This window comes from Lucilia cuprina, chromosome 5 (assembly GCF_022045245.1).
Source record: "Lucilia cuprina isolate Lc7/37 chromosome 5, ASM2204524v1, whole genome shotgun sequence".
In the NCBI taxonomy this organism is placed as follows: Eukaryota; Metazoa; Arthropoda; class Insecta; order Diptera; family Calliphoridae; genus Lucilia; species Lucilia cuprina.
In genome coordinates this window covers 25,920,704-25,986,555 of record NC_060953.1, presented here as the reverse complement: position 1 = coordinate 25,986,555, position 65,852 = coordinate 25,920,704, and the positions used below count along the sequence as shown (strand labels likewise).

General features: G+C 30.6%; 1 protein-coding gene across 1 annotated transcript; it reads left to right on the top strand.

Annotated features, from left to right (window-relative positions):
• Nucleotides 1-10,548: 10,548 nt before the first annotated feature.
• On the top strand, nucleotides 10,549-60,922 carry LOC111688550 (probable small nuclear ribonucleoprotein Sm D1). Its single transcript, XM_046951031.1, has 3 exons — nucleotides 10,549-10,700; nucleotides 10,770-10,948; nucleotides 60,493-60,922. The coding sequence occupies exons 2-3, from the start codon at nucleotides 10,935-10,937 to the stop codon at nucleotides 60,851-60,853; spliced, it is 375 nt and encodes a 124-aa protein (XP_046806987.1). The 5' UTR covers nucleotides 10,549-10,700; nucleotides 10,770-10,934; the 3' UTR covers nucleotides 60,854-60,922.
• Nucleotides 60,923-65,852: the final 4,930 nt, after the last annotated feature.

The following is a 65,852-nucleotide window of genomic DNA, read 5'->3' as shown; positions in this document are numbered from 1 at the left end:
AATTTTATTTTGACACATTCTTAGATTATTCCAAAAACAAAATACATGTGTTTGTTGTAGATGTTGTTGTACAACAAGAGATGTCGCTACTTTATTAATTTACTTTGGTGCAGCTCAAATATATGTTTTAAAAGTCGATAGGATTTATAAGTGCTAGGGTGATGCAACATCACATGTACACAAATGGTTCCATCAATTTTTACATATTGCCCTTAAGAAAGTAATGGGAGCAGTGTTGCCACATTACACATGCCCTTTTTTAATTTTTATTTAAACATAAAAAAACAATGAAACAAAAATAAATTATATACATATTTTTCTATACGAATATTTAAATAATTATAATTAATTCATTTATAGACAAAATCTAAAATTAGATAATTAAAATATCTCTATATATACATATATAGTTATAAAGGTATTTTCAGACTACAATACTAAATATTAATACTTGTCAGAAAATCATGTAGTATAACACAATTTCGTAGTCTAAATACAATTGGATTGATTATGACAAAAAATACTTCTGATTTTTATGACATACCGACCGTATGTCATAGTTTTTGAAAAATTTCTAATTTTTCATATGTATCAAAGTTGTAATTAAAAAAAGAAACGTTAGAAACAATTTTCATCTGAAAAAAATAAACAGGCAAGTAAAATAAATTAAACATAAACGAAAAATTTAAGAACACAGTTGAATTTATAAAGGTAAGAATTGATAAAGAGTATGTCTGAAATATTTATGTATTTTTCTTACAGATTTTTTGATATACCGACCAAATTCTATAATATTTTTATTTTGAAATGTATTAATACTCAGTATTGTAGTCTGAAAATACCTTAACTGATATCACTATTTCCAATTCTTTTTGATAATTGCTTGACTAGGTTCATAGTTTTCTTTACCGTTTCTTAAAATTCCTTCATTATGCAATTGTTTCAGAAGACATTCTATTTCTTAAATCTAAAAATTCTTTCAGCAGAAGCATTTGAAAAAGGTAATATTAAAATAAACTGAATTACTTTTTGTAGATTGGGAAACAAACATTTTTCTAAAGAATTTTTTAATTTAAAAACTTTAGGCCAGTATACTTCTGGTTCTAGACTTGCATTCAGTTCAAATTTTTCAAAGTCAAGTTGTTGTAAATCTGTGTCGAATGACGGAAATATTTTTTTAAATAGGGATAATGTATTTGGTTAAAAAGACTGAGCAACTTTTGGATTAACAATATCTACAATAGAATAAATTTGATCACTAAAATCAAATCTTGGTTTTACAATCTTGAAGAATAATTGTTTTTTTCTGATGCAGATCTGAGTTAATGATTCATATGCAGCAACTCCATTATAAATATCATTTATGTTTGAAAATAGGTTTTCATTTGATTCGTTGATTTGCCATACGATTTTTGACTTCAAAACATCCATTTTTATATAATTTGAAGAATATATTTGCAATATATTAAAAACTTCACTTTTCATTTTATATAAAATTGATCTCTATGAAGGAAACAAACTTTTTAACAAACTTTTTTCAACTTTATCAAACTTTTTTTTCAGAGTTGCATGGAAAGGTACTTTTTTGTGTATACACGTGGATAAGTAAATAAAAAAATATAAACAAAGAAGAAAATACATAAAAAACGTAAACAAAAAGATAACAAACCATAACAAACTCATTGATATATTTGTGAAATTTTTAAATATCCAAATAAAAATTAAAATCCTCTTTGAGCACTAAATCTGAAATGTGTTATTAATAGTGAATCGAAAAACGAATCAATCTAAGTATTAAGTGTTCTTCAAAGTTCTTTCTATGAAATGCTGTGATGTAACAAACTTTAAAGATTTTACAAATTTAACAAAGGTGTTTATGCATAAAAAATTAAAAATGTTCGTTGAGCAGGAAAACTATAATATGTGATCGATAGGGTATTAATAGACAAATCAAACCGTATAAAGATTTTTTTCCTGAGTACTTGCTATTAGCCGGTATAACGTAACAAACTTTGACAAATTTGCAAAATTTAATGAAAAAGTTTTTATACTCAAAAATTTTAAAATATTTGTTGAGCAGCAAAACCAAAATTTGTGATCGATAGGGTATTAATAGACAAATCGAACCGTATAAAGATTTTTTTCCTGAGTACTTGCTATTAGCCGGTATAACGTAACAAACTTTGACAAATTTGCAAAATTTAATGAAAAAGTTTTTATACTCCAAAATTTTAAAATATTCGTTGAGCAGCAAAACCAAAATATGTCATCGATAGGGTCTCAATAGACAAATCGAACCGTATATAATTTTTTTCCCAGAGTACTTACCATAAGACGGTATAACGTAACAAACTTTGACAAATTTGCAAAATTTAATGAAAAAGTTTTTATACTCAAAAATTTTAAAATATTCGTTGAGCACCAAAACCAAAATATGTCATCGATAGAGGATCAATAGACAAATCGAACCGTATATAGATTTTTTTCCTGAGTACTTGCCATAAGACGGTATAACGTAACAAACTTTGACAAAATTGCAAAATTTAATGAAAAAGTTTTTATACCCAAAAATTTTAAAACATTCGTTGAGCAGCAAAACCAAAATATGTCATCGATAGGGGATCAATAGACAAATCGAACCGTATATAGATTTTTTTCCTAAATACTTGCCATAAGACGGTATAACGTAACAAACTTTGGCAAATTGGCAAATTTAATGAAAAAGTTTTTATACTAAAAAATTTTTAAATATTCGTTGAGCAGCAAAACCAAAATATGGCATCGAAAGGGGATCAATAGACAAATCGAACCGTATATAGATTTTTTTCCTGAGTACTTGCCATAAGACGGTATAACGTAACAAACTTTGACAAATTTTCAAAATTTAATGAAAAAGTTTTTATACTCAAAAATTTTAAAATATTCGTTGAGCAGCAAAACCAAAATATGTCATCGATAGAGGATCAATAGACAAATCGAACCGTATATAGACTTTATACCTGAGTACTTTCCATAAGACGGTATAACGTATCAAACTTTAGAAAATTGGCTAATTGACAAATTTAATGAAAAAGTTTTTAGACTAAAAAATTTTAAAATATTCGTTGAGCAGCAAAACCAAAATATGTCATCGATAGGGGATCAATAGACAAATCGAACCGTATATAGATTTTTTTCCTAAATACTTGCCATAAGACGGTATAACGTAACAAACTTTGGCAAATTGGCAAATTTAATGAAAAAGTTTTTATACTAAAAAATTTTTAAATATTCGTTGAGCAGCAAAACCAAAATATGGCATCGAAAGGGGATCAATAGACAAATCGAACCGTATATAGATTTTTTTCCTGAGTACTTGCCATAAGACGGTATAACGTAACAAACTTTGACAAATTTTCAAAATTTAATGAAAAAGTTTTTATACTCAAAAATTTTAAAATATTCGTTGAGCAGCAAAACCAAAATATGTCATCGATAGAGGATCAATAGACAAATCGAACCGTATATAGACTTTATACCTGAGTACTTTCCATAAGACGGTATAACGTATCAAACTTTAGAAAATTGGCTAATTGACAAATTTAATGAAAAAGTTTTTAGACTAAAAAATTTTAAAATATTCGTTGAGCAGCAAAACTAAAATATGTCATCAATAGGGGATCAATAGACAAATCGAACCGTGTATAGATTTTATCCCCGAGTACTTTCCATTAGCCGGTGTACCGTAACAAACTTAGAAAAATTCGCAAATTTGATGAAAAAGTTGTTATAGCACAAAATTTTAAAATATTCGTTGAGCAGCAAAACTACAACATGTGATCGATAGGAATCAATAGACAAATCGAATCATGTATAGATTTTATCACTGAGTACTTTCCATTAGCCGGTGTACCGTAACAAACTTTGAAAAATTTGCAAACTAAGTGAAAAAGTTTTTATACTAAGAAATTTTAAAATATTTGTTGAGCAGCAAAACTAAAATATGTGATCGATAGCGGATCAATAGACAAATCGAACCGTATATAAATTTTTTTCTGAGTACTTGCCATAAGACGGTATAATGTAACAAACTTTTGAAAATTGGCAAATTTAATGAAAAAGTTTTTATACTAAAATTTTTTTAAATATTCGTTGAGCAGCAAAACTAAACTATGTCATCTTATGGCAAGTACTCAGGAACAAAATTTATATACGGTTCGATTTGTTTATTAATACCCTTTCGATTACATATTATAGTTTTGCTGCTCAACGAATATTTTAAAATTTTGTGCTACAACAACTTTTTCATTAAAATTGTGAATTTTTCAAATTTTTTTACATTATACCGTCTTATGGCAAGTACTCAGGAAAAAAATCTATATACAGTTCGATTTGTCTATTGATCCCTTATCGATGACATATTTTAGTTTTGTGGCTCAACAAATATTTTAAAATTTTTTAGTATAAAAAGTTTTTCATTAAGTTTGCAAATTTTTCAAAGTTTGTTACGGTACACCGGCTAATGGAAAGTACTCGGGAATAAAATCTATATACGGTTCGATTTGTCTATTGATTTCCTATCGATCACATATTGTACTTTTGCTGCTCAACGAATATTTTAAAATTTTTGAGTAAAAAAACTTTTTCATTAAATTTGCGAATTTTTCACATTTTTTTACGTTATACCGTCTTAAAGTACTCAGGAAAAAAATCTATATACAGTTCGATTTGTATATTGATCCCCTATTGATGACATATTTTAGTTTTGCTGCTCAACGAATATTTTAAAATTTTTTTAATATAAATACTTTTTCATTAAATTTTGCAAATTTGTCAAAGTTTGTTACGGTATACCGGCTAATAACAAGTACTCAGGAAAAAATCTATATACGATTCGATTTTTCTATTGATCCACTATCGATGACATATTTTAGTTTTGCTGCTCAACGAATATTTAAAAATTTTTGAGTATAAAAACTTTTTCCTTATATTTTGCAATTTTGTCAAAGTTTGTTACGTTATACCGTCTTATGACAAGTACTCAGGAAAAAAATCTATACATGGTTCGATTTGTCTATTGATCCTCTATCGATCACATGTTGTAGTTTTGCTGCTCAACAAATATTTTAAAATTTCATAGTATAAAAACTTTTTCATTTAGTTTGCAAATTTTTCAAAGTTTGTTACGGTACACCGGCTAATAGAAAGTACTCAGGGATAAAATCTATACATGGTTCGATTTTGCTATTGATTCCCTATCGATCACATGTTGTAGTTTTGCTGCTCAACGAATATTTTAAAATTTTGTACTATAACAACTTTTTCATCAAATTTGGGAATTTTTCTAAGTTTGTTACAGTACACCGGCTAATGGAAAGTACTCGGGGATAAAATCTATACACAGTTCGATTTGTATATTGATCCCCTATTGATGACATATTTTAGTTTTGCTGCTCAACGAATATTTTAAAATTTTTTAGTCTAAAAACTTTTTAATTAAATTTTGCAATTTGCCAATTTTCTAAAGTTTGTTACGTTATACCGTCTTATGGAAAGTACTCAGGGATAAAATCTATATACGAATCAATTTGTCTATTGATTCCCTGTCGATGACATATTTTGGTTTTGCTGCTCAACAAATATTTTAAAATTTTTGAGTATAAAAACTTTTTCATTAAATTTGCCAATTTGCCAAAGTTTGTTACGTTATACCGTCTTATGGCAAGTACTCAGGAAAAAAATTTTATATATGGTTCGATTTGTCTATTGATCCCCTATCGATGACATATTTTGGTTTTGCTGCTCAACGAATATTTTAAAATTTTTGAGTATAAAAACTTTTTCATTAAATTTGTCATTTGCCAATTTTCCAAAGTTTGTTACGGTATACCGGCTAATAGCAAGTACTCAGGAAAATAATCTATATATGGTTTGATTTGTCTATTGATCCCCTATCGATGACATATTTTAGTTTTGCTGCTCAACGAATATTTTAAAATTTTTTAGTATAAATACTTTTTCATTAAATTTTGCAAATTTGTCAAAGTTTGTTACGGTATACCGGCTAATAGCAAGTACTCAGGAAAAAAATCTATATACGATTCGATTTGTCTATTGATCCACTATCGATGACATATTTTGGTTTTGCTGCTCAACGAATATTTTAAAATTTTTGAGTATAAAAACTTTTTCAGTAAATTTGCCAATTTGTCAAAGTTTGTTACGTTATACCGTCTTATGGCAAGTACTCAAGAAAAAAATCTATATACGGTTCGATTTGTCTATTGATCTCCTATCGATGACATATTTTGGTTTTGCTGCTCAACGAATATTTAAAAATTTTTTAGTATAAACACTTTTTCATTAAATTCTTCAATTTGCCAATTTTCCAAAGTTTGTTACGTTGTACCGTCTTATGGCAAATACTCAGGAAAAAAATCTATATACGGTTCGATTTGTCTATTGATCCCCTATCGATGCCATATTTTGGTTTTGCTGCTCAACGAATATTTTAAAATTTTTGAGTATAAAAACTTTTTCATTAAATTTTGAAAATTTGTCAAAGTTTGTTACGTTATACCGTCTTATGGCAAGTACTCAGGAAAAAAATCTATATACGGTTCGATTTGTCTATTGATCCCCTTTCGATGCCATATTTTGGTTTTGCTGCTCAACGAATATTTAAAAATTTTTTAGTATAAAAACTTTTTCATTAAATTTGCCAATTTGCCAAAGTTTGTTACGTTATACCGTCTTATGGCAAGTATTTAGGAAAAAATCTATATACGGTTCGATTTGTCTATTGATCCCCTATCGATGACATATTTTGGTTTTGCTGCTCAACGAATGTTTTAAAATTTTTGGGTATAAAAACTTTTTCATTAAATTTTGCAATTTTGTCAAAGTTTGTTACGTTATACCGTCTTATGGCAAGTACTCAGGAAAAAAATCTATATACGGTTCGATTTGTCTATTGATCGATGACATATTTTGGTTTTGCTGCTCAACGAATATTTAAAAATTTTTTAGTATAAAAACTTTTTCATTAAATTCTTCAATTTGCCAATTTTCCAAAGTTTGTTACGTTATACCGTCTTATGGCAAGTACTCAGGAAAAAAATCTATACATGGTTCGATTTGCCTATTGATCCTCTATCGATGACATATTTTGGTTTTGCTGCTCAACGAATAGTTAAAAATTTTTTAGTATAAAAACTTTTTCATTAAATTTGTCAATTTGCCAATTTTCCAAAGTTTGTTACGTTATACCGCCTTATGGCAAGTACTCAGGAAAAAAATCTATACATGGTTCGATTTGCCTATTGATTCTCTATCGATGACATATTTTGGTTTTGCTGCTCAACGAATATTTTAAAATTTTTGAATATAAAAACTTTTTCATTAAATTTTGCAAATTTGTCAAAGATTGTTACGGTATACCGGCTAATAGCAAGTACTCAGGAAAATAATCTATATACGGTTCGATTTGTCTATTGATCCCCTATCGATGACATATTTTGGTTTTGCTGCTCAACGAATATTTTAAAATTTTTGAGTATAAAAACTTTTTCATTAAATTTTGCAAATTAGTCAAAGTTTGTTACGGTATACCGGCTAATAGCAAGTACTCAGGAAAAAAATCTTTGTACGGTTCGATTTGTCTATTAATACCCTATCGATCACATATTATAGTTTTCCTGCTCAACGAACATTTTTAATTTTTTAAGCATAAACACCTTTGTTAAATTTGTAAAATCTTCAAAGTTTGTTACATCACAGCATTTCATAGAAAGTACTTTGAAGAACACTTAATACTTGATTCGTTTTTCGATTCACTATTAATAACACATTTCAGATTTAGTGCTCAAAGAGGATTTTAATTTTTATTTGGATATTTAAATATTTCACAAATATATCAATTAGTTTGTTATGGTTTGTTATCTTTTTGTTTACGTTTTTTATGTATTTTCTTCTTTGTTTATATTTTTTTATGTTCTTATCCACGTGTATACACAAAAAAGTACTTTCCGTGCAACTCTGAAAAAAGTTTGCCAAAAATCCCCCTGTTTGTTTTCTTCTTCTACGTAAAATTGGCTTTTCTGATTGAAAAAGGGCATTAAAAGAAACTAGAATACCTAAAGCATATGACAATCATTTAAGATTTATTTAGCCAATCAGATTGGAATCTGAAGCCATTTCTTTCAGTCATCCCTAAAATAAATTATTATTTAACTAGATCTAAAAAACAACATAATTTTTACACACTTGAAAGAAAATTACCGCTAGAAATTAGTTTGAGTTGAATTTGATTATTTAGAAATTGACTTATTTCTTGTTTCGTTATTTTTGAATATAAAAATATGTATATGTACCATTTACATGTATGTATGTGAATCACTTTTTTTAACAACTGCCTTTCAACAAATTTCAAAAAATCTCATATATTAGAATAGGACTTTTTGCTTAAGTGTTTCAAAGGGAAAATAAATTTCTATGTATGTGTCAAAGTAAATTTATAAAGTAGACTCATTTTAACAGCTGACTAGTTTTTTTAAATTTGCTATTTGTGGACTTACTTGTCAAAAATGTTTATGTTGCCATATTTGTTTTCATTTTAACGCTTGCTTTTGTACAAGTTTCTGAGTAATTTGTTGTATTTAATGTGAAAAAGTGTATTTTAAGTGTATAATATTTTTAAAAATGTTCTAATTTTTAAAAAATAAAGAAAACTCTGTGACTTTTAATATAAATAATAACATATTTTTGGAAAGTACAACAATAATGCCATATTTTCCATTAATTATTGGTTCATTTTTGTAAACAAATTTTGACAAGTTAGTATTTCGAACAATAACAAATTGCCTGTGGTTTTTGTAGACGTTTGTTGTACAACAACTCGTGTCGCTACTTTATTAATTTACTTTGGTATGTGTGTGGATTGTTTTGTTTTAATAAAAAACACCGACTTATTATTCAAACAAGTGTGCAAACTGTTGCATACACAAAAAAATGTATATATAACCGAAAATAAATGACAACCAAAACCAGTGTTTGAAAGGACAAATATGATATAAAATAAGTAATACTTATGTAAATACAATGAGATTTTAAATTACACATAATTTACACATGAGATCATTTACACATGGAATACACATTGAAATAAAAATTACACACAATATGTGTAATTACACAAGAAGTGTCAACACTGAATGGGAGCTTTGTTCTACGCAATGATAGATACATTCTCAGTAATGTCAGTCAATTGACCGGTCAAATGACAACAGGGTATACAGAGACGTCACGAGCAAAAAGCTATTTCCCTCTCTTTCGCACAAAACGAATTCAATGATTTTTTTAGCTGTATTTTATATACCTCTTCTCATCAAACAATTTCAAAATCAAACAAAAGCTGATTTCAGACTTTTTCAAATGTCAAAAGTGACATCTCTGTATACTTTGTGAAATGACTGTCACTGTTCTTATAGGGAATAAACAAAATACTGACAATTTTTCTGCCGACGTTTTGTCAAGTATAGAGATAAATATTTGTCTAATATTGACAAGGGGGTACCTACCCTACAAGATATGTATGACCGAAACTAACACATACAAAATGATTTTACTAACACACTTGCAACATTTTTCTTTAAAAATTACTAAAAAAATAGTTAATGGATAATTCCATCAATAATGACGGTCAAATGACCGGTAAAATGACTGTGATTTACTCAATGTGTGATAAAGGGTTTCATTTGCATATGAAAGAGTGAAACAACTACATTTGATTGTTACTGTGTTTTCGTCGCATAAATTAATTATTTCAGTGAAAACCAAAGATCAAAAAGCAAAAAATTAAAAAATTTAAGACTAAAATTATTAAAAATAAAGAGATTTATTGTAATTTAAAAACGGTGCAGGAAGTGGAGCTGAGAATATACACTTCGGAGTTTAATCTATCTGTGGTATTATGAATACATATTTACTTTTAATTTTTATATTTCAATATTTATATGCATTTCTTTACAGACAATTTATTTCCTAAAAATAAAAGGAGCATAGGAGGATTTTACATTCTGTGAGGTATGTAAAATGGTGAAATGGTAGTTAATTTATGTATATGCTTACTATGTATATTAATAAAGTTAAAAATATATATCTTATCTTAATTGTGTTTTATTATAAATTGGCATAGCCGTCAGATTTGACGGATAAATTCATCAAGTGTGATTGGTCAACTGTGATGGATATATCCATAAAGAATGATTAGTCAATCGTGACTAACATTTCCATCATCCTTGATTGGTAAAAAGCAAAAGAGTGAGCAGCTCAAATATATGTTTTAAAATCGGTAGAATTCATAAGTGCAAGGGAGATGCAAGATCACATGTACACAAAAGTTTCCATCAAATTTTTCATATTGCCCTTAAGAACTTGATAGAAACTTTGTTCTACGCAGTGATCGATATTTCCTTCACTAGTGTCAGTCAAATGACTGTCACTGTTCTTGTAGGGTACATAAGATATGTGCATAGTTGCCAGATAATTTGGGTGCCAGATAATTTGTATTGTTAAAATATATAGTTGTCAGATAATTTGGGTGCTCTTATGATTAAAATGTTCAAAAATATAATCGATGCAAAAATTCTTTAAATGTTGAAACGAGTAAATAACCTATTCTTGAGACCATAAAACGCATCATATTAACATGCCTTTACATAGTTAAGTTTCCCCTATTAGAATTTTAAATTTTATTAACAATTAATAATTTCCTTTAATTATTAAAAAAGACCGTCAAATTTAGATGTAAAATCGTCAAATCGTCAACATGCTATTTTGGAAATGAAAATCGTCAAAATGACGAAAAAGCTTCAAATCTGGCAAGAGTGTACGAAGTTACTAATTACTTTTTTTTCATAATTTAGAAATTATTTACATCAAACAACACGTTCAATATGAAACTTGTAAGGTAAATTTAACCGCATTTTCAATAAATGAAATGTAAGAAATAAAATGTAAGAAAGTGTATTATTTTTGTGAACCATTAGTGCAAGTCCGGTTTCAACTTAAGCTAAATAAACTTTACGAGAAGCTACACACATATATATGTGAATCCCTAAATCACTAGTATTGTTATACACATATATTAACGATTGATAACTTATTTATATTGTAAACAGGAGGAAGATCTTATATTGGATTCCAAAAAATCGATCTGAATCCAATAAAATATAAATAATTTATTTTATATAAATTTACCTTTTTATCATAGTACATAAAAGAAAAAAAATAATATAAAAAGTAGTGCCAATTATGGAAAAATCCTTTTGCTCTTAATAAAAATTGATTGTTTCGATTTTAATCTTAATTGCCATCGAGGAAAAAATACTTGCTTCCGGCCGTATGCCGTCTGTTTAGTAAGACATTAATAAGCGATGCCGATGTTTTATATACCTATCATACAGAAGAAAATCTTCTATTAAACGTCTTTAGGGCCACTATTTAAATAAATAAATAATGTTTGAAATCAAACATTTCTCTTATTTGACTAGATACAAAATTAAATAAAAGCTTAATTGGCTATTAACATATAATATTTTATAAATGAACTAGCTACAGCTAGTATGCTTATTATCCTAAAAACAAGTATGAATGTATAGTCGGACATTGCCGACCATATGATACAATACACCAGTCAGTATATTAAAAAGTGGATAGGTAATTATAAAAAATAAAGCATTTAATTAGTTTTTAACCGTATTATGTAATATTTTTACGTATTATTGGCAAAGAAAAGAGATTTTCTACAAGAGGGCTTATAGGGTAGTAATTGTAAATATGGACCTATCCTTAAAAATTTTGGAAGAGGATTTAGATTTTAATCGTTTTATTAGAAATTATAAGTGAATTTTAACCTTTAACATTTTCAGAAGGGGAGTTTGTATGGGGGCTAGGGTCAAATGATGCCCGACCACTATAAAAATTAGTAGTGCCGTTCTATAAAACTAATTTGTTGACATAATAGAACATAGGCAAAATTACGGACCTATTTCAACCATTTTAATAGCGTTCGTCCTTGCTAAATCGACTCAGAAAGTGATTCTGAGCCGATTGGTATACTTTAAGGTGGGTCTAGAAACAATATTTTTGGGTGTTACAAACATCAGCACAAACGCATAATAATTTGTTACAATTCAGCAATTTTTGCGAACGTTTAATAATAATTTAATTAAATTGGTAAAATATTTTTAAAAATGTAATAGTTTCCCAGATATACAAAATTTTGTATTTATGTCAAGCCAAGCTGCCAAGCCACCATCGCAAGTCCGCTTGTTATTCTCTAAATGTTCCCATGCTCTGTTTCTCAGTTATACGAATTTTTTCTATTTAATTCATATGGGGACTCACAGCCCCCTATAATGAAGTTCTTCATGCAAAATTTAAAGAATCTTGTTCTATTTGTTTCCCAGATAAACAAAATTTTGTACTTAATTTATGTATTTAACTCATATGGGAGGTACCAACCGCCCTTATGAAAGTACGTTGTTGTAGTTTCTGACATATGTATTAGGCTTCACGCAATATTTTTGAAATTGTGATATCATACCTTTTATGAATGTATTTGGAACTGCGCAAATATTGGCGAAATTATTTTGTTAAAATTTCAAATTCATCATCTGCATATCTTTGACCAAAATACCGATTTTGGCCGACATTTTTTATAGACCGAAAACTGCTGAACATATTTCAAATCCGACTTTAGTATACTATTATACAGGAAAATTTAAGATATTTAAACTTATTTTGACAGAATTCAGATGCACTATAAATGCATAAGAAAAAATCAAAACCTGATTTTATCATCTTCTATCTTCTTCTATCTATATGTATAGAAATGAGAGTGTTTGTTTGTATGTTTATATGTTTGAACGCTATAGACTACTAAATGGCTAAACCGATTTGCTTGAAATTTTCATAGCGTATTCCTGTATGTCTGAAATAGGTAATAGGCTACTTTTTATTTTGTATTTTCAAGTGGGCGAGGAGCCACGCCCACATTAAGAAAATGTTAAATTCGTATATTTGAGATAATATAACAGTTAGAGTCCTCAAATTATGTTGGAGGCATTTTAGTGTCAATATGATTATATGGGATAAAAAATGGGCGGACTATCGTTAGTGGGCGTGGCACCTCCCATATAAAATAAATACAAAAATTCGTTTATCTTGAAAACCATTACAGTAAGAATCTTAAAATTTTGCACGAATAACTTTAACATCCAAGTAAACATTTTGGGTAATAAATTGGCGGACTACACATGAGGGTAGTGGCACCTCCCATATAAATTAAATACAAAAATTCGTTTATCTTGAAAACTTAGAATCTTAAATTTTTAAACGAATAATTTTAACATCCATGTAATCATTGATGTTAAAGTAATAAATTGGCGGACTACCCATGACGGGATCGGCACCTACCATATTAATTGAATAAAAAATTCGTTTATCTTAAGATAATGTTACTGTTAGAGTCCTCAAATTTTGTCGGAGCTATTTTAGTGTCAATATGATTATTTTAAGATAAAATGTGGGAGGACTAGCGTTACATTAAATACAAAAATTCGTTTATGTTGCAAACTAATACAGTTAGAATTTTGCATGAATAACTTTAACATCGATGTAAACCTTTTAAGTAATAAATTGGCGAACTACCCATGAGGGGAGCGGCACCTACCATATTAATTGTATACAAAATTTCGTGTATCTTAAGATAATGTAACAGAGTCCTCAAAGTTTGTCGGAGCTATTTTAGTGTCAATATGATTATTTTAGGATAAAATGTGGGAGGACTAGCGTTAGGGGGCGTGGTATCTCCCATACAAATTAAATTCAAAAATTCGTTTATCTTGGAAACTAATATAGTTAGAATCTTAAAATTTTGCATGAATAACTTTAACATCTATGTAAACTTTTTAAGTAATAAATTGGCGAACTACCCATGAGGTGAGCGCCACCTCCCCTATTAATTTAATACAAAAATTCGTTTTTTTAAGATAATATAGAAAATACAGTTAGCGTCGTAAAATTTTTGTCGGAGCCACTTTAGTATCAATGTGATTATTTAGGATAAAATGTGGGAGGACTAGCGTTGGGGGGCGTGGCACCTTCCATATAAATTAAATACAAAAATTCGTTTATATTGGAAACTATTACATATTATACAACTAAATTCTTAAAATTTTGCATGAAGAACTGTAATATAAACATTTATAAGAAAAAAAGAGCTAACTTTCATCTGTTAGGGCTTGGAGCACCCATATAAATAAAATAGAAAAATTCTTATATCTGAGAAACTGTTAGAGATAGACTTAATAAATTTCACTTGAAGAATTTTGACATTCATCTAAACATTTAGAGTATAACGAGCAAACTTTTAATGGGGATGATGAATAAAATACAAAATATTGTTTATCTAAGAAAATATGTAACTTTGTTCATCAAATTTTGCTTATATTTAAAATTCATCTCAACATTTTGATAAAGGATAAAGGGCGGACTTAAATCTGGAGAGCTTGAAGCCCCCACACGAATTAAATAAAAAAAATGTTCTATAAAACAATTAGAGCTAGAATCCTCAAATTTTATATAACTTTGACTTCAAATAAACATTTAGAAAATAACGGGTGGGATTTCAGTGGGGGGCTTGGCACCACATATATGAATTAAATACAAAATTTCGTATATCTTGAAAACTGTTAGATAATTCAAATTTTTCATAGATAGATAGAAATTGGCGAACTTGCAATAATTTGCTTGGCATCTGTCATATGTAACATATTGTTAATCTGGAAAACTATTGTGGTTGTAATTTTCAAAATCGTTAAGTGGGTTTATTATTTATACTAGAGGGTAAAAAATATTGTATATCCCAAGGCATTAGAATAAGAATTATTCTTTTTTCATCATCCTCTCCAAATTTTATAAAACTCCATCCAATTAATGTTATTATATAACTTGTATAATGACAAATTTTGGGCCTTATGTGTTTTTCGAAGTTTAAAATCTGAAAATTGTACGCCTCATCCTATTTTGCACCATTTGTCTCAGCAAAAAGCATACTTTGATTATGCACAAAGAAACAATTTTTTTTGAAATATATTGAAATTAGCACATCTTTGAGTAATACTAAATGTACTTTTGAAGCATTATAGATTATAGTTTTTGTTGTTCACTTTTTTCGAAATCCATAACCGATTACGACTGTCCAAAAGTAGGAGTACGGTATAGATTATTCTTCATTATTTGTAGTAAATATTAAAAAGATAACAAAAATATCTTTTTTAACACAGTTCTCTAATATTTCATTGAAAATCCTGTAAGAAAATGTCAGGATTTACAAAATCTGACATCTGTTCAAATGTCTCGTAACTTATTAAGATATCGCGAAAAGAAAAATTTTAAATCTCGATCGTGTTTTCATTTAATGATTACACTTACGGTAATGTTTTAAAATTTAATCACATTAGGGCGTGTAAAACATCGTGATCTATATTCAATGATTCAATGATATATAAGTTGAGTATAACAATTAAAGATAAATGAAAAATAATATAATTTAAAGAGAAAAAAGTAAACAAAAACTTTTTAAACTGCGTTGCGTTGCTGAGTTGCTAAGTGTTTTGTGGGATAGTTTTCCAAAGATGTTTTTGGTGTATAAAAAACTGCAGGGATCTTACAGGGCTACTGATGTAAAGCTGAACGTTGTCGGCATAGATATACACTTTGCAGTGTTTAACTTGCATCGGCGTTGGCGTAAATTGGATATGGGAAGAGAGGTTGTGTTATTTACATGGACAATCTGTCCATACGTTCGATATTGGTACGAGAGATATTGGTATATTAATTTAGTAGATGTGGTTGATAAGTTAAAAAGATTTTTAAGTTTGGAGCATAGGATTTTGTGGTTGAGTGTCGAGTAATACGAGGATATTAATTTTATCTTTATCAATGTCTCTTCTAATTTTTCGCCTGTGAATAGGGCGAAAACCTAATTGTAATTCAGTCATCAATTAGTTTTCATTAATGTACTTACTCAACTGTTTAAATAATAATTTTTCGAAAACATTGGAAAGAAAGCTTAACATACCTATTGGGTGATACTATTATTTAATGATACTTATATTTGATCGTAGAGTAGTACCTTAGCTTCTTTACAAACGAAAATGATATCGATTAGGGTGCTGAAGGTTGATGTATAATGTGTTGGTATACAAGAATTGGTCCTACCCCTTCCACTGCGGGTTTAAATAAGAAAGAAAGATAGATATATCGTTGTAAGGCATAGTAAGATTTTCGATTTGTTTAATCAAGTCAGTGAAAGGCACATCGAGTTAAGGTCTATAAACACATCCGACGAGTATTTTTCAGTCATTTGTCAATAATTCAACAACATCCATGTTAGAGTTTTCAAATACATATAAAAACTCATCGATCTTGCACAATTAGCTTTGAGCATTTATGTGTCATATATTGAGTCCGTTTCTCTGCTTAGTCAGAATCTTTACCATATGAGATGTCACGTCTTTGGGATGTCTACTAACTCTACCGGAATTTGTCATTTAAGTGGAAAAAGACAAAAGATAGAAATGTTATATGAGCAACGCACAGAATAAATGTTGGTTATTTATATGATTATTAATTTTTAGCAAAAAATAATTTGTATATAATTATAATATATATAATTTTCTACTATTAAAAGGAAAATCATGTTACTTTTATGATTTTACTTTTTGGGGAGTACTGTGTGAATTTTATTTATATTTGTATGATATTGATTTTTATTTAATAAGCTAACACTTTATTTAATAAGCTAAGCAAGTCGGTTTGGGCTCCCTTTCAATGATCACTGTCACAGTTTCAAAGACAGGGAAAAGGAAGAAAAGGTCTTCCATCTCCTCTGTGAATGCCCTGCTTTGACCGCAAAGAGAAATAAAATGGGGTTTTATTCAAAAAATTTCAGTACAAAAAAATTAAAGTCAATAAACACCACTTCCACAGAAGTTAAACAAATTCACTTAGTGCTACTTTTGAAATGGTGGTTATTCTTTTGGAAGTACTTCGTTTTATTATTTTGCTTAATTTTTTAGAGATAAATATTATAAAAACTTAAAAAAGTACCCTTTTTTAAGTACACTTACTTACTCGTGGCCCTGAATGCTTAATTTCATGTTTCTGGTTCAAACTTATAGAAAATCAAAAAGTACATTTTAACGAATGAAAAAGTACCAAAAATTACCTTTTATAGGTTCTCACTTTAATGTTTTTAGGTTCAATATTATATAAAATTTAATTTGAAGAAAGAAAAAATACTAAAAACTCCCTTTATAGCATATCACTTACTCCGGGCCCTAAATGCATGATTTCTATGTTCAATATTTTAGAAAATTTAAAAATAACCTTTTGAGGAACGAAAAAATACTGAAAATCGCATTTTACAAGTTATCTGTTACTCCAGGCCATACGTATTTAATTATATGTCTCTGAGTTCAATATTAAAGAAAATTCAAAAAGTACCTTTATCAAGAACAAAAATTCTATTTTATAGGTTCCCAATTGATCCGGATTCATGTTTCTAGGTTCAGAAAAACCTTTTGGAGAACGAAAAAACTTCAAAAATTTCCTTTAATAGGTTATTATTTCACTGCTAGGTTTAATTTTAAAGAAAATTCAAAAAGCCAGCGAAGAATGAAATAGTACATAAAAGTTTCTTTTTTATTATCTTTATGTTTCGATTAAAACATCATAGAAAACTCGTGCTAGAGAACTAAAAAGTAAAAATAAAACAACTGCTACCGGAGTTTATAGATTCTTACATAATCCGGGTTCCTGAGGATTAATTTTATGTTTCTAGGTTCAATATTATAGAACTGTCAAAAAGTATCTTTAGAAAATCGAAAAAGTACCATGAAATTCCCTTTTATGGAACATTTCAAAAAGTACTAAAAGTACCTATTTTGTAAATTACAATTTACTCTACATATATATTTAATTTAATTTTTTTAAAGTTTAATTTTATAAAAGTACCAGTGAAAAGGCGAAAAAGTACCAAAAATTTTCCTTACTATTTATTTCAGAATTTTTTATTTTATATATTTTTTTAAATTATATAAAAATTTTAGTTCAAATAAAAAAATGTATTATAATTTTAAGAAAACAAATATTTATTATCAATTGTGCTTCACTATTTCCTCTTAATGTAAATAAATTTAATGAAATTGAAGTTATTGAAAGTTTGCTTTCAATCAATTTAATTCAAATCAATCAATCATAAGTAATTTTAAAGTTCGAAAGTTTTTTTTCGAGCCGCAACATAAATCATTCGTCTTAAGTGATTGAAATTGAAATCTTAAAATTGCATTGATTTATCAAATTCTTTAAATTTTAACTTTAATTTATGTATGTCAGATGTACTTAACTCTATTTTTAATCGTATTAACTGGATCGATATGTTGTCTGGAATATCAACCTCATCTTGCTATGATAAATTTGTTGATGTAGTTCTAAATGTTTGTAAAGAAAATATTCCTTTAAAGAAAAAGAAGCCTTATAAATTACCTTAGTATACTCGTGGTCTTAAGAGACTTAAGACCTTCGAAACAAATTCCATAAACGCTTTGTTAATTCAGGCTCAGCCGATAGTCATTCCAAATTTATTTCTCTATCAGCGTGAATTTAATTGTTTAAATTAATTTCTCTATAGACAATACATAAGGAGTGAGATCGAAAAATTCTTAAACATACATATATGTTTATAAAAAAGAAACCACTAAACTTACAGCTTTATTTTTTTTTATTTGATTCAAATTATTATTACAATTTACAAAAAAAAATTATTTTTATAGTTTTAATCACTAGTGATGAAATTTTGAACCCTTTTCGGAAACCCTTCCATTAATGTTTTTTATAGTGCTTTCTGTCACTTTGCTCGAACATGTAGTCCATCTCCGTTTAAAATCTACCACACTTTTGGACACCTTTTTTGTACTCTTCAATTCTTTTTAAACAAGAGCCCAATATCTCTCCACTAGCCTTAACTCCGGGCAGTTTGGAGGATTTGCCTCTCTTGGTACAAATACCACATTATTGTTCTTGTTCCACTCAAGGGCTTGTTTACCATAGTGACAGGATGCCAAGTCAGGCCAAAAATAAGTGGACACATTATGAAGTCTTATGAATGGAAGCAACCTTTTTTGTAAACATTCCTTGATGTAAATTTCGGTATTTATAGAGCCCGTTGTAACAAATGATTGGCTTCTTTTGCCGCAACTGCATATTGCTTGCCATACCAAGAACTTACTGGGAAATTTTGTCTGCTTTTGGCTCCTAAACTTTTCTTCAACATTCCCTCGAGCATCAGTAACATAAAGCTTTTGACCTGGAAGTTGCGAAAAATCTGCCAGAACATACGTTTCGTCATCCATTATGCAGCAAGAATATTTTTTTATAAAACTTGACTTCAATTTCCGTGCTCTGTTTTTGGCCTCTAAATTTTTAGCAGCGTTCCTGTCAGGAACTTTTTGAGCCTTGTATGTTTTTAAACCTGCATTAGCTTTAACTTTTCGTACCAAATAGTCCGAGCAATGAGCTAACCGAGCTGCTTTCCTACCGGATGTGTTGGGAGCTCTTTTGAAAATGCGTTCTTTTTTTTTTGGCTTTAGAAACATCATGTGGACCATTCCTTCTACCTGAACCAGGTTTTCTATCAACTGACAAGTTCTCCCGGTACTGTTTAATAACATTGGAAACAGTTTGACGGCAGACCTTTGTATGCTTGGCCAACTTTTTGTAAGACCAAGTTGGGTTTAGTTGAAAATATTTAATAATTTCAGTACGCACTTTTTTCTGGTCACTCATTAATCAGATTAACAAAAAAAAATAATATAATTGACATTACACATAATAACTGACATGTTTTTCAAAGGTAACTTGATCAAAAAAAAATCAAATATTACTTTGGTTGAAAAATGTAATGAAAAACGTGTGTTAAGAATTTTTCGATCTCACTCCTTATTTGGGAATGAAAATGAAATAAGAAGTAATCCCAAATATTTTTTCTTTTATAAAATCAAGGAAGCAAGTATCTGATATACCAAAGATTATGATCTATGGTGATTAAACCTCTGTATCTTACAGTGAATCTTTAAATGTGTTGAGTTAAATTTTAAACCACCTTATAATAAAAAGTATATCTCTTATTCTTCTCATATGCTATTTGTAGACATTGGTTTCATGGTTGTCTCATATGATAAAGTCTTTAATGCAATTATGAACAGTAAAGATCTTTAATGCAATTTAGAACAGCGCAGTCAAGTAGACACTATTACCAATTTTTCTAAAGCCTTTGATAAAGTTTCGCATAATATTCATATAGGAAAATTACAAATGTTCGGTTTTCACTCTAATTTCTTAAATTGGTTAAAATCATATGTAAAGTAGTTGTAGAAAATTATTTTTCAAAGACTTATGTTCAGTCATCTGGGGTATCTCAGGGTAGTGTTTTAGATCCACTTTTATTTATTTTATTCATTAATGATATCTTATCATGTTTTAAATATGTTAAATGTTTACTTTATGCTGATGATTTAAAAAATTTTCAAAGGTTCGATACAGTACAACTTTTCTTGAATTTGCAATCTGATTTAGCCAATTTTTTTGTTGGTGTAAGTTTAATGAACTTCATTTAAATTTTGATAAATGCTTTCATTTAACCTTTACAAGATCTCCAAATCCTATTCCAACGGTTTACAAAATTAGAAACTATAGTTTAAAATACGTCAAATCTATTAACGATTTGGGGATTGTATTTGATTCAATGTTATTGTTTACTCAACACATTGACTATATTTTCCCAAAAGCTTATTCTATGTTTGCCTTCATTAAGAGAAATTGTTCTGAATTTACAGAATTTGCATTTGTAAGATCAAGGCTAGAATATGCGGCTATTATTTGGGCTCAATATTCTAAACAATTAATTACCCGCGTTGAAAGAGTTCAAACGAAATTTATTAAATTTGCTTTTTATCCATTAGTTTTGATAATCCAATACCATCATATCGATTTAGATCAGAAGTCGGCGCTAGTATTGTTCTGACAACGAAGATTTTCGGCAAATTACATGTACACAACACGGTCGCATACGAACCTCTAAACAAGTGTGCTCCTGAGACCACCGTTCCTGAGCTGATCTAAAGCAATAATCAAGTATTTGTTTCTTGATGACCGTTAAGGGGACACCACAGAACTGGTCTATATCCAGTATGGGCATCCTCGTACCGGCTTTTGCCAAAATGTCAGCAGTAGTATTGCCAGGTATATCCCCGTGTCCCTCCAAACGAGGGTACTTCTTGAATGTCTCGCCATCTCCTTTAGAGACGCCCGGCATTCTTGGACAAGTTTTGATGTAGAATACACACCTATCAGGGATTTTATGGCGGCTTGACTGTCAGTATAGATTCTGATATCCCTGTTGAATATCCGATAGTACCTAAGCCAATTAGATGCCTTCATTATAGCTGAGATTTCAGCCTGTAAAATAGTACATTCGTCGTTGAGTCGGAAAGAGATTTTCGTCCTGAATTCTTCAATGAATATACCCCCGCCAACACCTTTAATTGTTTTAGAGCCATCTGTATACATATTTAAGCTTTCAACACTATCAGGTGTCTATTCATTATAATTACAGATTAAACTATACCGGAAGTTCCTTGAAATGCACGGTTCCGGAATTTGGTAGTCAGTAGCATGATGTAGGTTTGGTAGAGAATCTACAATCTTTTCATGACCTCTGGAACCCAAGTTCCATTTATTTGTAATACTTAATCTGACTGCAGTATTCATTGCCAATTGTTTAGCAAGAATGTCCACAGGCAGCCAGTTCAGCATGGCAAACAACGCTTTACTGGGCGTAGTCCTAAGTACACCTGTTATAAGAAGAGCAGATTGTCTCATAACTTTTGTGAGAATGTTTCTGTTAGATGTTTTGTCCAGTGCATACCACCAGACAATTACACCATACATCATTATCGGTTTAATCACAGCCTCATATAGCCAATTTACATTTCCTGGGTTGATACCCCAATGCAGGCCAATAGCCTTTCTACAAACGTACAACGCCGTAATGGCTTTAGAAGATCTGGAGATGATATTCAAGCTCCAAGACAATTTTCTATCGAGAATAACACCTAAGTATTTAGCGCTATCCGACAGAGTGAGAACCTCGCCCATATAGTAGTACATATAGGCGAAACTAAAGCGGTTTTCAAACAAAAATTTTTATTCTCTTCACACAGACGAGCTCTGAGAGAATAAAACAAACTTGTGAGAAGAAAACGCACTCACTAAACTTCAAACTTTCTTCGCAAAATTGTGAGGATATTAGCACTTATTAGTTTTTCTTATCACTTAAACTTAATGTTTATTATTTTTTTAAACACTTTTAATTTATTTAAAACCCCAAAAATATTTTATATTTTACAAACGAAAAAAAAATATTTTTTATTCTTTGACATTTCATTTTAATTAAAACTGAAAAATTAAAAGTTGTACATTTTAGTATTGAAAATTAATTTTTTTTTTAATTTTGCATTAGCGCAGAAAAAAATTACCAAAAAAAGGTGTTTATAATATGTTTTGAGATAAAATATCTTTTCAAAAAAATAAATAACTAATATATTCATTCACTTCCATATAAAATTCCATTTATAACTCACAAAGAATAACGTAAAAAATACAGTTTTTATTTAGTGCCTTTTGAACAACTGTGTTTATTTTTGTACTTCTACTAATACATTCTCACCAGTTAGGTCTTTGACAGGGGACTTAGGTCCTTGACAATTAGTTTCGCCTATATACTACTATATGACCTCGCCGTTGAGACGTGGAAGGGGGAATTGAGGAATTTTGTATTTGTTCGAGAACAATAATAACGCATGTAACACTCCATGAGCTTATTATCTTCAGCGCTTCTTCTAATCTTTGAGACAGAGTCTCAAGATGCATTCCAGTTACCGCTACTGCAACATCTTCAGAGTAAGCAACCGCCTTAAAACCTAGTGAGTCAAGTTTAACCAATAGTTCATTAATTGCCATATTCCAATGAATAGGGGACAACACCCCTACAGATTGTTGTATCACCCAGTGAAGATACGATAGTCCGTTCCGATAGTAAGTTCTTTACAAAACTCACAATAGATCGATCCACACCCACCCGAGAGAGGGATTGACAGATAGGTGAGGATCTGACGTTATTAAAAGCGCCTTCAATATCGAGAAAGGCAACCAGAGTGAAGTTTCCACAGCTCATGTATCTTTTAATATACCCAACCAGGGAATGTAAAGCCGTCTCAGCAGATTTACCTTTCATGTAGGCATGCTGAGAGTTTGAAAGAAGAGATTTGTCAATAGATATCCTGATATTGATATCAATTATTCTCTCCAGAGTTTTAAGCAAGAACGACGCCATACTAATGGGTCTGAAGTCTTTTGCCTTGGTGTGAGATGTCTTTCCCCCTTTAGGGATAATGATCACGTTACATTTGTTCCACTGAACAGGAATGTAAGACCAGTGTAAGCAGGCCTTGTAAATACTACTTAGCCAGGGAATGATACGATCTAAATTATTTTGTAGATCCGCTGGAGTGATACCATCAGAGCCAGGAGTTCAAGTGTCTCTTGACTACCTGCAATCCAGTTTCCGCCCGCTTTTTGTATATAACTTGGGACAGAAGGAGATTTAGACAGGAACTTACGAAGACGACTCGTATCTGATGAATTTTCTATAGAACTACAGAAATTTCTCCAAGAACTACGCTTTGCACTTCGTTCCTGATTTTAAATTCATTAACTTTTGTCTTATAAAGAGACCAGATACCAGTTCTATTTGCCTCGTTAAATAATTTACGACATAACCTACGAGCTTTCGCAATTTCGGGATCCCACCAAGGGGGTTTCCCTTAAGTAAACCTTTTGATAGTCTACAGGCCCTATTTGTGGCTACACTAATAGAGCTCGAGATCCAGTTAACGGCTAAATCAATGTCACTTCTACTTTCTATCGTTGGAACAGTAGGAAGAATATCATTCAGGGCCGCTTTGTGTACCTCCCAATTTGTCTTTTTTCTGTTAAGAAATGGTTCTATAATATTTACTTGAACTACTATTTCGAATTCTATAAAACAGTGATCAGAGAAAGAGCATTCGTTTGAGACCTTCCAACCCTGAATTAGATCAATATGGTTTGCATTCACAACCGTAATATCCAGAACCTCCCTTCTATTTGCAACTATGAAAGTAGGTTCTGAACCTCTATATACTACTACTAGGTTATTGTCTAATAGAAAATCTAAAAGAGACTCACCTCTAGGGTTAATATCTGAGCTTCCCCAGACCGTGTGGTGCGCATTTGCATCTGCACCCATGATAAGCGGAATATGTGGCCTATCTGCCTCACACAGAATATCTCTCACCAGGCGATTTGGTGGCTTGTCGCCGTGGTCGTGTGCCATATAGCTACTTAGAAGCCAGATGTTTGAGTTACCAGACTCCCAAGCAGCCGCAACAGTATCTTCGTCGCTGTAATCAGACAGGATAAAGATATTTAAATGGCTCTTAGCCAGAATACAGGATCTTATATTATCTGAGCAGTTAGCATAAAGAAGCTTATAGCCTTTGATAGAGTGTCCACGAACTTTACCATGGTGGGTCCACGGTTCCTGGACAAGGATTAGCTCCTCCCCTCTTTCGGACAAACGGAGGTGGAGGGCAGCAGATGCTGCTTTGGAGTGGTGAAGGTTAATCTGTAATACCTTCACCATCTCCAAAGTCAGGATCATAGACGACTGTTACGTCGACATCTTCCGGATCAGAATCCAAAAATCGTCCTCCGCCACTTTCAGATCGTCGAGGAGTTCGACCACAGGTCAATTGGGAGTTAACCCCGCCTTCTGAAATAGCGGGATCGTCCTTTGCAACGTCCTTCTTTGACGGAACCTCTAGCTTTACTCTAGAGGCAGCGGCGTAGATGCGGAGAGTCATGAGGCTTAGTTGGGATGATGGCAATGGATCTCGGTCTGCGAGGAATTTCGCATACCGGGACCACGTCCAACATAGCACCTGACCACACTACTCCAAGGGACTCAATCGCTAGCTTGAGAAGTAACGCAGAGCGCTCATTCGAACAAGCCAGCAGTTTTATGTGACCCTGGAACCAACCAGCGTCATCATTTTGGGGAGACTCTTCCTCTGATCTTTGCCGTTTAGGCGCCTCAGCAGCAGACTGCGTCACTTCTGCTTTGGCTGGAGGATTTGAGTCATGTTGTCTAGCCAGGATGTTTGCAAATATGTAAATCAACCGATAAAAGATGTCTGGTGTTGGCTATGTTTAACTAAATTTTAAATTTTTCCATAGATAACCAAATTGACCAATTAAAGTTTCCGTTTCCCACAAAATAAGAATTATTTTCCAATACAATAAGTATTAATAACATCCAATAATGCAACTATATTAGTTCCAATCAAACTGCGTTGAATAAATTTCTCAAATTTAAAAAAAATATGTTATAAATATTTATTTCAAAATTACTTTCCCTTTTGTCAACCTTCCTTTCAAAATTTTGTTTTATAATGAAAATTTTATAAAACTTAAACCATGATAAAAATATGAAGGTAGTGTCATTCCACTCTCTCAAAAAACTTTTTGAAGTTTGCTGGTATTTTTTGAAATTCGTACTTTGTAAATAAATAGAACATCGTTGCCACATATGAAAAAGGGAAAAATAGTTTCCAAGAAATTTTGTGTTGTGATTGTGGAATTTATGTTAATAATTTTCAAAATAATTTAGGTCCAGTCGTAACTGTTGTCGAGCTGTCCTGGTTAAAAAAGGTATTGTTTTAGTTTTTTATTTAAATTGTATACAATGTAGATTATCATTTGAAAGGGGCTTGAAGCAATGTATAATTGTGTCCTTAGATTTAGGATAAGAAGGTTTATGTGCCATAAAAAGGACAACATCCAATTCCCTTCAAAGAGACTGAGGATCCAAAGACAGAGAAACAAGAACACTAAAAGAAAACAAGAATGATATAAAATATATAAAAAGGAATGATGAATTGAAACTGGTCCATTCTCATTGCGTTTTAACGCAGAAGATTTACCAAGTCAATTCTCTAAACGTGAGATAATCTCCAATCGAATTATAAAAGCAGTAGACTGCAGGGGTTAAATTTTTGTTATGGAATCTATTCCCCAGCCCCAGTGACAAATTATATGCTCGATGACTCTAATTCCTAGCCATTAGCAAGCCTATCAGAATCCTTGGAATGCGTTTACCCAGTCCTATAAGTAGCCTTCACATCAAGTTCTATCTCAAGGCCTTTTATTTTTTTTAAATTTAAATTTTTTCACTTGAAGAAAACCGTGTATTCTTGGACTGAATGGAGCACTTTTTAGTTTATAGTTTTGATTGAATTGTTTGTACATTTATTTAAACTTTTATTGAATTTTGTTATTTCATTTGCACATATTGATTTTTAGTTTAGTTTAAATTGAATTTTATTTTTGATTTTGATTAAAAAATAAACAAACAAAAAAATGGGATTTTCAAAGTAAATGAGGTAGCTCGATATATTAAAATACCAGCAAACGTCAGATGGTTAATATGGCGACAAAAAGAGAGAATGACACTACCTTGATATTTTTACCATGAGTTAAACTGTAATTAAAAATGAAATTCCATGCCTACTTAAACAATTTTCTATATTTTCTTAAATAGGAAATTAAAACAAAGGTTTCCCTTACACCAAAAGAAAAAAATGTAAAATAAATAGTAACCTCTAAATAAATTCTCAAATCACAATTTCAACAAAATTGTCGCTATCACAATACCTTTAGCTACAACCTTTAGCAACAAGTCGAGCTTTGTATCTTTCAACTTCTCTTTTTATATTTTTCTTTAAAGCATAAACCCACTTACATTTTTTAGTTTTGGGTCTATTTGGAAGTTCAGCTAGTGACCATGTGCCCATATCCCTTAAAGAAGTTATTTCTTTTATCATTGATTCTTTCCACTTCTCACAATTTTTACTAGATAGAAGTGAAAATTTTGTTCCCTTGAATTTTTCATTTCCCTCGAAGGTAAAATTGCTATAGTGATCTTGCTGTGAATTCATTCACAATAGTTGATTTTTTATGGAACAGCTCTTCATTGTTTACTAAATTCCATCAACAAATTTTAAAACGGGGTAATTTTTTCACGACAAAAAAGTTAGTGAACGAAAAAAAGTGGTAAGGGAACATATTTCACGTGAAATAATGATTGGCGATAGGGGTGAATGTTCTTAGGGGGATAAGTTCTTATATATTTTAAGAACATTATCCTCCACCGCATTATTTAGTAAATTAATAGCTTTTATTGGACGTCCAGCTTTAGCTGGTCTTAAAATTTTCGGTCGGCCCGGTCCACGGGTTGCGTTACCTGTTTCTTCAGGAATATTTTCTACTGATGATGTAAATCCAGATCAGTAAACGAAATAAATTCCTTATTTGAAGAATTCTCTTCTTTTACAGCTATTCTGTTTTCATCAAATAATACGTCACGATGTTCATACACCTTATGGGTTTCCTTGTCGTATAATCTATAAGCCTAAGTTACAAGAGAATTATTAACAATGAACCATTTTCATCAAACTTGCCTTTATGTTTCATATTTAATGTAACAGCAGTTGAACCAAATATCTTCACATGTTTTACATTAGGTTTTACACCCGTCTAGACCTCATGAGAAGTTTTGTTGTCTAAACTTTTCGATGTACATCTATATCGCAAGTTAATCAATTTAAATCATGTTGATTATTGATTAACCTTGTGACCTTGACATATGCAAAGTCGATAATATTTTGCCTGTCGTTTTAGACACCTTTACATAAATAAAGACTATGATTTTCCCTTAAAGTTTTTCTTTGTAAATTATAACGTGTTTTAAAGTATTCTTAGTAAGTGATCATTCCATGTAGTTATTGTGATTTTGTGCGGTTTATTTTTTTAGATAAATTTGTTTGTGGCCTAATTTAAAAACTTAAAAAGCTATACAAATCCAAATTTTGAAAGTCCGTAAAAAAGTAAATAAAGCTATAAAAGGTTGGGTGAACATTGTATGTACTACTGTTATTTATCAGGAATAAGTATTATAAATTTCATCTGCAACTTCCTGCTTCGTCTATTACAAATGCTGAACTTTTCTATATATTTCAACTTCATGAAAATGGAGAACGGGACGACATAATATCAATAGTACAAAATCAAATAGAGGAGGGAAGGGTCAATTATGGACTGAACTAAATAAAATTTGGCAGAAGGATTTTACCGCCTATAAAACTTGTTTATGTTGATATTTATGGTTATGCGGATATTTATTACTCAGTTAAATACTTTTTCTTAAGGATGCTTATATAGGATATAGGATCAATTATGGACCAATTATCATAAACTTTTATACACATATTTTTGTTCTTATAAAACATATTTTAAAGGCAGTAATGAGTGTTTTGAAAGTAACCTAATATGGGAGGTAGGGTCAATTATGGACCAATTCAGATACAGATATTTTTAAGCCAGTAATGAGCGTTAAAGTAATTATCTGAAGGGGACCTTATAAGGTAGGTAGGGCCAATCGTGGACCGATTGCCAAAAAATTGCGTCGAGAGGTTTAGGTTCCTATAAAAATATTTTGTGTCAAATTTCGTTGCTTTACTAGTATTTTTAACCCAATTATCAGCATTTAAGAATCTTATACGGGTACTAGGGTTAAATATGACCGGATGTCCGCCAAACTTTGCCATAAAATTTATGGGTGCTTAAAACTGACTTGAGCTAAACTTCATGGAAATTACTTCATATTTAACGTAATTAGGATTATTTAAAAAGTTTTCTCGGGGATCACTTTACCGTAAAATTTATGGGTGCATAAAACTGACTTGAGCTAAATTTCATGGAAATTACTTCATATTTAAGGTATTTTGGAGTATTTAAGAAGTTTTCTGCGGGATCACTTGTATGGGGCTGGGCGAAATCTTCAACCAATATTGCCCTTAGTCAGAACCTTACCAATAAGAAACATTTGTGGAAAATTTCAGCTATTTATTTAAAGAAATAAAGAAGTTATAGATTTTTGACCGGACTCTTCTGCGACTCCATTTTGTTGAGGAGTATAAGGAACTGTTAGTTGACGATGAATGCCGCATTCTTCTAAATATTTATTAAATTTATTGCTGGTATACTCTCCACCATTATCACTTCTTATTGTCTTTATTTGACTTGTTTGACGTCAAACCATACTTTTAAATATTTTAAATTTATCAAACACTTCACTTTTTTGGTTTATGAAATATATCCAAATTCGCCTTGATTTATCATATATGAAAGATAAAAAATATTTATTATTGGACCACACACGTCTGAATGAATTTAATCAAGGACTTCTTCAGATTTATTTTCAGACTGTTTTGGAAAAACCGCTGTATGAATTTTTCTTATCATAAATGTTTTACACCGATCTTGAGTTTCTTTATTTAAATCTAGACCAGTTACCATTTGTTTACTGCATATGACAAGAAATTTCCTTGTAAATCTGGATAATCTTTAAGTTTAATAACACTGTTAATCACTTTTATTTTAACGTTACCCTTTCCCGTTGCAATTATAGACTTTTTGTCAGTCAACATAATAATATCATTATTATCATCAAAAGTAAAGTAAATAACTTACGATTGCAACACATATGGCTTGTAGTCCCGCTATCTATGTACCATGCTGACGTATCCAAAGATTTATTTTGTGCCATTAATGAATACGATTTCTCATCACTTATTGTTCTGCATTTGTTAGGATAATGGTCTTTCTTTTCACAAATGAAGCTATTACCTTTAGTTGTTTTTGAAATTGACGTATTTTTATTGTTTTTGTCAAGTTTATCTTTTTTATAGCACAAAAAACTTGATCCTTCAAGTTCTTGATGTATTGTTTGATCAGCCTCTTCTAAAAGTTTAAGTTTAATTACCGAAAGCAATGGTCTCTATAATTATCACAAAATTCTCATAGTTTTTTGGAAGACTTGATAATAAGATTATAACTAGCAATTCATCTTGTAATTGAATACCAACTTCATCTAATATTTCCACAAGATCGGAGAATGTATTCACATACTCCACAATACTATTACTTTCCCTCTTTCTTGGTAGCATCTCATTTTGCAATTTTAGTTTCTTCGCCGTTTACATATTTCCAATAACCACTATGTATTAGTACACTGAAAATAATCCATGCTTAACTTTACGAAAAAAATTTCGTAACTACTTTTTTCATAATATATAAGAAAATTTCGTGTATAATACGAAATATTGTTTAATCAACCCCTTTTCTAATTTTACGAAAGTACGAAAACCTGTCGTAATATATTTTTTCGTATATATTAAGAAACTTTGTTTTCTTTTACAAAAATAGTTTCGTTAAGGCATGTAATATTTAACGAAAGTAACGATCTTTTTTCGTAACAAGATTATTTAGTAATATACAAGAATTATTTTTGATTTTACAAAAAAATTATTTTGTTACGATTTTTTTTATTTTCGTAATTTTAAGGGAGTTAAATTAAACGTAATTTTTAATTTACAGGAAATTAGCTGCCTAATTTCTGTAAAATTTTTTGTTATTTTAAAAAACATAAAAAAATTGTTTTTTTTTTTTAATTCGCAATCTTTTTCTAAATTTACAATAATTATTTTAAAAGATCTAAAATATTTTACAATTTTTTTCTAAAATTATATAAAATTATTTTGCATTTTACTAAAATATTTCGTACAATTTCGTATGTATTACGAAAGAATTTCGTGGTGCGAAACTACGAAGCATTTCGTACAATGTACAACATTTTTCGTGTATATTAGGCATGGATTATTTTCAGTGTACACTCTTGATTTGCATACTCCATATTTCGAAATTCTTATCATACAATTTCTCAATCTGATAAAGATATGATGCCATTTTGATTTGATTATTCGTTTTCGGATCTTGTTTCTTGATTATTTGATTTTAAATCTTGAATTGAAATATTTTATTCACACACTTATTTTGTAAACCTAAACGCTCTGGGCCCGTAACCTATTGGAATGTCTTTAATATTCATGATTTTAATACGATTAAGTATTATTTAATAACATTTTGTTTATTTAACAAAATTTTTTGAACAAATGAAAAAAATTTAATAGGAAAAAATTATTATATAAAATATTTTTCAATACAAAATAAAATTATTCATGTTGTTATATATTTATAAAAGAGATTTTAGAATAATATTCGGTCATGCCGAATCTTCTATACCCACCATCAAATTTTGTGCCGTAAAATTAAATAAATTTTGGAAGATCTTATCATTTACTTGATATATACTGAACTTTACTATTCGAAATTTATATAAACATTAGAATAATTTTTCGAAATAGGGACTTTTGAGATATTTTTGTTGCTATAAAACTTGTTTATAATAAATTTCCCCACTACACTGCTATTATTAAGCCAGTTGCGAACGCTGAAGTAATTTTAAAATTAATTATGAACTGATGTCCATAATATTTGGTAGAGAGATTTTGGCTTGTATTAAAATTAGTTATCTCCAATTTATTCGTTGTACTCGCATTTCCAGGCAGCTAGCGTTTTGCAATTTCGGTTTGCAATTTCTTTTAGCAGACGCAAAATATTTCAAAACAATCAAAATAGATTTTTCTCTCTTAGCAGCGCACACTCACAACGATGTACTATTGCGATGCAAAAATTGTGCAATAAATTGTGTTGGTTCTACTACAGCCAGTAGCAAAATGAGCAATTTATCGTAGTTTTTCAATTTTCAATACATTTTGGAGGTATTCTTTGTGATTTGCTGTGCTTTTTTACTTTGTTTGTTTTTATAATAACCAGAAATTAACCCAATGTTTTCACGCTTCTATGTGGTATGTTGTATTCTATTTGTTTTTCTAGAATGTTGAAAAAGTTTCAGTTATCGTTTTTGCTGACCATTTTTGGTAAAAAAAATTGTTTTTAGGGAAATACCCGTTTGTGTTTTGTAAAATACTGTTTACTAACAAGTTTTTACATTGTATACATTGCATAAAAATAACTTCAAAAAGTAGTACCAATAAGTATTTGAAAAATAAATAAATTACAACTGGCAGTTGCTCATTTTGCTATTGGCAGTAGCAGAAGCAAAACAATATATTGCAGCTAGGAAAAACCTAGCAGCACAACGATGGCCTGTGTGCGTAGCTATGGCTACAAATATATTTCGATTGCTGTACAACAGGTAGAAAACGAATACTCTGAATGTGTCTGTGAAATATCAAAGTAATGTTGCAATTTTTAGTAATGTGAAGATGTTAAAATATTTTTAGTATTATATTTATAGAAATGTTTATTTTACTGCAAGTGGTTACTAATATATTAGTAAATTTATGCGATGATTTTGGATCGTATGAGACATATTTGTGTGGAATTCCTTTACTGTTCTTTTTAGGGGACCTTTAATAAGGCGTATTTTCTATGGAGTTGGTATATGGTGGTATAATTTTCGAGTCTACCCACTCGATTGCAACTCGAAAGTTGGCCATGGTCGTTTTTAAATCTTCAAGCTACGGGCCTAGTTTCCACAGGAAAGGAATATGTACATTACGTTTCTTAATGGATCTTTACCTTATACCATACGCAGTATCTTATTATAATTGAATTCGATCAATACTTTGCCATAAAAAGATATTCTATACCATAACTTTGGCACCGCTAAACTTAATATTCTTCGGGTCCAGTATCTTTCCCCTTTGGCCACCTTACAAATGTCCTAAAACTACATGTTCTCACAAGATTTTGACACGTCCATAAAAATGATATTTATGTTATCTTTGGCAATGAGTAGACGAATAGAACGATTCTTTCTAAAACTAAGACGTTTTCCCGCAGGGCGACTACAACCAAGGATAGTCTAATTTTCCATGTGATTTACTTCGAACTTTTGATTAATAACTATCCTAGAGGAGTACTTTTTCAAAATTTTTCGAATTCTATTGTCATTAAATTATCCTGTATTAGAGCAGTTTTATGAGGCCTTTAACCCATATGTTAAGTTTTCACTGAATCTTTCTTACCAAATTTTTTAATATTTTTTAAATTGTTGATTTATTTATTAAATATTAATCACATATCAACAAATATTAGGCAAAATATCAAAAGAAGTATTAAAATCGTTTCTTATTTGCTTTTCAAGCCGAAAATCTAGTCATTTTAATTAATGACATAAAAAATTAGTTTTGCGAAAAAAAAAATATCAAAAAGATAATTTAAATAACAAATAGGCCTTTGAAATGTTCACTTTTATGCATTAACAGCTATTTTATAGATATTTAAAAATGTTCATATATTCATTATCAACCGTTCTCACAACAAATAATCAATTTGCAGGAAAAAAGCGTCGAAAACACTTTTTTTAATAAATTAAAAAAAAATGTTATTTTTTTCAGTAACAAACCCTTCCAGATCCTACTTCATATCGAAAAAGAGGAATTTTTTTTATTCTACAGCACTATAGTGGTTTAGCTTTGTTCATCCGACTTGTAATCAAACTACAAGTCAAAATTTTCCAGATAATTCTATACAAATTGGCTAATATTTCTCATTTTACCCAAGAACGAAGTTTTTTGAAAATAGATTTAATCGGACCATTATTCCCCTAGCCCTCATAAAACCGTACTCATTTGGAGCTCTTAAAATGGCTTCAAGGTCATTAATTCCCTCTAAAACACTACAATCAGGATGAAATTCTGCAAATCGATCTCTTATAAGAAAATAAATCAAACACCAAATTTTAATAGGATCGATCCATAATTGATCTCTTTCAGAAAATCAGAAAAGCTTGGCGTGAGCGTAGCCAAGGAGTATTCGAGTTTAAGTTTTGAAGATGAACCCCGCAGATGCCCCAGGGACGGAGCTGTGGCGGATAAAATAGGGTACTTACGACATGTAAAATTTTTAAACTCACCCAAATACTAAGATTTTTATATTTTCTGAAAGCGCTCGACGAGATCTTGAAAAAACATGCTTGGACATACTACTTAATCTTATAATATCCGAGTTATAGGCAATTAAAAATTTATTGATACAAAATTTTCCATACCTTGGTCCGCCTTTTTTTTGAATACCGGGCGTAATTTTGAACCAAATGGACTCAATTTGTTCTTGTTAGTTAGACAAAATTTCCAATAATATACAAAAAATTTCAGATCAATATCATTTACAGATCCAAAAATATACTTTTTTTTAATTTAAAAATTCAAAAAATTTTAGATTTTTGCCGTTTTTTTGCCCAAAATGTGTCTTAACTCTTTTATTAATAAAATAAAATTTTCTTTAAGAACATATAACAATTTTATAGTTTTCTAAAAGGTATCTTTACGCAAACCCCTTTGGCGTAAAAAACTTGTCCTATTTTTTGAAAATGTTGCCACTGCGTCCTTCCGAATATGACCTATTTTTTATCAAAACTTCAACTTTGGGCGACATGTTCTAAAATCCCAAAGCTGGGATCAGAAAACTGAAAGCAGTTTTGGAAACCTCAATGTTTTCTATTTACTCCAAAAGTATTTTCCCAGCCCTGAAAGAAATGTGGACCCTATGGGCAAAAATGTAAAAAAACCCATTTTTGGAATTTTCATTCCTATTTTTGGGAATTGCGGGATGCCCTTTGACCTTTTCAATTTTTTATTTGCATTTTCTTATTTGAAATGACAAATTTAACAAGCGTTGAAGATTTCATTGAGTTTTGTTCATAAATAAAGATTTTGTCATATATTACATATTTGTCTATTTGTCTAAAACTATGATTTATATCAAAATTTTAATAGGGTCGCAGATAGCTACAACAATTTAGTCCATATTTATCCCTTAATATCTTTTTTTAGTTAGATATGGAAATTCTCGACCCTTTACAAAAAATTTCAAGCAAATATCTCAATTACATTCAAAAATATGTTCATTTAAACCTGTATCCTTTAATTTCATATTTTTCATATTTTAGTATTAAATATGACAGAACATGTTTAAATCTTATATTTACCTATTTTCTATTTGTTTGCTTATCCTTATAATTGAAAGGTCCTATTATGCTTAAATTTTCAGAAATTTATAACTATTTTTTACCTAAATTTTTTCCGACAGATCATTTCGTTCTGTTTTGTTTATGATTATGTAGGTAAAAATATTCAGGTAATGATAATTTCGATTCTTTCACGAATAAGAAATATCAATGACTGAATTACAGGTTATAGTAATATAGTCCTAAATGTTAATAGGTAGACAGTTCGTAATTTTTTACTTTGGAATACCTGTATCGGAAATGACAAGAATTGGTATATAAGTAAACTTCTCAGATTTTAAGTACCATATTTAATAAATCTACAATGAAGATTACATTAAAGTACGAAGAGTTGTGTTCCGTTTTATGGAGTGCATCTTCAAAAGGGCCAGAAAGAATTGAAGACATTTCAAATTATATAAAAACTACAAATAGTAGAAAAGTAGACAAAACAAGCATATCAAAAATTGAAAACTTTTTAAAACGTTTTGATATAAAAAGTAAGTCTGTTGTAGTTGGATGGAAACTACTACGGAAATCTCAACTTACAACACATCAGCAGGAGCGCCTTGCAAGTCATACGAAGACTTATGTTCAAGGTAAAAAAAAGAGGGTCACACAAAAACTTTTTTCAATCTCAAATGAGGAAATTGCTGATACATTTAACGAAATGCTGAAAAAGGAAAACCAACCTATGGATGCCGTACATATTGCAACTATTCTTCCTAATGCATCACCAAAACGACTTAAGCGAATTGTGGAAAGTATACCAACTCCAACATCACAATCAAATTTTACTGAAGAGGAAGCAATAGCGCTTATGTTGGAACTGGGTCTCAGTCGAAATAGGTACCAAATATTAAGGAAAGCTCTGCATGAAAAAGGACACAATATATTACCATCATACAAGACGATCCAGGAAAAAAAACAAACTATCCTACCATCACCTATTGCTGTTAATGATGTGGAAGCTTGTATTGATATATTATCTTTGCTCGAAAACACAGCATCAAGAATTGTGTCAGACTTTTCAGAAGACCAACTAAGGAAAATTCATAACTGTGAGTTGTCTTAATGTGTAAGTGGGGATGTGACGGTTTATCAGCACTTCCAGAATACAAACAAGTTTGTGGAAGTCGGACATTAGCAGACTACAAAAGTGTATTTATGACATCAATAGTGCCATTACGAATTCGTTCATATTCCCTTAATCCATCATCGTCAAGCATCGGAAATTCATTTGAAGATATATGTATCAATACAACTCCGGGTTCAAAAAAATTTTGTAGACCCATTGGATTTGAATATATAAAGGAGTCAAAGAAAACAACAAAAGATTTAGTGGAATATTTAAAAGATGAAATAAATGCACTGGAGCCCATTTGCATAAAAATAAAGGAATTCAGCTAAGCTGATATGATACGTTAATTGCTGGAAAGGTCAGCAATGCCATAACAGAAACTTCTTCCTTCTGGAGATGCTGAATATGTAATGAGAAAAAGTCGCAATTCTCAAATATAAACAAAAGCAGAAGTATTTATGAAGAAGTCCTGTCTATCGGAATTTCACCACTTCATGCCAGAATACGATTTTTGGATTTTTTTTTTACACATAGCATACGACCTCAAATATAGAAGTGTGCCAGAGAATCTTACTAAATCAACAAAAAATAATGAAGAATTGAAAGAACTGAGAGCTGCGGAAAAAAGCAGAATCCAAGAAGAATTTAAAGTTCAGATGGGATTAAACATCGACAAACCACTTCCAAGTTGCGGTAGTACAAATGACGGTAATACGGCGAGAAGGTTTTTTCGTGATTTTGAAATTACTTCAAAAATAACTGGAATCGACAAGGAGTTGCTTCGAAGAGTTAACACTATTTTAATGGCTCTGAATAGTAAACATAAAATTAATGCAAATCGATTTGGGGAATATACATCTGAAATTTCTAAATTACTTATATCTCTGTATCCATGGAGGGAACTAACACCAACAGTACACAAGGTATTGTGTCATGGTCAAATAATAATTGAATCGAATATTCTTCCACTTGGAGAATTAACAGAAGAAGCCCAGGAAGCGAGGAATCGAGATTTTAAGCATGTTCAACTTTTCAGCTCAAGAAAATGCTCCAGGCAATCACAGAATGAAGATATTTTTAATAGTTTACTTCTATCTTCTGATCCTGTTCTTTCAACTATGCGAAAAAGATGGATTTGTTATGAAACTCTATCATCTCAAAACGAGGAAGATTTAAAGGATTTATATTACCTTCTGGATATGTATACCGATATGACAGATTATTTTATAGAAAATAAGTAGTGTTAGGAATTAACTATATAAGTAGGTTGTAAGATTTAATTGTATTATGTTTAAGATAAACAGTTCAAATAAAAAAAGCTATTATACTAACTTATGATGTTGTATTAAATTGTGTTTTATATTTCGGTGGGCGGGAAAGGTGGTTTGTGTGGGGTGATTTAGGTGTTGTTGTGCGTGGCTCATAATAAAATTATATTTTTTTATTGTATATACAATGTTATAGTCTTTAATAAAATAATTAACTAAATAATTTTTAAAAATTGTCCAAATATTTTATTCAACACCAAATGTGTGTTCTGTCATACTTACTTAATACTAAAATATGAAAAAGGTGAAATTAAAGGACACAGGTTTAAATAAACATATCTTTGAATGTAATTGAGATATTTGCTTGAAATTTTTTGTAAAGGGTCGAGAATTTCCATATCTAACTAAAAAAAGATATTAAGAAATAAATATAAATAATAATTGTTGTAGTTATCTGCGACCCTATTAAAATTTTGATATAAATCATAGTTTTAGACAAATAGACAAATATGTAATATATGACAAAATCTTTATTTATGAACAAAACTCAATGAAATCTTCAACGCTTGTTAAATTTGTCATTTCAAATAAGACAATGCAAAAAAAAAATTGAAAAGGTCAACGGGCATCCCGCAATTCCCAAAAATAGGAATGAAAATCCCAAAAATGGGATTTTTTACATTTTTGCCCATAGAGTCCACATTTCTTTCAGGGCTGGGAAAATACTTTTGGAGTAAATAGAAAACATATTGGGGTTTCCAAAACTGCTTTCAGTTTTCTGATCCCAGTTGTGGGATTTTAGAACATGTCGCCCAAAGTTGAAGTTTTGATAAAAAATGGGTCATATTCGGAAGGACGCAGTGGCAAAATTTTCCAAAAATAGGACAAGTTTTTTACACCAAAGCGTTCTGCGTAAAGATACCTTTTAGAAAACTATAAAATTGTTATATGTTCTTAAAGAAAATTTTATTTTATTAATAAAAGAGTTAAGACACATTTTGGGCAAAAAAACGGCAAAAATCTAAAATTTTTTGAATTTTCAAATTAAAAAACGTTTATTTTTGGATCTGTAAATGAAATTGATCTGAAATTTTTTGTGTATTATGGTCTAACTCGACCATAATACCATAATAATATATATATATATATATATATATATATATATATATATATATATATATATATATATATATATATATATATATATATATATGTGTGTGTGTGTGTGTGAGTTTATAGATGCTGCATTCTAAAAATGGCAACTGAACTTACATCAACATAATTTTTTCATGGTATATTTAACTGATCACAGATTTTTATTGTTATCTCGATTTAGCAATAAATTTATATACCATATTTTCGATATAAAACTCGATTTGTATGTAATATTAGTGATTACGCATCTTTATAATGTTGGTATTTTGAATTGATTGGCAACCCTGTTTTAACAATGTGAACGCCGTTAACTTTTTCCTTTTTATTTCTTAATCTCTTTCTAAACCTTGAATTGTTAAGACGCAACTTTAATTTTACAATAAAGAATACTTTTGTTTAACTGAAATATTAGAACAGGTTATGGGCCCAGGACCTGGTAAATTATGAAAATAGTTTTTTGAGTAAGTGAAAATTGCAGAATAGAGAAGTGTTTGTAGAAATGACTTCATTATACCAAATTGAAATATTGGATAATGGCAATTACGACAGCTGGTGTGTGCAAATTCGCAGTGTCCTCGTTCACAGTGGTTATTGGAAAATTGTGAACGGTAGCCTTAAAAGAGAATCGGCTGCGGATGCTAAGGCTAAGGAAGCTTGGGATGAAAACGATGAACGTGCATTGGCGTCAATAACGTTATTTGTCAAACCCAATAAAAATAAAAAATTGTTCAACATCCAACCAAGCTTGGTAACGTCTGGAAGAGACATATAAACCTAGAGGACACATCCAAAAAGTATCGCTGTACAAGAGGTTATTGAATCTTAAGATGTCTGAGTGTGATTACGTGAGTAAACACATAAATGAGTTTACTGAATTGGCTGAAAAACTCGCGGAAACTGACATTATCATCCAAGATGAATTGTTGGTAATTTTGTTGCTGTCCAGCTTATCTAAGGAATTCGAGCATTTTGTTGTTGCTATCGAGACACGAGATAACTTGCCAGTTTTATCTACCGTTAGGCAGAAAATCTTGGAAGAAGGCAACAGACACAAAGAGAAAGAGAGAGCTTCAGCATCAACAAATACAAACACACAACATGCATTTAGTATGAAGACTTCTCAGACAGAAAATACTGATTTGCGAAAAGATGTCAAAATAAAATTTAAGGGCAAATGCGGTCAAACGGGACATTTTGCGAATAAATGTCATAAAAATAAAAAACAACCCCAATTGTTAAGGCCCAAATAGACTACACAAGCGGCTTGACAAACATACTTTTTTCATTGCAGTATACACTACACAAACATTCCCGTAAAAACACCGATTTTTTCACGTTTTTGTGAACTTGCAAAGATATAGATGTAAATTTTTCTTCGAAATATAAATTTTGTAAAAAATTATTTATTTGTGAATATAAACAATACAAAAAAGTGTTTATTTCTTCACAAAGATTAGATTTTTTAATATAAAATTTAAAAAAAAGTATTAAAAATATCATTTTTATGTATTTTTATTATTATGCATTCCTGAAAAGTTGAGTTTTCTGCAAGTTACTCTCTGGTTTGCAAATGATTCTAAATGGGTATTCGCCATTAAAAGAAATGAACATGGTCAGATTGAGCGTCATAAGGCCAGGCTTGTGGCTAAAGGCTGCAGTCAGAGGTTTGGTGTAGATTACACGGAAACTTTCTCGCCAGTGGTAAGATATTCAACATTACGGTTGGTGTTGGCGTTGGCAGTGCAGTGGAAAATGTTTTTACACCAAATAGAATTCATCTCAGCGTACCTGAACAGCGAGACACATCACGAAATGTACTGAAACTACATAAGGCAATTTACGGTCTCAAACAATCCGGTAAGGAGTGGAATGATAGGTTAGATTCGGTGCTAAAACAGATAGGCTTTGAACAAAGTAAAAATAAAAATGATTTCATTTGATAATCAACTAGTTATAGTTGCTGTTTATGTTGATGATCTTGTGATTGGTTGTACGGAAGAAGCCCAAGTATTGAAAGCGAAGAAGCTTCTTGCCAAGAATTTTTCTGTTACTGACAAGGGTTCGTTGCTCCATTATCTTGGAATCGAAATTGAATGAGAAGGTGGCAGGGGCACAATTGCTATGTATCAATCACAGTATATAAAGGATTTGCTTAAAGAATAAGGCATGGAGAATTGTAAGATAATAGTAACACCGCTTGAGGCAAATCATCATGTAAGTTGTTCTAAAGATGAGTGCGAGTTAATATACCAACATGTATCTGGCAATTACAACGAGATCAGACATACTTCATTCCGTATTGAAACTAGCAACGGAATTCAGAACCTCATAATGAACATATGCAAGCGGCTAAACGAATTCTGCGTAATCTCCGTGGGACAACTGATATGAAAATTTCGTACCAAGCTGATGAAAATTCAATGAACGGATACGTAGATGCTAATTGGGATGGTAATGCCTTAGATCGCAAATCGTTTGCTGGCTTCATATTTTATGTTGGTGGTTGTCCTGTATCCTGGGAATCCAGGAAGCAACCTTGTGTGGCTCTGAGTAGAACAGAGGCCGAATATATGGCCATTTACGATTCTGCGAAAGAGGCTATTTTCTTGAGAAGACTTTTAATGAAAATTGTTTATTCTTCTGGTGAATCGTTCATACTGAATATTGATAATCAAAGTACAAAGAAACTTGCAACAAATCCTGTGTACCACAAGAGGACAAAGCATATCGAAGACAAAACACTTACATTTTATGAAATTAATGAAATTTATATGAATATTTTTTTTAAGAAACGACATTCACATTGAGAAGGAGTGTTGGTATTTTGAATTGATTGGCAACCCTTTTTAAACAATGTGAACGCCGTTAACTTTTTTCCTTTTTACATTATATTTCTTAATCTCTTTCTAAATCTTGAATTGTTAAGACGCAACTTTAATTTTACAATAATGAATATTTTTAATTGAAATATTAAAACAATATAAAAATAAATTTTAAGGTGAGATAAGAATGATTTTCTAGATAGACTTAAGTTTTATATAAGAAACCACAGCCGATTAAAATTCGAATTTTTGTGAAAATGTAATATGAATATATCATTTACCCTATTTTAGGATCGTAGGAAACTACATCCGATTCTGATTTAAAATAGTTATTTTCTTATATATCTACAACAATATAATTTTGATAAAAAAATGTTCATATGCAATTTTCTCGATTGTAGTAAACTACATCCGATTCTGTTTTCAAATAGTTATTTTTTGAGGATATACAGCCGATTACAGGTTTTGAAATAAAAATAGTTTTCCGGTGGAAAAGATAAGTGATGGGAGTATTATATACGAATCTACAACCGATTTTACGCTTAAGATGAACATCGATTTTTGATAATAAATTAAATTGAATACAGATTTTTATTTTATTTAAAGTTAAACTTTATAGAGTTTTCAAATAAAAATAAATTTTTGATTAAAAATTTAACTAAATAATAATTCTCATATAATATAAGAAGTATATATCATGATCTTTAGCATTATAAATGTAACAAAAAGTAGACAAAAAAGTCATTGCATTTCATTAAGATCACAAAATTCCTGAAATTAGTGGTATAGGTGTATTTTTTAGGATTATAATGTATTAAACATTCTCTTCCTCAAACTAACCTAACCTTCCACGATAGAACTATTGTCATGCTAAATTTTATGAAGCATAAAATCCAGATCAAAAGGTTGATTCCAAAAATACACTGTATGTTGCCAAATTTCTTGAAAAGCGGTTCATATTTTTTTATATTTAGCTTATACCCCATTTACACATGACCGAAATCTCTTTATAAATCTATACCGTTTATACTTACTATTTTTGAAATTTAGGAAGATTTCATTTTTGCTAATATTTCTTGAAATTTTGTTTAATTGAAAAATTAGAAGAAGAAATACGGTATTTATTTTACAGAAACTTTTCATTCACCATCAAAAAAGATGGGGGGTATATTGATTTTGTCATTCCGTGTGTAATACATCGAAATATTGTTCTAAGACCCCATAAAGTATATATATTCTGGGACCTCGTAAGATTCTAAGGCGATCTAGCCATGTCCGTCCGTCTGTCTGTTGTTGGCACGATAGCGTCCACAAAATAAGAGATATTGAGATGAAAAAATATATTTTATTGATCAGAAATGTTTGGTATTGAAAATGGGCAAAATCGGTCAACGATTTCACATAGCCCTCATACAAATGTACCCCCTGAATATTGTATAAATAGCTTCAAATATTCACAAATTCGTTGTTTATGAAGCAAATACCGCAAAATTTCGCATAGATCAGTTTTTTGACGTCTGCAAAATAATTCTTCATTATGGCGGACATAGGACCATAATTGGCCCTACCCCCCATATAATGTCCCCTTTAGAAAATGACTAAATAGTTGATTACTGGCTTAAAAATGGGAATATAGCGATGAAATTCGACACACATAAGTTTCATGCATGCCAATATCTCTCAACCAAATTTTATGTATATCAGTCCATAATTGACCCTACCCCCATATAACATCCCCTTCAGAAAATGACTTTAACGCTCATTACTCTCTTAAAAATACATGTATAGCCATGAAATTTGACATAAGTAAGTTTCTTACCAGCCAAAAAATCTTTATGAAATTTTATGTGGATCGGTCCATAATTGACCCTACCCCCAATATAAGGTCCCCTTCAGAAAATGACTTTAACGCTCATTACTGGCTTAAAAATGGGAATATAGCGATGAAATTCGACACACATAAGTTTCATGCAAACCAACATCTCTCAACCAAATTTTATGTACATCGGTCCATAATTGACCCTACCCCCCATATAACGTCCCCTTCAGAAAATTACATTAACGCTCATTACTCGCTTAAAAATACAAGTATAGCGATGAAATTTGACATAAGTAAGTTTCGGTCCATAATTGACCCTACCCCCAATATAAGGTCCCCTTTAGAAAATGACTTTAACGCTCATTACTGGCTTAAAAATGGGATAATAGCGATGAAATTCAACACACATAAGTTTCATGTAAACCAATATCTCTCAACCAAATTTTATGTACATCGGTCCATAATTGACCCTACCCCCCATATAACGTCCCCTTCAGAAAATTACTTTAACGCTCATTATTCGCATTAAAATACAAGTATAGCGATGAAATTTGACATAAGTAAGTTTCTTACTAGCCTAAACCTCTCTATGAAATTTTATATGGATCGGTTCATAATTGACCCTACCCCCATATAACGTCCCCGTCAGAAAATGACTTTAACGCTCATTACTGGCTTAAAAATGCGACTATAGCGATGAAATTTAACAGAAGTAAGTTTCATACTAGCCGAAATCTCTCTACTAAATTTTATTTCGATCGGTTCATAATTGACCCTACTAGCCAAAACCTTTCTATGAAATTATATGTGGATCGGCCCATAATTGACCCTACCCCCCCATATAAGGTCCCCTTCATAAAATTACTTTAACGCTCATTACTGGTTTCAAAATACGAGTACAGCGATGAAATTTCACAGAACTAAGTTTTTCACAAGCCAACTCTACTAAATTTTATTTCGATCGGTTCATAATTGACCCTACCCCCTTCAGAAAATGACTTTAACGCTCATTACTGGCTTAAACAAACGAATATAGCAGTGAAATTTGATATAAGTGTCTTACCAGCCAAAAAATCTTTATGAAATTTTATGTGGATCGGTCCATAATTGACCCAACCCCTCATATAAATCCCTCCATAAAATTACTATAACGCTCTTTACTGGCTTAAAAATACGACTATAGCGATGAAATTTAACAGAAGTAAGTTTTATACTAGCCAAAATCTCTTTATCAAATTTCCCAGAAATAAGTTTTATACTAGGCAATATCTCTCCACCAAATTTTATGTGGATCGGTCCGGTTGACCCTACCCCCATAAAATTTCTTTAATGCTCATTACTGGCAAAATTTACCAAATTATATGCGGTTCGGTCCATAATTAACCCTACCTCTCATATAAGGTCCCCTTCAGAAATCGAATTTAACGTTAGTTATGGGCGTAAAAATACGAATATAGCGAAGAAATTTGACATAAGTATCTTAGGAACCAAAATCTTTCCACAAAATTTCATGTGGATCGGTTTATAATTGACCCATATATATATAAGGTCTCCTCCATAAAAATACTTTAACGCTAATTACTGCCTTAAAAATACGAGTATAGCGATGAAATTTCACAGAAGTAAGTTTTTCACAAGCCAAAATCTCTTTACCAAATTTTATGAGGAACAGGCCTTAATTGACCCTACCCCCAACATAAGGTACTCATCAGAAGAATACATTAAGGCCCATTACTAGCTTAAAATACGAGTATAGTAATAAAATTCGACTCAATTAAGTTCCTTGCTAGTCAAAAACTCTTAACTTAATTTTAATGGATCGAGCCTTAATTGACATACCCCCATATAATGTCCCCATCAAAAAATTAATTACTGGGCTAAAAACGAGTAAAGCGATGAAATTTGATATAAACATGACTTGTAGGAACCAAGATTACTACAAAATTTTACGAAGATCGGTCTATAATTGACGCTACCCCCATAGAAAATGACTTTAAAGCTCATTACTGCCTTAAAAATACTAGTAGATTTATAACATTCTCCTCTATAGGAACCGAAATCTCTCTACCGATTTTTATGAGGATTAGTCCATAAAAACACCACCCATATAAATTCCGCCCCAGAAAATGACAGGAAAAGTATGCAATTCGACATAAAACACTTTTGAATTAAAATCTCTCTACCACATTTTATTATTTTAATGCTCCTTAATGGCTTCAAAATACAAAATCGATGGAGTTTTAAGCAAATAAGGAACTGAAATCTTCCTACAGACTTTTATGAGAATTGGTCCATATATGTATGTATAAATAAACCTACTCCCCATAAAAATTAGCACAGTCAAAATTAAAACCCCCATTAATGGACCTCTTTCAAATGTTACCCTGATGTTCTCATTAATATCCATTAATAATAATAAAATATTCAAAATATCAAAGTTCTTTTATATGGCAGTGATTTGATGGTGGGTATAAAATATTCGGCATAGCCACATATAACACTCTTACTTGTTCAATTTATAAAAATTTTGTTGACATTTTATTTTTTTGTCTCTTTTATTTTTCTCTTTTTTCTTGTGCAGCGTCGTATTTTTTAGTATTATTTAGGAAAAAACAGAGTTTAATTACTAAAAACAACTAGATTTCATTAAAATATGCGTAGCTTCTGAGGTTACACCTATTTATATGCCGAATTTTATGTAAATCGGTTTAGTTGTTATGTAGTGAAAGAGTAAAGAGTCTCATATATAATTATTATATACATATTATACGTTTTGAAAATGTAATGTTTCGTACTGTTCATTCCACGACATTCATTATAATAGTTTTTATGAAAATCGGACCAGTAGTTTTTTGTATGCCTGAACGTAAATTTGGTTTAATAATTGTTTTACAAAAAGTTGGTGTAAAAAGGGGCATGGCGTCCAATGCAGATCCTGAGGTCAGACCTATTGGTATATCAAATTTCATGTAAATCGGTTCAGTAGTTTTATGTAAGTCTCGAATGGAAATTTTGTTTGACAATTATATAGAAAAAAGTGAGAATAAGAAGAATCGTGACGTCAAATCATGATTTTATATAGCATATTGTTTTATATAGCATATTTTCAATCACTGTTACGGAACTCAGGACACTTTCAAATTAGTTGTTTTAATTTTTCCACGTGCAGTAAGAACTGTTCAGTTTAAATTTGGTCACACCTTACTTTGAATTGTAATGGCCCTGGTGTAAAGAGGCAAAAGGCTTCGGGCATTTTGTTAACTACAAAAATACGTGCCATTAAACATACAAAATTTCAAGCAGTTTTCTTGCTATTTAAAAATTACAGGCAATTGAAGAAACTCTGAAACGATTATGAGAAATTCTGGACGAAATCCTGAAAAATTTGGGCTCATTGCAAGATTTCAAAATTCTTAAAAACAAAATTACTCTCCTAGGAAAATATGAAGAGTCCTTAAATTTTGACAGAGAAAACAAAACAACTTTTAATTTGACAAACAATTTTGAGTTGTTCCTTAAAGAGTAAAACCACCGTTTTTGTCTCATCATTGTTTCTCTAATACATACAATTATACAAAAGTATGTTTAAAAATAGTATTTTTATTCATTAGCTTTTATGCATCCACACTTAAGTGTTGGCTGGATTTAGACACCACTTATTAAATCCGGAGAAATAAAGGTCAAATATCGTTAGATATACAAAAAACATACCCTAGTAATTTTACTTATTAAAATATCCAAATCTTCCTCCAATTAAAAAAATTTCCGAATTTGTTAATAGTAAATGGAAAATGTGTGCTGGAGTTATTCAAAATCATTATCATAATTTTCTAAAAGTATAAAAAGATATCGAAAGATGAATTCATCCAAATTTTATATGAACAATTCTTTATATGCATCATTTGAGAAGTCTACCTATTTATATAAGATTTGGAAAAGTACTGTCTTTCGGAACACTATAATGAGTAGTCAAATACATATCTTCATGGTTTTTAGATGCTGCATTTAAAAAATAGCAACCGAATTTATATCAAGATAATTTTTTCATGGAATGTTTAACTGATCACAGATTTTTATTGTTATCTCGATTTAACAATAAATTTATATTTTAGATTTTTGATATAAAACTCGATTTGTATGGAAAATATTAGTGATTACGCATTTTTATTGTTTTCTCGAACTGAGAAATTTTAAGGGGAGATGAGAATGATTTTCTAGATAGACTTAAGTGTTACATAAGGAACCACAGCCGATTTAAATTCGAATTTTTGTGAAAATGTAATATGAATATATCATTTACCCTATTTTAGGGTCGTAGGAAACTACATCCGATTCTGATTTAAAATACTTATTTTCTGATACACAGCAGATTACCGGTTTCGAAATTAAAATTGTTTTCCGGTGGAAAATATAAGTGACGGGAGTCTTATATATGGATCTACAACAATATAATTTTGATAAAAAATGTTAATATGCTATTTTCTCGATTGTAGTTAACTACATCCGATTCTGTTTTCAAATAGTTATGTTTTGAGGATATACAGCCGATTACAGGTTTTGAAATAAAAATAGTTTTCCGGTGGAAAATATAAGTGATGGGAGTATTATATACGGGTCAACAACCGATTTTACGCTTTAGATGAAAATCGATTTTTGATAATAAATTAAATTGATTATAGATTTTTATTTTACGTAATCGTAAAGTTAGTTAAACATTATAGAGTTTTCAAATTAAAATAAATTTTTGATTTAAAATTTAACTAAATATTTATTCTCATATAATATAAGAAGTATATATCATGATCTTTAGCATTATAAATGTAACAAAAAGTAGACAAAAAAAGTCATTGCATTTCATTAAGTCACAACATTCCTGAAATTAGTGGTAAAGGTGTATTTTTTATACTCAATGTGTTAAACATTCTCTTCCTCAAACAAACCTAACCTTCCACGATAGAACTATTGTCATGCTAAATTTCATGAAGCATAAAATCCAGATCAAAAATCTGATTCCAAAAATACATTGTATGTTGCCAAATTTCTTGAAAATCGGTTCATATTTTTTATATTTAGCCTAGAAATTTGGTGTTATAGCTGGTATTCTAAAAGTTAATATAAAAATATGCGTAGCATTCAATCAATATAATATAGAGTAACCTTTAACATCTGAGGTTACACCTATTAATATGCCGAATTTTATGTAAATCGGTTTAGTAGTTATGTAGTGAAAGAGTAAAAAGAGTCTCATATATATTTATTATTAAATATATATTATACGTTTTGAAGATGTAATGTTTCGTACTGTTCACTCCACAACATTCATTATAATAGTTTTTATGAAAATCGGATCAGTAGTTTTTTGTATGCCTGAACGTAAATTTGGTTTAATAATTGTTTTACAAAAAGTTGGTGTAAAAAGGGACAGGCGTCCAATCCAGACCCTGAGGTCAGAACTATTGGTATATCAAATTTCATGTAAATCGGTTCAGTAGTTTTCTATAAGTCTCGAATGAAAATTTTTTATGATAATTATATAGAAAAAAGTGAGAATAAGAAGAATCGTGACGTCAAATCATGGTTTTATATAGCATATTGTTCCACTTTAGAATAGAACTATTAGTGTTCTAAATTTCATGTAAATCGGTTCAATAGTTTGTCCGTGAAAGCGTAACAAACAGACGTTCTCTTTCATATAATTATAGGATAATATATAGGTAAGGATAATTTTATAAAAAGTGGGCGTAGAAAGGGGCGTGGCATCGGATCACTATCTCATATATAACCTGTAGTTCTTTCCAAGCTTATAACTATCGGTATGTAAAATTTAGGGTAAATCGGCTTAGTAGTTTTTGGAGATTGTGATTAGAAAATTGGTGTAAAAATAGTTTTGCAAAAAGTGGGCGTAAAAAATGTGCAGAGTTGTCGCTCAGAATTCGTTACGAAATCTGATGTAAATTCCTAGGGATATTCTGAAGGAATTTTCGAAAAATCTAATTAAAGTCGGACAAATGTCTGTTACCATACCTGGCATTCTTTCGACATTTCGTACGGAAGTCTGACAAATATAAGAAAGTCTGATAAATATCTGATAAAATAACAGACAGTTCGTACAAAAGTCTGATCAAGTATAAGAAAATGGCCTGACTAATCCGATCAACGTCTGATGAAAACTATTTTCATAAATATATAATTTATTTTAATTTTATTAATTTTAATAAAAAATTATAAGCTTCCATTATTCATGACTTCTTAAGGGGTATAAATAAATAATAGAAACCTAAAGATTATTTTTAATATTAATAAAACAGTAATACTTACGTATTATATACGAAAATAGAGTTCATTGTACATATCTTTAAAATTATAAAGTTAAACCAGAAAAAAATAATGTAATTTTGTGCTAATTTTTGTGTATTGACAAAGATTAAATAAATTTAAACAATAATAAAATTAAATTTCCTTTTAAAGTACGGTTGACGAATTTCAAAATATAAACAGGTTTGTGCATGATGTTTATAAAAAACAAAATTTCTTTCAGATAATGTGCAGAGTTGTCGCAAAGTTTTCGTAAAAAAAGAGAATAAAATGACTGGTCAAAAAATATCAGAAAATGTGCAGACTATTCTTTTAAATTTTTAAAGGAAATTTATATTATTTGCTTAATTGTCTGATGAAATTACAAAAACAATTCTGTTCAGATTATATGCTGATTTATCGGATATTCGAAAGCCATTTTATATTTTACTTCAGAAAATGTGCAGAAAAATGTTCTTTTATGTCTAAAGAATAATATAAGAATAAAAAAAAAAAAAACAATTTATCCTTCGCCAATGTGCAGATTAGTCTCATAATCGTCGTTACACTAAAACACTTTAGAAAATGTACAGAAAAGTCTAAAAAAAAATTCTGACATCAGACATGTCTGAAAAAAATGTTTACTGGGGTATTATTAAGTTCATTCAAAAAAATACTTTTATCGATACAGCAATTAAGATTACAAAAATATTAGTACTTTTTGGACTTGAACAAGTCCACATACACATGAAACTGGAGATCGTATATAGTAAATCTGCGTTCTCAGTTTTTAATTTTCTGATCTTTTCTCCTTTTTAAGGAAATCAAAATTTTAAATATGTATAAAATTTCTCTTAATATTTATATACATATTTTTATTAATTAATGTTTGTCAAATAAAAGAAGACCAGAAATGGAAACAATATTTTTTTTTTTAATTTTTCAGGACAACAAATTTCAAGGAAAATCCTTTAAACATTTTTTCTTTCATATCCCAGATAATTTTTCGTATTAATTTTAAAAAAGCGTTGAGTCTATTAAAAGTTAATTTATTTATCAGCATATATTGTATATAAAAAGTTAAATATCTTATGTAACATCAAGCATCTAGTAGTTTTAAATTGACACGTCAAAATTCTTATAAATAGTTGTTAATAAGTGGTATTTTTAAAAAGTATAATGGAATGTCCTAATAAAACAAGTTTTGTTTTTGCTATTCTAAAATTAATAAATAATAACCGACATTGTTGGATGATGACCTGAAAATAGTTGCCATTTTAATGGGTTTAAAAAAAGGGTTTACCAAACACCAATTTTTTGTGTTTTTGGGAAGGTCGGTGCAAAGATCTTCATTACGCCGACCACAAATGGCAGCCTCATAAGCTTGGACAGGATAGCATTGAGAACATTTCGCTCGTGCCGTCATCAAAAATAATACTTCCACCGATACACATTAAATTGTCAACTCGACGTTGACAGTGCTGCTATGGTGCGCTTGAAATTTTTTTCCGAAATTAAGCGAAGCAAACATTGACGCCGGTAGATTCGATTGCTAAATACTATATGAATGCTAAATACTTATATTATTGTATTGCCCTAAGTAATATTTTATACTTTAAGGTGTTTTTAATGGACCCCAACTAAAAAAATTTTTAAATTGCAAGGAATTTCCAAACCAAAATAGTTGGAGAGAGTTTAGATGCCATAATAGAAAATATCTTAGGTAATAGAAAATCTGTAAACTACGAAGAAATTGTCCGCAATCTCGTTCACAACTTCGGTGAAATGGGTGTGAATATGTCACTGAAAATACACTTCTTAGATAGGCGCCTAGAATAGCCATTTAGAACATAAATGGCTATTCAGCGAAAATTTAGAACAAATGACAATTCAATTGTACCGAATACTAATTACTAATTACAAGATTACTTTACAGTGTAAGATAATACAGTTCATTCATTATAATTCAATTTATCTAAAACACAAATAACCTTATAGTAATCAATTAATACAAAAATTCAATATAATATAAAATTCATTTTAATAAAATTAATAAAATAAAAAAATAATAAATATTGTCCAAGATTGGACACCTAGCAATTATAGAAAATCGCATTAGAGGAAAGAGCACTAGTCGCTTGCTCGCTAAATACTGTAGGTCGATAAGTCGAGATTCACATACCCCATACAAGCGGCAGAGTAAACGTATTCATTTTTCTCCATAATATATTTTTATATTTCTTTTTTCTTTTATATCTTTATTTAGTACTAGCTAATACCAGATGTGCTTCGCTACTTCAATCGGAATTAAATATATAATAATCCAAAAAATTATTTATTTATTTACTAAATTGTAAAATTTTTATTAAAGGTTCATTATAATTTCTCTTGATGACAATATATTTCATTTAAATTCTAAAATAATACATTCCGCCCTTTTTCCTCCAAAATGTTCAGATGAATATTGAAGTAATTTAAGGAGTGAGATCGAAAAATTCTTAACATACATATATGTTTATAAAAAAGAAACCATTAAACTTACAGCTTTATTTTTTTTTTTTTATTTGATTCAAATTATTATTACAATTTACAAAAAAAATATTTTTATAGTTTTAATCACTAGTGATGAAATTTTGAACCCTTTTCGGAAACCCTTCCATTAACGTTTTTATACTTTTGGACACCTTTTTTGTACTCTTCAATTCTCTTTTAACAAGAGCCCAATATGTCTCCACTGGCCTTAGCTCCGGGCAGTTTGGAGGATTTGCCTCTCTTGGAACAAATACCACATTATTGTTCTTGTACCACTCAAGGGCTTGTTTACCATAGTGACAGGATGCCAAGTCAGGCCAAAAATAAGTGGACACATTATGAAGTCTTATGAATGGAAGCAGCCTTTTTTGTAAACATTCCTTGATGTAAATTTCGGTGTTTATAGAGCCCGTTGTAACAAATGATTGGCTTCTTTTGCCGCAACTGCATATTGCTTGCCATACCAAGAACTTTCTGGGTAATTTTGTCTGCTTTTGGGTCCTAAACTTTTCTTCAACATTCCCTCGAGCATCAGCAACATAAAACTATTGACCTGGAAGTTGCGAAAAATCTGCCAGAACATACGTTTCGTCATTCATTATGCAGCAAGAATATTTTTTTATAAAACTTGACTTCAATTTCCGTGCTCTGTTTTTGGTCTCTAAATTTTTAGCAGCGTTCCTGTCAGGAACTTTTTGAGCCTTGTATGTTTTTAAACCTGCATTAGCTTTAACTTTTCGTACCAAATAGTCCGAGCACTGAGCTAACCGAGCTGCTTTCCTACCGGATGTGTTGGGAGCTCTTTTGAAAATGCGTTCTATTTTTTTGGCTTTAGAAACATCATGTGGACCATTCCTTCTACCTGAACCAGGTTTTCTATCAACTGACAAGTTCTCCCGGTACTGTTTAATAACATTGGAAACAGTTTGACGGCAGACCTTTGTGTGCTTGGCCAACTTTTTGTAAGACCAAGTTGGGTTTAGTTGAAAATATTTAATAATTTCAGTACGCACTTTTTTCTGGTCACTCATTTTAATCAGATTAACAAAAAAATTAATATAATTGACATTACACATAATAACTGACATGTTTTTCAAAGGTAACTTGATCAAAAAAAAAAACAAATAATACTTTGGTTGAAAAATGTAATGAAAAACGTGTGTTAAGAATTTTTCGATCTCACTCCTTATCCAAAATTTTATGAATTTAGTTCTATATTTTCCTAAATAAACAATATTTTGTATTTTATTCATATAGGAGATGTCAAGTCCCCATTAAAAGTACGCTCGTTATACTCTAAACGTGTTGATGAATGTCAAAATTCTTCAAGTAAAATTTAAGATTCTAGCTCTAATAGATTATCAGATATACGAATTTTTCTATTTTATTTATATGGGGCTGCAAGGCCCTTAGATGAAAGTCCGCTCTTTTTTCTTAAAAATGTTCAGATGAATATAAAAGTTCTTCCTGCAAATTTTAAGAATTTTGTTGTATTAGTTTCCCAGATAAACGAACTTTAGTGTTTAATTAATATGGGTGGTACCGCTCCCCTCATGGTTAGTCCGCCAATTTATTACCCAACATTTTTATATGGATTTAAAAGCTATTCGTGCAAAATTTTAATATTCTAACTGTATTAGTTTCCAAGATAAATTAATTTTTGGATTTAATTTTTATCTCAAATAATCATATTGCCACTAAAGTGTCTCCGACAAAATCTGTGGACTCTAACTGTTATATTATTTCAAGATAAACAATTTTTTTATTTAATTAATATGGGAGGTGCCACGCCCCTTAACGCTAGTCCGCCTACTTTGTATTCTAAATAATCATATTCACACTAAAGTGGCTCCGACAAAATTTGAGGACCCTAACTGTTTTATTATCTAAAATATACGAATTTTATATTTTCTTAATGTGGACGTTGCACCTTGCCCACTTGAAATTTCAAAATAAAAAGTAGCCTATTACCTATTCCAGACATATAGAAATACGCTTTGAAAATTTCAAGAAAATCGGTTCAGCCGTTAAGTAGTCTATAACGTTCAAACATACGAACATATAAACATACAAACAAACTCATATTCATTTTTATATACATGGATTTAGTATAGCTTAAATATTTTTTTATTATATAAATTTAATTTTTTTATAATAAATGTTCCTGCTGTTACTAATTGGGAATTTGTTAGAATTATACTAATACCCCATTTACACATGACCGAAATCTACTAGATTTCATTTAAAATCTCTTTATAAATCTATACCGTTTATACTTACTATTTTTGACATTCAGGAAGATTTCATTTTTGCTAATATTTCTTTATTTAATTGTGTTTAATTGAAAAATTAGAAGAAGAACAAGTAAGAGTGCTATATTCGGCTGTGCCGAATCTATATACCCTTCACCATAGTGTATTTTAAACATCTTTTATAAATTTTAAATTTTTTCCCGACTACATTATTATTACATCAAAAGCTAAACAAAAAGAACAACAACAACGCTAAACGAATTAAAAAAATACACAAGGCATCTAAAGCAACAGACATCTAAACATACATAACGAAAAACACAGAAAAACAAAAATAACAACGCAATGACGCCAACAGCATCCAAACATACAAAAAAAATACACAGCTGAATAAAACCAAATACATCCACACATGTGTACATCTTTTTCTAATATACAGTGTTGTTGTTGTCTTTTAACAAAACATGAAAAAATTATGACATCTTTTTTTGCTCATATCTCCGTTATTTACCGACCGATTTTGCTGATTTTAAATAGCGATCTTCTCGAAAGCATGTCTAATAGAATTATTGAAGATTCGGATCTCGCCGATATTTGGGGTCCTCTAAAAACTGATTTCAACAGACAGACATACATGGCTTAATCGATTCCGCTATCTATAATGATCCAGAATATATATACTTTATAGGGTCGGAAAATTATATTATAGAAATTACAAACGGAATGACAAACTTATATATACCCTTCTCATGAAGGTGATGGGTATAAAAACGATATTTATTAAAATTTTATTTTTAATAAAAAAATTTATATTTAAATATAACATTACCTTTTATTTTAAAGAAACTTTTCATTTATAAAAATTTTGTTGACATTTTATTTTTTGTTTCTTTTATTTTTCTCTTTTTTCTTGTAATATTATTTAGGAAAAAATAAATAAATTCGAAATTCTCAAGGATATAAAAAGATTCATTTTTAAAGGACATTTTTTACAACTTTTCGTCCTGAAAAGTAATAATAAATTGTGTCTATTTCTGGAAAATGATCTCTATCATTTTTTATTCACATAAAGTAAAATTAATGAGCGGAACTATTTAATTAAGAATTTAGCAAGATTAAATAAAACTTTTTTTTGCTTGATCCAGAAAATCTAAATAAAGAACTAAAAGTCGTGCTAATGATATAGTGGAAATGAAAGGTCATGATCAAATCTTTGCGTGTATCGCGATGTTTTAAATGTTATTACAACTTTTTTGGTTAAAATTTTTTTTCGCGGATCATTTGTTTTCATTTTCCTTAGCTATGTTACTTAAGGTATTTTCAGCGTACAATACCGAGTATTAATACTTGTCAAAAATGTTTGTAGACAATTTTCTAGTCTAAAAATAATTTGTAATTTGATTTTTAAAAATATTACTGATTTTATGGCATACGGTCGGTATTCATAAATTTTTAAAAACAACTCAAAAACTTTTTATTTTCTTACGTATTCGGTGTGTATTTTATAAATACTATAAAAAATAAACAAAAAGTGTAATATACATTAAAAATAAGGGCAAAAAGTGCATAAACGAGTAAAAATTGGATAAAAATATTACAAATATTATAGTGTAAACATAAAATGTATTTTTCGGATAGATTTTTTGAAAATACTAATTATTTTCATAATATTTTCAATTTGAAGTGTGTTAATACTCAGTATTGTAGTCTGAAAATACCTTTAAGAATATCAATTAGATTCATACTAATAAATATATTTTGATTGCTATTATTGAATAAATTAGCAGTAAATTCTTATTTAATAATTTATCTCAGAATTCCGAGTTATTAGCACAGCATCTGTTTATATACATATATAAGTTTTTCATTCCGTTTGTAATTTCTGTAATATAATTTTCCGATCCTATAAAGTATATATATTCTGGATTCTTATAGATATCGGAGTCGTTTAAGCCATGTCCGTCTGTCTGTTTGTTGTTTTTAGACGACCGCAGATATCGGAGAGGTCCGAATGTTCAATAAATAAATAAAATCAGGAAAATCGGCCCATAAATAACGGAGATATGAGCAAAAATCCGAGACAACCTCGGAAAATTTCATCAAAAATTTACATTTTTTATTCATGCTCAAACTGAAATTGCAAGAAACAAAAAACAAGGTAAAGCGAGAGCAGCACTAGTGTGTTGTTGTTGGCTAGAAACATGAAATAAGGTATGTGGATCTTTGCTTAAGTTAGAAGCCATAAAAAGGAACCTTTTGGTATTTTTTTTTTTTTCGTTTTTCAAAAAGTACTTTTTGAGTTTTCTATAATAATGAATGCACAAACATGAAATTAAGTATGTAGAGCCTGTATTAGACGAGAACACATTAAAGGCGATTTTTTCTATAATATTGAACCTAGAAACAAGAAATTAAGTATGTAGAGTCTTAATTAGGTGAGAAACTTTTTGGTTTTTTTATCCTAGAAATATGATTTTTTTGGAATTTTTCACAATATTGAATCTAGAAACATGAAAATTATCATGTGAGCCCGAGTTAAGTTATGTAAAATAGGGCTTTTTGGTACTGACTGTTTTTTTACCACAGTGTGGTGAAGGGTATATAAGATTCGGCACAGCCGAATATAGAACTCTTACTTGTTTAATTTCAAATTGGATTAGAAGTTGCAATTTCACTTTCAATTTGAAATTTAATTCTGTGAACTTAATTTACTCCCACCAAATTCCATAAAAATCGTTTATTTAATGTAAATTTAACAAGTGCTTTAACTAAGAAGTTCATATAAAAATATTAACAGAGGGACGGACAAGATTTTTTCGCCCCAAAAAGTGATTTTATGTTAATCAGTGCACCAAAAGGTGAGTGAGGATCCATTATTTACGGTGTAAGATTAAATAGTATACATAAAATAATATTATGGTGTTATTATGGTTTAAACCAATATAATTTGAAACACATAGGACTTTTTGCTTAATTCTAAACCAATAGAGGTACAAATTGTAATAATAAAAGAAATTTCAAAAAATTTCACATAGTATTCAAAACAGAAACGACATTTTAACTTCAAAAGCAAAGTTTTTGAGTTAAAATATTTTTTATATATGCCTCTTGCATCCCACTCTTAAAGGAAATGGTCTAAACATCCTTTTGGGTAAAAAACTTGACACGAAATTAAAAGCCCTATATCTAGGAAAGTGGTTAGAGCCCTCAAATCTCAGAAAATATAACTATAATATTTTGGAAAAAACGGATTTTCATCAGGGGATATAAATTAAATAATAAAATTGTATATCTGAGAAATTATAGAGAAAAATGGACAGACTTTCAATGGGGGATTGGTCCCTTTCATATTTATATCTGGAAGAATATTCAAAATAGTTATGTTGCTTTTTTTTTATTTATGTAGCAAACCACTCTGGGAATTTTGGTTTTATTTACGTATGAATAAAGTTTTTATTATGTTTTTATTTTATTATTTCGGTATCATCCACCTTTATCTCAGTAATTTTTACGTTTTTTTTTTTTTTTGTATTTATTACAAGTGTTTTGTGTTTTTAAAAGTCCCCACAATTTCCTGCATGTATATTTACATCTCATTTTAACCATTGGATTCACGATACATTCAAAATTAATAGTTCGTATACGTAAATATGTCCCTTTTTTGGCTGTTTATTATATTTTGTTCGTTATGTAATTTTTCATGAAAAATAAAGTAAAAATAAATAAAATCCAATATTTTATGTGAATTATTTGAATTTAAACATACAAAATGTGTTGTTCAATAATACCAAGTTTTCGGTACTACGAAAGAACCTGACACTATATAATTGGTACTAGTGGACGTCCACTGTTTATATATTTTTTAATATTTTAATTGTGGAACTTTTTTAAAATAGGTGTGGGACGTATTGGACTGCCGGATTTATATTTCGATTTGTCAGCTATTACAGCTGTTACTATTTATAAGACTACAAACTCTTGATATGCGAAAATATATAACCGATTATGGCGATAAAAAAATAAATATTAATCACTAGAGTCCAACCGAACTCCAAATTTCGTTCGGTACCGAACACCGAACCCAAACTTCGGTAAATTTGAAAGTTCGACCGAACCCGAACTTTGTTCGGTTTTCAAAGCTCGGTGAACTCATTTATGATTGAAAAGTAACAATTTATAACATTTAAAACCAAAATATGAACATCCGGAAGATTTATTGAAGGAGGGTCTTTAATTTGCAATTGGGTCAATTATCAACAAATTCCGAATTCCAGAGAGTGATAAATTTCTAATAACAAACCATTTATGTGAAATGCATATATCTTAATACTTTTATTTTAGGGTTTTAAAATATTTATTGACAATGATATAATTCTTTATAAGAGCACGCAGAGAAAAACATGGTTGTGGTTAAAAATATGATTGTAGTCTAAACATTTATAGTCGTTGTAACAATTTTAAAATATCATATTATGATTAAATACCGTCAAAATATTTCATCATGATATTTTTGTATTTATCATAATATTGTTATACATGATCATATTATGATTCAAGGTGATCAAGGTATCGAAATCAAAATGAATTTTATCGAATTAGTAAAGTTACAGTTTCTAAAAAAATAAAAAAATATATGTATATAATATGTATATGTGTATATGGACATTTCCATCGTAACGGTCGTACGTTTTAAAGCGATGAAAAATATATACATACATATATATTTTTTAAAAATTCTTGTATTTTTATATAGGGCTTTAAAAGCTGTATAACTGGTCGGAAGAAGAAATTGAAAGATCTTAAATATTAGTAGTTAAGATATTAGTAGTTAAAGTGCGTGACGTAATGTGACAGAAATAGAAGTTGCTTATTTCTTTTTTGACAAAAATGTAAAAATCTGCGAGTTTTCTTAAAAATATCATTTGTTGAAATTCTGTGCTTTTTCTTCCACTTATCAACTAAATATCACAACTTTTTAAATAACAATATTTCACAATTCGAAGGTTGCACTTGAAAAAATTTATGTAATGTGACGTGACAGACTTTGAAATTCTATAAAATATAACCGCGCTTAGAATTATTTTTTTTTTTCTTTTAAATTGAGTTCTATATACTAAACTTGCCAACTAAAAAGTTATCGGGATAAATCCTGTTTCAACGTGACGAACATGACATTTAAAAGTCTATTAAAGAAAGCCGAAAATTTGCCTTTAAGGATCTTTATCTTTTTATATTTGTATATTTTAAGATAACTATTATTTCAACAAATGTTTTCCGATAAAAGTCCATTTAAATATTAGCCTTTAAAATAATAAAACTATTAAAAACAAATGCTACTAAAGGTGCAAAAATATGCCTGAAATATTATTGTAACTTTTAATTCCGATTTCTCATCATAGTGGTTAAGAAAAGTTTTGGTGTCTTTAATTTAATAAAATTTTAATCTTTTTCTATAATAGAAGTTGAAATTTTATTTTTGATGACTTTTAGTTTTTGAGCCACGGTGGACTTTTCGGTGGAAATGTCCATATACTTACCACAATTCTCAAATTTCACTTTGCCGATTTATATGAAATTTTGCTTCATAAAAAATTTAAGTATAATTTTATAAAAATACTAGAATTTTTAAGCCTGTTATGAACCTTAGTCATTTTCTAAAGCGAACCTTTGGCCATGTTCAAACGTAAACCAATTTTGTCAATTTTTAATACAAATCAAACTCCAACAATAGTTCTTTTAAGAGACTGACAGTCTGACTGACATACATGTCTAGATCGTTTGAGAATAAGAACCTAGAAAATTTCAATGTTACAAATGAGATCAAAAATTTATAGTCGAAACTAGGTAAATAAACATTTTATAAAAAGCTCGGCGTTCGGTGTTCGGTCAAAATTTCGCCGAACACCGTACGTTAGCCGAACCTCACTTTTTACCGAACTCCGAATCCGTACCCGAACGTTCGGACACTATTAATCACTTTTGAATTCAGTAAATCATTTTAATCAAAATATTCACCAAAAACTTTATTATATTTTTTAATATAGCGAAATTATCTAATTTCTTTTTTAGATTTTTAATGAAATTAAGCCATGAGACGGTCACCATCGAATTAAAAAATGGCACTCAAGTGCACGGTACAATTACTGGAGTTGATGTTGCTATGAATACCCATTTAAAATCCGTGAAAATGACGATAAAAAATAGAGATCCAGTTCAACTTGAAACTCTAAGTATTAGAGGAAATAATATAAGATATTTTATTTTGCCTGATAGTCTTCCTCTTGAAACGCTACTTATTGATGATACTCCAAAATCCAAATCAAAGAAAAAAGAAAATAACCGTGCTGGCAATAGAGGTCGTGGCAGAGGATCTCGCGGTAGAGGAGGAACTCGTGGGAGAGGAAGAGGTAGAGCTACAAACAGGCGTTAAATATTATTTATCTTTTTAAATAATATTCTGGAATAGTTTTATAATATAAACACTTGGCTATTAAATAAACTTTTTTTCTTGTATTTTATTCTTGTTAGGTGAAGGATTAGGAATTAAATTAAAATTAATCCTCCAAAGTTGTTTTGAGTACTCAGTTAGTTATTTTTGTTTGGCAGTATATAGTGACCCAACTTTAAAAATCGATATCAAGACGTTTTTGTTGTATTTTTTACCCAAGAAGAAGTTTAGACCATTTCCTTTAAGAGTACGATGCAAGAGGCATATATAAAAAATATTTTAACTCAAAAACTTTACATTTGAAGTTAAAATGTAGTTTCAGTTTTGAATGCTATGTGGAATTTTTCGAACTTTCTTTTATTATTGCAATTTGTACCTCTATTGGTTTAGGATTAAGCATGGAGTCAAAACGTTGCGTACAGTAGCGTATTTTTTGCTCCTATCATTCCTTGCCTAGCTATGCTGGAAAGCTTTAAACTCTCAAGTGCGTCTCCCTCCGCTGCATAGCACAAGCAACGTGGCATGTAACCCCAATCTGCGGGACGCAAATTTTTGGCAAGGAAGGAGTTGACACAATCAAGTATACATAAGCAGGAAAAATCTACACAAGGTTGTGCTGACGGTGCACACGCGAAAGCTAGTATGCAGGATCATATTTCGTTGCGAAGATTTCACAATATAATTTCTTCGGGAAAAAATTTATAAAACTAATATGTTTAAAATACACTACGCTGCGCTACGGTTTATAAGATTCGGCACAGCCGAATATAGCACACTTACTTGTTTTTACATAAATTTGATTGATACGTATCCAGTTTCGCTACATACAACAGGTTGTGGGAAGGAGGAATAGAGAGAGTAGTGTTTGTGGACATGTGATTTAAATCCTCTTATATCGAAAGTGGCAGGGAATACCTTTGCAGGAAGTTTATTCCACATACGAACAGTGCGACTGAAGAATGAATTTTCTCTGTAGTGTATTGTGCGGTCCACTGGCCAATCTACCACAAATGGGTGTGTTCTTGGAGAAAGACATGTGTTACGCAAGAATATACGGGTATCGGGAAAAAGTTCCCTAAATTCAAAGGAACACATTCCATTGTAGTATCGATAGAACAGTGAAATATGAAATCTCTAAAGGGCTTGGCTTATGATTGAATGAATAAGAAAAGCAAATAGATTGCATGAATATATATAGATGGGAGTTTGACATAGAAGGTCATGTATAAAGATAAGAAATAAAGTAGGGGAAAGAACTGAATTAATCTTGAACTCGTTTGATGAGATCACATCTGTAACAACTCGTATAGTGCGATCTCTGAGAAAGCTTGAAATAAATCGAGAGAAGTTATTACCGGCACCAATGCAATTAGTTTTGATACAAGTGCACCATGCCACACTCTATCAGACGCCTTTGAAATATCTAGAGCCACCACTTTACTTTCTCCACAATGGTGAATGGAATGACACCATTTCTCCAAAAGGAAGGCTAGTAAGCGTCGTTAAGTAAATTGTTGACGGTAATTTTCAGGATTATTAGTCTCTACCTTTTTAGGAGTTGGCGTTACATTAGCAATCTTCCAGCATGCAGGAAACAAAGTTTACAATTGAATTGCCTATAGAATTCGCTGAGCCCAGCGAGCCTTTTTGTAAATAAAAATTAAACGTTTCGCAGCTGTTTTTGAAACGTCGTTTCCCGCGTTTGAACTTCTGTTAAGAAACCCGAAGTGCAAATAGAATTTAACCCAGAGATTCTAAATTCAGTATCATTTGTGTCTAATGGTTGCTGGCACTGGTACACAAGTTTATTGCGAACGTACATAGCAATGCCCCGATGAAAGTTGAAAAGCGATAGAAGGTGATACCCTTCCTGAGCATCCTGATCAGCATTCTAAGATACCTAGGTTTCACATAAGGCGAAAACATCCGGGAGACAAATGTGAGCATATACAGAGAAAAAATTCCCTCCCAACCCGCGAAAGGGTCCAGCCATTACGATACAAGAAGAGGTTAAAATCAATTGTCTATTTCCTATGATATGTGTGTGTGTGCAAAAAAAAAAAGAAATAAAAAGACAAGAAAAAGTTATGTTTTTTCAATAAAAAGTTTATTTATTAAATTTATAATTACCTTCAAGATTCTCAATAGGGGTTGTGCACTAAACCAAGTGGTCGTAATGGCGTTCACTTAACAAGTGTTTTAAAAAACAAAAAAAAAAACTATGCAACTAGTTGCGAATGACTTTATACCGTTAGCGGTTTTACTAGTTAGAATTTATCTCTACACTTTTTCAAAGATGAAAAAAAAGTAGTTAGATAAATCCTAACGTAGTATGAAGGGAATAGAAAATAGGGTTTCAAATTAATTTCTAAAATGAACATTGCCGGCCACCTTGCAACGACGAAGTTAGATGCAACAACAAATGAGAAATAAAGGTTAATAAATCTAGGATAAACTTATACATATATACATTTTTTCCATTATTATATATCTATTTATATTATGTTTTCTTTTCAATTTTTTTCATAATTATTATTTTTAAAATTATCGACGTAAGGTCAAAGGACCTGCTTAGATTTTTAAAAAGTCTCTCGACTTTCCCCATAGAACCGAAGTCCCACAGGAGGATTTTTAAGAAGTCTCTCGACTTTTCCATAGAACCAAAGTCCCACAGGCGGATTTTTAAGAAGTCTCTCGACTTTCCCCATAGAACCGAAGTCCCACAGGAGGATTTTTCAGAAGTCTCTCGACTTTCCCCATAGAACCGAAGTCCCACTTTTTCAGTCTCTTGGTCGGAAATGACCCATCCAAATAAAGTGTATTGAGCAAGTGGAATACCCGGGCTAGAATGTATTTTTCCTTTGATAATGGAAGCACTTAGTTCTGGCCCTAAAACCAACGCGACCTGTCCCGACTGATTAAATGTGGGATCAGCTAGCTGAATCCCGTCAAATAAAGTTAAAATATCGTTGGGAATATTTTCCGGTGGGGTTCGTATACCGACCATTTTCCTCACTGTTGCAGATAACGTTATTTGAGGATGAGGCGCGTATATTGACGACGGGACTCACAAACATATGACATCGGACAACACAGTTCTAAAACCGCTCGGACCAAAATTCGACGGTTACCTATCAACAAATTTACCTTTAAGGTCGGAGACAGGTTAATAGAATGTCTTAACGGCACATGAGAAGTCTGGACGGGATAGGGCATAGATATCGCCTTTGACTGCGCTGAAGTAGGGGGTTTAGGTTTCGCGCCTTTCTTCTTTTGATCTTTTCCTGGTGAGAGCAAAAGAGAGTGGTGATTGTCGTGGCAGATGTTACACTTCACCAACGACTTGCACTCATTAGCCAGATGTCTAGTCGATAAACATATGTAGCAATGTCGATGTAAAATTACGCCTCTTTTCGTAAGGCAACTTCCGAAAACTAGCGCACCTATACAGCGGGTGTCTTCCTCTACACTGTTTACATACATTCGAGCCCGGGGATTCCACATTTGATGCCTTTGCGGGCGTGGGAGCTGCTGCCGGGTCTGGATCTGTAGATTCAGAAGACTTCTCAACCGAAGCGACCTTTAAGGCAAGCAACTCTGATGCTGAATCAGATACCAAAGTAGGGGTTAGCGATGGTGTTGGAGATGGTGTTGGAGCAGGAACTGGATCCGGTATTGTAGCAGGGGCTGGATCAGCTACTGTAGCCACCTTAGATCCTTGGTCCTCTACCTCCATTACTTCCTTGTCGGACTCTAAGAGCGCATCTTCCATTGCAAAGGTTAAAGCGTAGGAACAAGGAAAATTATTTAATATTAATTTTATAAAGTTTCATTAATCAAAACAACTAATTTTGTGATTGGTCGCTTTATTATGCCATTTTCTGTTCGTATGTCAGCCACGCGAACGTGTTCATCACTTCCCGGATAAGTTTTAACGACTCTACCAAGTTTCCAGGAAGTCGGAGACATTTGTTCATTTTTTATAACTACTAAGTCACCTACAGCTATGTCTCGTTCAGGGTATTTCCATTTATATCTTTTATGAAGATTTGAAAGATATTCTTCCTTCCATCGTTTGCAGAAATGATGGGTGAGAGCTTTAACTTTTATATATCTATTTATGAGACTGATTGGAGATTCGTAAATAGAAGGCTCCGGTACAGCAAGGATGGGTGACCCAATCAAAAAATGACCAGGCGTAAGAGTTACTGGCTCATTCGGATCATTACTCATAGGACACAACGGTCTCGAATTGATACAAGCCTCAATTCTTGCGAGAACCGTCGATAATTCCTCAAAGGTATATTTTACGGACTTAGCTTCTTTACGGAAATGAAGTTTAAAACTTCGAACTCCCGCTTCCCATAAGCCTCCCATATGAGGAGCGCCCGCTGGAATAAATCGCCATGTAAGTCCATTAATACTGTAAGTGGAACACATCCTAACCCGACTTTCTGACAAAAATGTTCTAAAATCCCTTTCTAATTCACGAGAAGCTCCCACAAAGTTCGTTCCGTTGTCGGAAAACATAGTAGTGGAACAACCTCGTCTCGATATAAATCGATTAAAAGCAGCCAGGAATCTATCAGTTGATAAATCTGTATGACTTCCAAATGAATGGCTTTAGCCGCAAAACAGACAAAAACACAAACGTAGGCCTTTAAAGTTTGACACGATCTACTATTTAAGTTTCTTATGTCAAAAGGCCCAGCAAAGTCGACTCCAGTTGTCGTAAATGGTCTGAGTTCGTTCGGGGGGTAATGCTGCCATTATTTGGGTACAGGTGCGCTTACGGTAAGGAACTAGTGTTTTTAGTCGAGGTACCCAATATTCGATCCCTAAGATCCTGAGCATTAACTGATTTCCACCGTGGATAGAAATCGTATTTAAGAACTCAAAAGACGGGTAAAGCGACATGAATATAGCAACAATATGGGATGCCGTTCGGGATAGACTAACGAAGGTGATTTTGTCAAACGAC